General features: G+C 42.5%; 1 protein-coding gene and 2 long non-coding RNA genes across 3 annotated transcripts in view; 2 read left to right on the plus strand and 1 right to left on the minus strand.

The window, feature by feature from the left end:
• The window catches only part of LONRF2 (LON peptidase N-terminal domain and ring finger 2), a 19,249-nt gene extending 13,356 nt beyond the window's left edge, over nucleotides 1-5,893 (plus strand). The window contains exons 10-11 of the mRNA XM_010716815.3: nucleotides 1,498-1,647; nucleotides 2,003-5,893. Of these exons, the coding sequence (XP_010715117.1) occupies nucleotides 1,498-1,647; nucleotides 2,003-2,161 (309 nt within the window). The 3' untranslated portion in view covers nucleotides 2,162-5,893. The remainder of the gene's footprint in view (nucleotides 1-1,497; nucleotides 1,648-2,002) is intronic.
• Nucleotides 5,894-52,085: 46,192 nt separating this feature from the next.
• Nucleotides 52,086-55,811, minus strand: LOC109365601. The gene is made up of 3 exons (XR_002111299.1): nucleotides 55,720-55,811; nucleotides 55,046-55,167; nucleotides 52,086-52,660 (listed from the first exon to the last, which is right to left on the minus strand). It is a non-coding gene; the product is annotated as an uncharacterized LOC109365601 (long non-coding RNA).
• A 73-nt stretch (nucleotides 55,812-55,884) lies between these two features.
• Nucleotides 55,885-60,507, plus strand: LOC109365602. Its single transcript, XR_002111300.1, has 3 exons — nucleotides 55,885-55,959; nucleotides 59,598-59,678; nucleotides 59,812-60,507. It is a non-coding gene; the product is annotated as an uncharacterized LOC109365602 (long non-coding RNA).
• The last annotated feature ends 1,654 nt before the right edge of the window (nucleotides 60,508-62,161 follow it).

Raw genomic sequence — 62,161 nt, forward strand, 5'->3', positions numbered from 1 at the left:
TCCTCAAACAAATGTGGGAGTCCGTTATTAAAATGAGATCTTTGTGAGATACAATTACTGTGCCTGTACAAACATCCATCAAAGTTGACTGAGACCTGAGAATTGCCAGGTGGGGAGTAATTTTACAAACAAGTCCTCTTACAGTATCTGCAACAAGTGAAGTGCTTGCGATGGGTGTTGGCCAAAGTGTGAATTTTTGGCCTTACTAAATTATGGCACCTGGATCGTCTTCAGAGCACATCTGTAAAATCTTGATCCCTCTTAACATTGAACTTAGTAATCTTATGCCAATTGATGAAATCCATTCTGATCTTGCAAATCTTCAGCACACTTTTGTGGTTGAAGTGTGAGTCTGTAAAATCCAGGTAGGGCTCTTGCAACTTGTACAGGATGATGCAGTGTTGTTCATCAGGCAGGGCAGACATGTGGGGTTCTTCCCCATCGTGGAAGCTCCAAGTATGTAATCTGTTCACAGTGTTTAGATCCCCAGAGAAGGGTGGTGGAGGTTACACGCACATGTCAAGGCATTGTTTTCTAGATGGTGCCAGAGACTCACCTCTTTATTATTAGAGTGAGATTTACTTTGTCTCACTTCAGAGGCTGATGTCTGAGTTCAGTGTATACATTCCCGTTACAGTCAGTGATGAGAAGTCTCAGTCCAAAGCTGCCTATTTATCTGCTCTATTGTGGATATCTACCTTAAGATGAGATTAATTGCCCGCTAGAGCTGTTCCTCCTCACCTAGAAAGCGCAACCAGAGTAGTTGGCTCAGATATGTGTCTGAGTAGCCGAGAGGAAGTATGCCATTGGTCTGTACAGATCTAAAAGAAAACGAACAAAAATAATTTGCAGTGTTGTTTTTTTGCTTATGCTTTTTTCCTTTTCCCTATTGGCTAATAGCCAGCCCTATGCAACTAAAGCACTCTGCAAGGGTCTTTTTTTTTTAATGGCTATTCTTGGTACTGGGAAATCGTTCACTTTCTCTGCTTCCTGCCTGCACGTTTCTGCCCTCCTCCACTTTCTCCTTGACTGTTCTACCATGACCTTAACACTTTTAGGAAGTATTGCTGATATCTAAATGCTGTAGAAACCCTATGCTTGTGCTGAGTGGCAGTAGAAGTTCTTGAGTTTTACCAGACAATATAAGAAAGTTTTACCAGGCAATATAAGAAAGTTCAGAGGTCATTTAGTGACAGGGACTTAAGGTCATGGGTTTGAAATGATTGATACAATGTTCTGGGATTAGAAAGCAGATTCTTCTGTTGTGCCAATATTTAGGTTATTAATGAGTAACTTCTCTAGGAAGTGTCATTTCAGAACATGTAGGGGAGGGTCCCATCATCCAGGTTTGAAATATGAGAGTTGGGTACAGTTTGCCTAGATGTGGACAGTTGAACAGCTGCAGTCACTGCATTATTGTGCTTCGCTTGCTTCTGGCAGAGCATATGAACTCCGTAGTACCAAACTTGTTTTGTTCCTTCTTCCTTTAACAATAAGGTTGAAGGACCAGAGTATGAAGAACTTGTCCGCCTTCATGATTCAGTTTATGATCAAGCTGTTGCCTGGTTCACTTCTCTTAAAGACAATATGAAGGTGCAAATTCTCAATCATTTTGGGTCCATGCCAGGAAAAGAACCAGAGCCGCAGGTAATAAATCTTTACTATTCATTCATAATTATTCTTTATGTATTTTTTACACGAAGCTATTTTCTAAAAGAGTTTTTGCTGTATTGTTGTGCATTCTAAGCTGCTCTCATTTACCCAATTTTGTTCTATTTGCATGAAACATAGAAAGCAATGATCATATATCATTATAAGTTGATATATGAAGAGATCAGCCTTAATGGAGCAAAAAGACAAAGAGAATGGCTGAAATCAAATGCTTAGTAGCTGCTTTTAGTTTTATGATGCATTTCTGAACAAAAAGAAGGTGGGAAGGAAGGTACTGGTCTTCATCAAGCAGCGTTGGTGAATACATGATTGTCTTTCCATCCTCTTACAGAGCAACCCCAGTGGTCCTGCCTGGTACTGGTGGCTCTTGGCAGTGTTGCCTCTGGAGAACAGAGCTCAGCTGGCTATATTGGCTATGACCTCCCTTAAAGATCGTCTTATTGCCATTAGACGCGTCTTGATATTTGTGACTCGCAAAAGACCTAGATAACATGATCTTCAGTTGTAAATGCGCACTGAAAGCATCTCATGACTGGTTGTTTGCGGGGGGTGAGAGGGGAGGGGTTGTTTTGTTTTGTTTTGTTTTTAAACATTCTGTCAAAAATGAGCAGCTCTTTCTGACTGTGTCCAGCATCCATCGATTGCATCGGTTTGTTATCCTGGGTATTCACCAAACCTTGCACTCTTCTCCTGTTGTCCCGGTGAAATCTGAGCCTCTACAAAGCTGTGCTACAATTAGAACGTAGTTGATAAATGTGGATAAATTGCTTCAAAATACTATGATAGAGTTAATGTTTCTAGCCTGCAAGAGAGTTAAGTACTAGAGTAGTACCGCTGGCCTACATGTGATTTGGATTTCTGCTTAGTAGGAAAAGGAAACTGGACAGTGAATTAAAGAGGTGTTTCCTAGACTTTCTTGAAGGTAGTGAACAGAAGAGGAGCTGCGCTTCCCGGCCAAAGTATACATGAAGACTGAAACGAGCAGTATGCTCTATTATTGAACTGGTAGACAGTCCATCATACACCCACATCTCTCTCTTTCAGGAAATATAAGTCTGCGAGGAAAAAAAACAACACCTAAGCAGTTTGTGGTCAAGGCATCTGAGGATGTTCATCTGAAAGAATAATAGCTACTGAATAAATACACTATTTAGTAGCCTTAGGTAATCCCTTGTGTTGTGATATATGTGTTGTAGCAGGTTGAGTATGTACAAAATGCTTGGAAGGGTGTACTTTGGATTATTTGAAAAGAAAAATCAAAATAGACCTAGCTGGTCTTGTCACTAAATTGAGATCATACCAGCTCTCTATACTATGATGAACGCTGCTGTGAAATGATTTCACTCCAAGTACTAGGAAGGCAGACTGCAGATTTTTTTTTTTTGAACATGTGTTCTGCAAGTGGGACTGGCAAGGATAGAATACCATTTCCCATTTACCTGCAGTGTCGTGCCAACCTCATGGTACATTGGAATGATCTCTATTGAACGTGTTTCAAACCGAAAGTATTGTAGCTTAGTACCCGTTGCTGTATGTGTTGGAAATCAGTCCATGATAACACCACGAACAGAGGCACGAACCGAACACTATAAAGGCAAGTCTCAATGCAAGCTCAAGTCAGGTGTTAACCTTCATTTGTGTTGTTGATTTTTTTATAGACTGTTTTGTTGATATCTAACTTTGATAGCTCTGAAATTGCTTCTCAGTCAAATGATCAACATTTGCTCAATTGCCAATGAAATAACAGTGTTACCAATTCAATTGGCATAATTTCCTGTAAGCATTTCCTAGAATTGATAGTACCAACAGGAAAAAAAGTTGACTTGAATCCTAACGTGCTGCAAGTATAGCAAGTTCGATTTAAAGACTTACTCATGTGCAGAAGTCTGGTAAGATGAAATGGCTGTTTACCTAAATGGTCAAAGTGCCTGGTTTCTTTTTTAGTTCTTTTTCCTTACTTGTCAATGAAGATGTATTTAAACCTTTTTGTTTCAATTTGCACATGAGTTCTGGAAGAAGACTGCATTGAACTGCAGTAATTAACATATATTACCTGCTCTCTATGGGTATTGTAGTAATAACCTGTGTGGTCTGGGAAACAAAAGTACTGAGTTTTTTTTTCCTTTCAGCAAATGGCTACCACAAATGGTTTCTGTAACATACCCTGAATGTACTGTAACTGCCTCTACCTTGAACACGCCTTTTCTATTTAAATAATTTGTAAGTATATTCTCTGAATTGTGAAGTGACAACCAATGATGTAATAACCTCTACAGTAGCCTTCTACAAGTTCTGCTACCATCACCAAAATACTAAAAATTTGAGTTGAATGCATTTCCTCCAGGATTTGAAAATGCCGAAGAAAAAACATTGAAATATAAAGTAATTTCCAGAGAATTGTTCTGTGTATTGGAGAGGAAATGCCAGAAGTCAGGAGGTCTTCAGCCCACTGTCAGCTCACCTACCAAAGGGTGGTTTTGCAAACTAATTCTTAGACCGGAAGATGGACTGTGTTTGATCTTGCAATCCTTTCTGTTCAACTTCCTGTTCTTCCCATCCCTTTCCATGCTGTGTATTTCTCCTAGATTCAGTCATCTCGCTCCTTCATGTGTGTGGCCTAGTTTTGAGTATTAGTAGTTTGGCTGCAAGGGACGCTGATGGTATTGTGTATTGCTGGTCCCTGATCTTCCATGTGCTTAATTTTGCTTTTAGGAGTGTGTTTAAGAAAAAAGAAAAAAATCAAGGTGCTAGTTAGTGTCTTTTTGGCTTTGCCTCAGTATCTAATGTGAATATTCTTCATTGCAAAAGTGATTTTTCAAGATATCTACTGTCGAGGTACTTCTAACAGGAAACCCCTACAGAACAACAGAGATTGTTTACTGCTGTTCTGTAATGTGTAAAGAGACATTTTACATGGAAAGTGACATTACTGTGTTCATGAAGGCCTGCATAATTAATGAAACGATCGTTATCAACGAGAAAGCTGAATTGTAGAGGGATTTTTTTTTAGTCAAGGTTTTTGAGTACATCAGTAACAGTATGTTTTGGATAACTGATACAACTTCGGAATTGTCTGTGTATGGATGCAGATAATCATATTAGCAGCCCAAAGCTGACATTTCTTCCAAAACACTGAATGCTGATCAAATAGCAAAGCTTTAAGTAAACAAAAAAGTCACCACTACCCTTCGGTACTTGCTTCCTACGGGTGAGTACCAGTGTCATTGTTACCAAATTCTCTCTGCCATATAGTCTCTACAGCATCCAGTAGTACCTCATTGGAACAGCTAGCTATCTCGTTCCTCTCTTGGCTGGAGGAAGTGTCTGCGTTACAGCCGTTCTGCGCTTTTGTGTAACTCGTCACCAAGGTACCTATGGAAGCATGGAGCTGAGCTCCTGAAAAAAGTAGACAGGATTTGTTGCCTTTCTAGCTCATTACACTTTTCTTGCTTGCTGTCCAAGCAAGGATGCTGGGATATATGATGAGTCTTTTCACTGTGGTGAATGTGGCCCTTCTTTATACATCATAAAGAGGCCAACAACAAAAAAAAATCCCTCTACCTCTACACCTGTTGTTCACCTGTAAAGCTTCAAGCTACAAAATAATATATATTTTAACCTTTTTTTTTGTCTTTTAGAAGCATACTAATTGTTTGCCACTGAGGCCTTTTATCTACTGTATTTTAATATGTTAATTTGATAGTCATCGAGATCTCTTTGTACTTCTAACCTGTAGATCTTGTCATGTTTCTTACTGCTCCTCTTTCCTTGTTCTCCAGTCCACTTTTAAATTGATAATAAAAACCTGTACATTCTCTATTCCTATTACATTTTACACTAGTGGAACTGGTATTTTGGTAGCGCCTTAATTTTGCAGTTGTGAAATGATTGTATCAACTCTTATCTGGGGCTTCTGACCAGATTTAAACGAGTATGTTTAATGTAGATAAACTTGAAACCATTTTTTTACTGTTTTAAAGCTAGTTACAAAGTGGAATGTGTACATATGTATAAATATAAATTATTAATCTTCACCTTTTTGTATCTAGTAAATACCGGAGAAGTTCATGTTCTAACCACATTTGACACTTCTTGTTGCATAAGCAAAGCCAAAACTTTTTTTAAAAATTGCAATGTTCATTTCATGTATATTTGCAATATTCATGGGAAATGTATTTAATTTATGTGATATTTGGAATAAAACAGAATGACTTTATAAGCATGCGAGTTTATGGGAAAGCTTTATCCCTTTGTCATTGTCTTTGAAGGGAGAAATTTGGGGGCTATGGCTACCTGTACAAAAGTTGTATTACGAATTTCATTTCATGCAGTTGTGCATGTGTGGACAAGTGGATATGAAGTGCTTCTCATTTTCACAATGTGCCACTGGCTCTGTAGTGCTTCTGGCTTTCAGTTGCAAGAAGGTCAGAAGTATGTGGTCTGGAGTTCAGGAAGATGACACTAAGTCCCCCTGGCTACTGAAAAGCTGGCACCAAAGAAGCGAGAGAAACTGTGAAGAGTCTACAGTCTTTAGGGCTACATTTCTCATGTCTGCAGTGCAGATGTACTCTCAAATATGAGCCTTTTTGGTATTTGCTGGCATGGCTGTGCACCTCCCTTCCTATCCACTGGTGAGGAACTTTTTTTCTCAACTGCTAGTTTCTGGAGCTGCTATTCAGTGTTCAATGCTATTTGAATCCCCAAGATGTGATGCTTCAGTCAGTAACATTTGCTACCTGTTATCACTGCCACATGTGCATTTACTGTCACTGAACAGAAAGAAGTCACTGAGTGCTGGTATCAGAAAGAAACTGACAGTCTGATTCCCTGACAAGTGCCTGGGGAAGGAGACGGCCTCACAGTTCTAAGAAGCAAACAGCACCTGAGAAGCAGTGATGAGATGTTGCAATTCATAGGTGATTGAATTTTAAGGGCTTAAGTCCCATTGTGAGCGTAATGAAGGAGTCTGTAGGGGACCACAGTGGAGTTTGATGAGGCTTTGAGTGCAAGCAAGAGGTGGGTGTCAGAGGGAACAGGTCTCCAAAGAACTTGGAAATGGTGATGAGCCCAGCAAACTTGTACAGCTACATAAAGACCTCTGGCCCTTGGCACCAGCCTCGGTGACCTCTTGATCCACCTGAATGGGACTGACTGGAGGCTTACAGGAAGCACAGCTATCAAGATGTTGCCGAGGATTATAAAAACGACCATGCCAAAAGAGCAAACAAGGAGTTACACTGTAGAGGTGCTATAGGCTGTAACCTGTTGAGAGGAGGTGCTGATAAGCAGCAGCTCTGCTGGCCTTGACCCCCAAAGGGCTGATAGTCCTTATGTGGACTCCTGCCTTGCCTCAGGACCAGGCCAGAATGACACAGTTGCTTGCATTGCCACAGTAGCTGGCCTCAGGGCCAAGGAGCATACCTGCTCACATGTGTTATATGCACTTGTGGAGATGGATCCTCAGTGTCTGGCAAGGCAAGAGATGCGTTCCCAAATATGTAAGCACAAAACAATACAGAGATTTGTGGGGCACCCAGGGGGTAAGAGGGTGATGTCTCGTAAGGTGGGATGGAGGAGAAGATCATTTCAAGAGTGGGAAGTGACAAGGAAGGGGAGAAGTCACAAGGTGCCTTTTGGTTTTGTAGCTGCTCAGATGAGAAATGGATATTTAGACCTGAATGTAACTTGTTAGATTTTTATTTTCTTGTGCATATTCTTAATTAGGAGATAACTGAGATGTAGAAAGACCTCGTATCAAATGATGCTAATTTCTCTGAGCCCTAGAACGATACCTCCCTTGGAGCATGTAAACCTTAGTACCGTGTTACCCTGTTAGCATTGCTTTCTACTTCATCAAATCACGAACCCAAAATAACTGGTTCTGTCAAACAAACTCAGTTCTTCACTTACATTTGGAAGGCCAAATACTTGCTGGAAGCTGTTGACTATTCAGCCATAGAATTAGAAAAATGAGTAATCTGGACCAAAAAAGTATGAGGCCAAGTGTCTTGGAGGGTGGAGAAGACACGCAAATCCATGCCAGAACTTTCCTGAGTTCATTGCATGAATGCATGTGGTACACTCACAGCTGAAAGGCATGTTTTTAATCACATTTACATTATGTGGTGGGGATGTGTTGTTTGTAAATGGAGATGAGTGCTGCTTGCTGACAACTTCTGTAGCTCAGTTCTGCCATATGTGGGATTTGGCTTTATTGGCTACATTTGGGAAATCATGAATCCACAGAAATGTCTTCATTGCTACTTTGCTTTTCGGGCAAAATCAGCACTGATCCCTTCTCCTGGAAGGACCTGGAGTTTGAAGACAGAGGCTGGACCAGAAGCTGGTCCTGAGGGCCAGGCCAGTAAACACAGACTAGACACAGATTTATACACTGTATCAGGGAAATTGTTCTGGTCCCTGTTCCCTTTTCCAGTATATTCCAGAGGAAGAGAGGAAATTTCTGTCCTCCAGTTTTCAATGATTAACCAGGGGAGGCATCCAACCAAATTCCTCTCAGGCACTCTGGTATTAAGCACGAACCTGTCTCTGCAGAGCTCCTCAGCAGTTAAAGAGAGGTAGGCACATTGCTGCAGTCACCAGGAGTCCAGGAGAACATGCCCTAGTCTCAGCTGGGGCTGAAGAGTTGAAGATAAGGGCAATTGAAAGGGGCAGATAATGTGCTTGATGGAAGTATTATGTCAAAAATTCTTCTCAAACAATACTCGCAATATCCAATCAGACTCAAGGGTGGCATACTGCCAGTACCAAAGAGCTCTTTTTTTTTTTTTTTTCTTTTAAATCATAGCAACCACCTAAGGGAAACACTTCTGCACAGAGCCTGTTCAACCCATTCACAGTAACTGTGGTATGAAGTCCTATGTTCAACCCACGGACCACCTGAGAGACCCACCACTCATTATGGTTATGTTCTTTGCTGTGATTCCCATTCCTTGCTTGCCACTAGCTCTTGTTCATTCCTTGTCTTTTTTTTTCTTTCTATTCTGAGAAGACGTGAAAGATAAGAAATAAACCAAACACTGTGAAAATTCTGCAGGCTCAGCAGTTGCCAGGGTTTTGGTTCATGCTGCAGCTGCAGGCAGCAGGACCCGTTGTATCGTGCCACAGCAGATCTAACAGAGAAAGACACTTCTAAAGCAGGAGGGAGAAATAGGAAACGTGGAGTCCTTCACTGTAAGTAGAAAGATATCCAACTCCAGGCCCAGGCTCAGCCCTGCCTGGAGCAAATACGTCATGTTTTCTGCTGGCGTCTGACACCTTGCATGTTGGCTGACTGCCCTTGCTGGCTTACAGAAGATGGTTTCTAGCAGATGGACTTGCTGTGGCTAAGTAGTCACAGTGTCAGAAATGTCTAAATTCTCCGTGCCAGCTTTATTTTCTTTATCTGAAATTATTCTCCCTAAACAGGAGGAGGCAAGGGCATCCATTGCCCAAGTGAAAGTACATCAAGCCAGACTTTGCCCAGCACCCGTATGTTTTCCCCATTCCTTCTCTGTGAACGTGTGTTCATGTGATGCTGTGAGGCTGCGTGGGGATGTGAGCCTTCACTAACATGTATTTTAGCAATTCTGGTTGAACCAATTATTTGTTACAGAGAACTGGCGCTAATAAGAATGACAAGGTGAAGTTAGTTCCTAGAGCCGTGTTGCATCAGGGATTTTGCTGAAGGGTAGCTCTGGGCCTGACACTTTGTGGCAGCTAGAGCCTTCCCTGTACTTTCAGCAAATACTGCACTACTACTGCAGGTACATATTGCAAATATGTACCTGCGCTCTACAAGTGCATCTACAAGTGCTTCTTCACATGGAAGATCATAGAATCGTAGAATCATGGAATGATTTGGGGAGGGAGGGACCTTTAAGATCATCTTGTTCCAACCCCCCTGCTATAGGCATGGACACCTCCCTCTAGACCAGGCTGCTCACAGCCCCATCCAGCCTGGCCTCAAAGATGGAGAGGAACTCCCAGTTAAGTAAACACATGAAGGCCTATGTGGAATTAGGATCCATAGGATGTAAACTCAAAGCTTAAATGCCAAATGGAGGCTGGCATTCAAACAGAGTTATTCAAAGAAAATAGGAGTTATTCACTCAAAGCCAGAATTCACTATATGCGCTCTCAGGCTGCTCCCTCTCGGTTCTTTGTCTCTTTGGTCTCTACTGGAGGGCAGGAGACTGCATGAAGGAGCACCTAACCTCAAGCACCATGTTTATGTTGGAATCAGAACAATTTCAGATGAACGGCTACTGCTGAAGTATCCAGGCTGGTTTGCTTAAGGTGCACCATTACCAGAGCTTAAGAGTATCGTGGACACATTCTTCCACACTGGAAGAAAGGAAGTTCCTAGGAAAGCAGTGGAGTCCTTAGGGAGGTGGTGGAGTCATTGTCCCTGGAGGTGTTTAAGAAACGTGGATGTGACACTGAGGGACATGGTTAGTGGGCATGGTCTTTTTCAAACTTAACAATTCTGTGATTCTACTTCAGAGAAAGCTTTTATTCTCTTTGTCACTGTTGTTATGGATCAGCTCTCTTCTTGCTCTGTTCCCACACCAGAAGTAACTATGAGGCTCAAAATTGAGCACACTCAGTCCCAGCAGTAGAGTTGTGACTGTAAATCCTGCATAAGAACTGGATGATATTCAAATGTTCTTTCTGAATGTTTACAAGTACCAGACACTTGAAAAGTACAAGAAATGCTTGGCTGGGAAAAAAATGAAAGGAATCTGGCATTTTTTCCCCCAAATTAGAGGATTAGATATGTCTTGAAAATCTTTTTCTCAGGCAAACTCCTAGCACACAGAACAAGACAGAGGCTGTAACCTTTAATAAGTAAGGCTGGATAGTCATGGCATTCGTAAAAGTTATCCATTCTCTCTTCAATTCTGCAATATTCTGATCTTGGTGACATGGTGTATTAACAAATTCCTCACATTAATTGTCACTGCGGACTTTTCTATTCCTCTCTCTCTATTTTTGTTCAGTTTCAGCATCTCTATTATTTTTTGCAAGTTTTCCATTACTAGAAGGGCCTGAATCACACTTTCCTGAAGAGGTTTTGTAACAAAATGAACCTCCCTCCCTTCACACATTTGAATGCTTTGTTTGCTGTGTAGGTAGTTGCAGGACCGCATCCAGCAACTTTTTGTCCAAATTTTGGGCTCCTTGTTTTGCAGAGGTGCCTCCTTACCAGATGGTGCTTTCAAGCAAGTAATTTTCCTGTTTACTTTGCAGCAATTGATTTTGCGTAAGTGTCAGCTTTGGCTAGAGTTTTTCAAATATTGGCCTTATGTGCTGATTCTACAGTGCAGAGGCTTCTTTATTTTATACTTATGGGTAATAACAGCCAGTTCCTTCTCAAGGATGTGTGCTAACTGTTCTCCCATTTATAAAGCAGCCGGGTTTACCTTTTTTCTTTTTTTCTTTCAGAGAAATCCAATAGCTGCTAGTTCCAGTTTGCCTTTAGCTCAGTGCTCTGTTACTGCTGTGCTTAGGGCTGGAAAATCTGTTGGCACTGAGGAGTTAAATATTTCTGAGTTCTCACTTGAATCATCTGTCCCTGCTTCAGGAGTCAGTTTGCTTGCAAGCACGTATGGGTTTGGAGTCCATCCTGGAACAGGAGCACACGGCTCACGTCCAACATGCACCCACACAGGCAGAGGCCAGGGAACAGCTACCGTACGTGCAAATACACTGAGAGCAGAAGGGGACACGGAGGAGGCAGGGAGGATTAGCAAGGGACATGCTGTAGCTTTGCATCCTTACATTCTAACTGGAAGAGGGAATCCAAGGAAAGATGTGAAGTTTTTGGCTGTACCTTTGCTTTTAAACTGCGTGTAAGATTGTTCTCTGGCATAGACGCTGCCTATTACAAAGCAGCCTGTGTCCGTAGTGTTAAGCCCTCTTTCCCAGACACACTGTGAAGCTGTGCACAAAATACCTGCTGGGAATGGTCCCAGGTTGGGCCCTGAGCTGTGTTTACGTGATGGTGTGCTTCTCGGTCTGGCTGCTGTCTTGCCCAAGCAGCATTTGTGTTGTATAACTCTAGCTGTAACAGTCTGCAAATCCAAGGGGAGTGGAGGGGAGTATTATGTTGCAGAGCCAAAAGCCTTCCTCAGCTCTTCTCAGTTTGCTTGGACACAGATGGTTGTTTCTGAGCCTTGGTGGCTGCTTTTAGGTAATGAGAAGTTCCATGATGAGGGACCCCGGGTGCAGCAGAGGGTGAGCACAGATGGCACTGGGCTGTGAGGCTCTGACAGACTTCAGGTGCAATGGTGGTATAGAGAGCCCTAGCATGCATCTCCTAGCCAAGCACAAATACAAGTGCTTTGGTTTGATCTCCCTAAATGAAGCATAAGATCTTGTTCCCTAAGTGTGCAGAAAGGGGAAGAAGTGGAAGACTGGAAAAGCGGTGATGAATTTGGGATGAAATCACATGCAAGTGTCCTAAGGGATGTGCATTTGTTTGTCACATGAGGACAGGACATGAGTCCAGTCCAGAGCTGCTGATGGCCAAAAAGCCTGCAGAATGCTGCATTAAAAAGGAGAAGAAGGACACAAGTCCAGACTGAATAAAGGCCTGCCTGGCACAGTGCAGCCTCCATCCATAGAGCCCTGAATGTCTTAGTAACATCAAGAAAAGAAAGAGACATCTCCATTGGCAGACACACAAGGTCAGGCACCAGTGAGGCATGCAGTAGGCAGCCCAGAGGTGGCAGGATAGATGCCACTGTTTGCCTTACTGCTGGTCTTTGTCACGATAAATCAGAGATGTTTCTGCTGGCAGTGGAACTTGTGTTATGTGATCGAAACATATTTGTAGCCATTTTTTTTTCTATTCAGCAGGCAATTTTACCATTTCTTCTGCCCACAGCTTTTGAAAGCCAGACAGCTAGCAAAGTGGAACAGATGGTAGAGACAAATCTGCCTGCAGCACCCTAACTAACTAGATGTTTCTACTATCTGTGAGGGAAATGGACACAAAATATAGATGCTGAACAGACTGAAGCCATGAATTTCAATGCCCTTTAAGCCATCATTGGAAGGTGGCATCAGAGAGGCCCCTTCTGAGCTTTAGAAGCATCAGATGACAGTAGGTTGTGCTAGTGCTTTCAGTTATTTGCTGAAGTAATAGTTGTTACCTGGTATCTGGGAGAGTCAGAGGCGTTCCCAGGTCTTGCTGTACACAGCCTGGATTTGTTCTGGCTAAGATTTGGGCCCAGCTTGCCTACTGGCTTCTTCTTCTGCCTGACCTCCATCAATGGCTGGATGATCTTAGTGATCTTTTCCGACCTTAATGATTCTGTGATTCTATGACCATTGCTGCCTCCTGCTGGCACCACACTTACCCTGAAGTTGCTGGCCTACCCAGCCTCACCAGCTGGTGAGAGAGGTATCCATAGGAAAAGAAGAAGAAAACTAATGCTAGGGAGTTCCTGGCATGGTTTTGTTTCTGCAGGTAGTGCTGCTGCAGGCTGGACGTGGTCCCAGCTGGATGGGCTGGCTAGTGGCACAGACCTAGGTGACCACACCTAGGTCCTGCCACTGGGCCAGCTGCTCTGCTCCCTCCTCAGTGCAGCCATGCTTTGGGAGCTGAGAAGGAAACTGCATCAGTACAAGCTCCAAAGTTAAGATGTTCTTCATTGGCCAAAAGCCCAGGTACTAGGAATACCAGGCCGATTTGAACCCTCACTTCTCTCAGTGTATGCACCCCCAAAATTCTGCTGTCTGCACATCCCTGACCCAAACCAAAGCCTAACCCTGGGCTTATCCCTGAGCCTCTCCCAGCCATGAGTGGCACCAGTTCTTTGCTCAGCACCATGTCTCACTGGGCCTGTGCGTGACCTTATACCCCCGAGCTGGGCAGTGTCATTGGTGCTAATCACTGTCATGGTTAAAGCATACCCAAAGTGTATAAGCCATGAAATAAAACCTCCTGTCCTTCTTGAGGGCTCTGGCTAACCCTGCCAGCAGTGGCAGAAAGATGTCTCAGAGGGGGATTTGAAAAATCCCCGTTTTAAAGCTAAATTAAGAGCAATGCAGAGCTGGCAGCATCACCTTTTTTACCTATGAACAACCCTTCCGTTTGTCTCTCTTACAGCCGAACAGATCCTTCTTGTCTCCCTCTGCCCTAATTCTGCTGTTTTTTTCTTCTTTTTCACTCCCGCAGCAGCCTCTTACAGTCTGGACTGAGTCTCTGAGCACCAGCGGGTGTTCCACATGTGAGAGCAGAAATTACATGTTGTACCACTGTTTTCTCCCTGCAGACACGTTGCCTTTGGGGGAGGGGGCAGTGTGTGAGCAGAGCTGTGTTCAGCCACTGGGCATGAGAGTGACTCAGCACTGTTTTTATCTTTGTACCTCCCAGACAGGGACCTGGCTGTCCTGGCATTGCATCCCTCCTGCTGTCTGGCTCCAGCTAAGACAGTTTCTCTTTCCCTTTCTGCCAAGCAGTGGGACATGGTTATGCTCCTGTAATAAATGAGCATTGCCTGGAGGTGCAGTACTTCTATGCTGCACAAGAATCACAGGGACACTGCTTCTCAGCTTCCGTCTTGAGAACTTCGTGTCTCTAATTCAGAATAATAGCTGAATAAATACAGCTCTGTTTGGGATTTCTTACCCACACCCCTGCCTTGGCCTGAAGGAGCAGACTCATTTCCTGAGTTCCTTCTCAGAGTTTCATAGGGTCTCCAGGGAGCACCTGTATGAGCTGCAGCACAGACTTCATTTGCCCTGACCACTGTCGTGCTGTACAGGCACCACAGTACTGAGCAAAAGGAGGACGATTATATGGCTGCAAATGGCCATGTCTTGCTTTCAAGAGAGGTAATTAAACATCTGAAGGCCACAGACTGGGATTAATGACTAGAGGGCCCAATCAGAAGCTGTAGGGATGGTGGCAGCAGCTAGATGAAATGCTGATCCTCTGGCTGCTAAGGGAGCACAAAAGGCTGGCTTGGTGCTGTGCTGATGTTTCTGAAACTCGAGAGAGGTTTTGAGATGTTGAGATTTTGAAATTATATTAAGTGCTGGATGTTAAGAGGTAATTACAGAAAAAGAAAAACAAGCAAAATGAGCAGTGTTTTTTCCCCTCCTCCACCAAGTGAAACGGTAATGGAATATGGTCTGGTGTAGTATAATGCTTTAAGTACTATGTGTCCCAGTTTCACAATGCTCAGTACAATGTGTACAAAAACAAATATGAGTATATTGTGGTTAGGCTGTTTTATCAGCTATCTGCTTTGCTGAATATATATTTGAGTGTGTTATTTTTCCTGTGAACTAACTGTAAAATAAAGCAAATGAAAAACCCACTACCACTCAATTAAATTTCACAGGGTCCTGCAAAAAAGCTACAGATGATGGTTAATGTCAGGATGCTAAACTATCTCATTGCTTTTATTTGGTGACATTATTAGTGTTAATAAGTATCCCCTGGATAAAGAAAGTAGCACCAGAAACATTTTGCAAAGCTTGCTGTGTCTCCTATCCCCTGCTATAAACCCTCTAATTATCGGATTATTGTATGGCATTGGCAGAAGTCAGCCAGTGCTAGCAATGGAAGTTGTTGGCATGTGCTGAAACTCCATTAACAAGTACTGATTCATATTTCAAATGACTTCTCATTTCAGCCATGCGTGTGTATCTTTTTACTTGCTGTTCATGAAGAAGATTACTTTTTTCGTAGATGTAAATGGCAGCTTATTTGTACACCATGATATATATGGAAGGGGTATTTAGTCTCTCTTTTTCTTTATGACACTATATTTGCAGTCACTTAAGCTACTCACATTATCAGGGGACTTCAGCTCCTTACTGACTACAGACAGTGACTGGTCAAAGCAAAGGTGGTGAAAAGCTTCTAGGCTCAGGTGGAGTATGATTTACAGATTTTTCCTTTTATGTCCTTCAGCTCAACAGTAACTGTGCAGAGTAACCATAACATTCTTCAGCTTCCTGTTTCCTCATGCTAGCTCCCTCCTCTTCTCTGGTGGTCAAAGGAGCCCATCTTTGCACTTGATCCTCTTTTGAGTTCCTGTGTCTTTGTTATGTGTGCCCAGAAATTTGCACTGTATTATACTTTGATATTTTCTTATCTTTATTGGATGTGTCTCCCTCAAGACTGAATCTTCCCCTTAATGGATCCCAGTGCCATGGGTAGGTCATGATAAGCTCCTCTTTCTTTTCCTCCTTTCATGATTTCCAAGTGTCAGTTTGTTTGTACTTATGTCATTCATCTTTATAAAATAGATCTACTGTTTATGTAAACCTCAAAAGTTATTAAAAAGAAAGGACATCTCCCAAGACTGATCCTTGAGAAAAATCACTACATATCTTTTTCCAGCTGTGGCAGGACACTTTGCTGGCATGGTTAAGTGACTTACTCAGTCCAGAACAAAAGAATATATGTTACCAGGTGTACCTGCTCAGAACATGTGCTGCCCAGTTCCTCTTGATGGGACAGGTTTGCACTGTCCCACTCAAATCGGGCACAATGACCCGAAAAAATGTGTATTTCCGGTGACCTGAAATACAGTACATTCCTGAAGGCAACATACCTAGTTTTCAGAGCCAGAAATAATCACAGAATCACAGAATTGTAGGGGTTGGAAGGGACCTTTAGAGATCATCGAGACCAACCCCCCTGCCAAAGCAGGTTCCCTACACCAGGTCGCACAGGTAGGCGTCCAGGCGAGACTTGAATATCTCCAGAGAAGGAGACTCCACAACCTCCCTGGGCAGCCTGTTCCAGTGCTCCGTCACCCTCACCGTGAAGAAGTTCTTACGCACATTCGTGCGAAACTTCCTATGCTGCGGCTTATGTCCGTTTCCCCTCGTCCTGTCTCCACGTACCACTGAAAAGAGACTGGCCTCACCACTATGGCCGCCACACCTCAGATATTTATAAACCTGGATCAGGTCCCCTCTCAGTCGTCTTTTCTCAAGGCTAAACAGACCCAGTTCACTTAGCCTTTCTTCATAGGGGAGATGCTCCAGGCCCTTCACCATCTTTGTGGCCCTCTGCTGGACTCTGTCCAAGAGATCTCTGTCTTTTTGTACCGGGGAGCCCAGAACTGGACACAGTACTCCAGATGAGGCCTTACCAGGGCAGAGTAGAGGGGGAGGATCACCTCCCTCGACCTGCTGGACACGCTCTTCTTAATGCACCCACGAATGCCATTGGCCTTTTTGGCCACGAGGGCACACTGCTGGCTCATGGCCAACCTGTCGTCCACCAGGACGCCCAGGTCCCTCTCTGCAGAGCTCCTCTCCAGCAGCTCATCCCCCAGCCTGTATTGGTGCATGCAATTATTCCTCCCTAGGTGTAAGACCCTACACTTGCTTTTGTTGAACCTCATCTGGTTTCTTACTGCCCAGCTCTCCAGCCTGTCCAGGTCTCGCTGAATGGCAGCACAGCCTTCAGGCGTGTCAGCCAATCCTCCCAACTTCGTATCATCAGCAAACTTGCTGAGGGTGGCCACTATCCCCTCATCAAGGTCATTGATGAAGATGTTGAACAAGACCGGACCCAGCACAGATCCCTGGGGGACTCCACTGGTTACAGGTCTCCAGCCAGACAGTAGTCAGGTGGCAAAATTCATCAATGCATGAAAAAGGTCTTCCAGCTTTGCTGTATGGTAAAAACACAGTCTGTGACACTGCTATTTGTTGTTCTTTGGCACTGCAGCAGAGCAGCTGCCCAAGGAAGGAGATGTCCAACACAGGGAAATGCAAGTCCAGCGTGCTGCACAGATCCATCTGGTGATGTCTTTGGGACTTTAGCAATTGCTTAATACTTTACTTTCATAGAATCATAGAATCACAGAATGGCCTGGGTTGAAAAGGACCACAATGATCATCTCGTTTCAACCCCCCTGCTATGTGCAGAGTCGCCAACCACCAGACCAGGCTGCCCAGAGCCACATCCAGCCTGGCTTGAATGCCTCCAGGGATGGGGCATCCACAACCTCCTTGGGCAACCTGTTCCAGTGTGTCACCACCCTCTGTGTGAAGAACTTCCTCCTAATGTCTAACCTAAACCTCCCCTTGTCTTAGTTTAAAACCATTCCCCTTTGTCCTGGCGCTATCAACCCATGTAAACTTTCTGTCTTTGATATCCAATTATGTCCTCTACTTATCATTGGCAAAAATAGCTTTTTGTTTCTGCAATAAATTATTGGAAAACAGTTTTTGCCTCAGAAGTCACTTTCTCATTCAGTATTCAAAAAACATTCTTTGTTTTGTGACACCATCTGCAGCTTCATAACGTCTTTTCAACTTGCCATGACTGCATCCCATAAGCCTTATGATTTGTCTATACATTGCCATTTCCATGAACTTTATTGGAAGAATCCCATGTTGGACTGTGCCAAAACCAACTGAGACTAATTAATTTCTTAGAACAGGGAGATGCAGATATCTGATTAACCTCTGCTGTTTTTACCCCATTTTTCATTTAATACCAAGTCTCCAGGTCTCATCATTCCAGAGATGCTCTGAAGTCCTACATCCTGTTAACATCAGCCTGGTAGGTTTGTAGGTACTTACATGGTTATCCTTCTTAAATATTGATATTGCATTGTTTTAAAAAGTCAGCATTCCTAACTGGGCAGATGCATAAAAAACCCATCCACTGTAAAAACTGAAAAATAAAAATGTGTGCATCAACTCCATCAAGACTGAGGTCACTTGTAGTTAGGTGAATAAAGATCCATGAGCCTTTTTTTCAGCATTGTTTTCCACCTCCATGATTCCCATTTCCTTATCCACTTCACACCTAACCTCCAGTGAAAATCAATGTCCTTACTGTAATTTACACTCTCACCGAGGCCATTTCAATGCCATCCTTAGCTGCTGGTTCCTTTTTCTTCGATTTATTTTATTTATGAGTTTAAAGAATTTCCTCCTAGCTGCTGGCATACTCTTTGCAAAGCAGCAAGTTTTTAACAACAGAGGTCTGGTAAATCTTCCAGCAGTAATTAGGTGCTGCTGCTGTGTTTATTCACTGTGTCTTTCTGCAAAACCTACTGGCTCCTTTAGTAGAGTTAAGAAAAGATTCAGCTGCTTTGGTAATAAAGCTTGGTTCATAGCTTAAAACACCAATGGATGTTGACTGTTGATCAGACATCTGTCTATGAATTTGAGTGATTCTAACAGGAGAGCTGAAACCAAACATAAAATGACATGATATCCAGACAGACCCAGAAACTACAGCTAGATTGAAGTAGTTCGAATTCTATTTTGGAAATTTCCACAAGAGGTCACTGTTATCATTAGCAATAGAGAAATAGATCTCATTTCAGGTATTGTGAGCCAGGCATAAATTCTCTCTTAGAGAAAAAGTAAGGTCATTTGGAATAAATTTTTCTCACAAAACATCTCTCCTATCCGCCTTGAGATAAGAATTTTTTCCTTCCTAAATTTGCTGCAGGAATCCTATATTTTAAAGATGCAAGACTATCTCATGCTTGCCAAAGAACAACCTTTGCAAATTAAGATGTTTTAATTAGAAGGGTTTACAAGAACATGCTCAGGGTTCTGCTTATCATTTCTCAGGACACCACAGCAAACACCATATGTAAATAAGCATTGAGATTTTCATTAGCATTTACTTCGGTTGGCAGAGAATGGCAACCTCACTGTGTTACAGATTCCTTGTCCTAGCAGGGACTTTTTTGTCACTTAAAAAGATACATGGACTGAGGACAATTTGTGATACTTGCCAGAAGTAACAGCACCCGATAGGGTGTGAGGCCACACATTCCCCTCAAGACAGGTTCTATGGGATAATAACCTGGTATCCCAACAGTGAAATTTGGTGTAAAAAAAAGGGAAAGTTTTGAACCAAGACATCAGGAATGTCAGATGTTCAGTCCTCCCAAAGTAGATGTGCTGACTGTAAATTCCATAACACTGGATGCTGGGGGAGAGTGGGATCTGAGCTATTTGAGCATTCTCCTCTTTCAACAAAATTGCCTTCCGTTATCTTGAAAGTGGCACAGAAAGGCAGCACGTTTGAACACTGCCATGCGCACAAGGGCTCCTTTCCCTTTTAGATCCTCATATGAAATGGAAAAGAATAGCAAGGATGTCACTGTAATGTGCTGTAGACAGTAATTCGTGGCAGCAGCAGTGCTACCTGCTTAGCGTGAGTGCTTCAAAGTGCTCTGCTGTCAAATGGAGGCAGTCATTCCTCACAGAAACAGCAGCCGGCTTTCTCAGAGGGAAGCAGGATGGAAAGAGAAGAGGGATATTTCTTTAGGACAGATGCAGATCAAATGAAGCAGTGCTTTGACTTGGGCTTTCTGCCCAAATGACAGTGTAACTGCTGTGTTAATGGAAACCCTGGAGGTGAAATGAATATAGGCCCTTCTCTGGGCAGGCAATAGCTGGACCAAAGTAATTCTATACTGTGATTGAGAGGCTGGCTATGGGAGACAAAAATAGACTGCTTTTTCTCAGTGTCAATTGTGTGTGTATGGAAACCACTTAGGTAATATCTTCCACTCCATACCAACCAAAATTGCTCCTTAACCTCTAGGTAAGTTGGTCCAAAAGCATTTTTATTCAGCACCTCTACCAACTTTATCTACCTGAGCAAACCAGCTATAATAAATAATTACTGCAGACTACATCCTCTCCCAGTAGCTGCTGGGGAATATGTCCCACTGAGATACACTATTTGAAGAAAAATACCACTGTATGTCCAGAGGATTGTGATTATTCAGAAGAAATAAACTTCCTGAGGAAAGCAAGGCCAACAGATGAGCTATTCCAGAGCAGCTCTCGCACTGTAAAGCATTAGAGGTGATGTGTTGTAGAATCATAGAATCACAGAATCATTTGAGTTGGAAGGGACCCTTGAAGGCCATCTAGTCCAACCCCGCTGCAATGAACAGAGACACTTACAGGTAAATCAGATCACTCAGAGCCCATCCAACCTGACCTTGGGTGTCTCCAGGGATGGAGCATCCACCACCTCTCTGGGTGACACATTCTAGTGCACCACTGTCCTTATCGTAAAAAACTTATATCCAATCTAAATCTCTTCTCATTTGAAACCATCACCCCTTGTCCTACCTTGCCTCCTGTTGGTGCAAGAGAAAGATGCCAAAGTAGAACACTGGCCAGATTTTGTAGTGCTCCATGTCTGGTTTGGACCATTTCATGGATAGCACTCAATCCAATGACCTGGAATAGAAACCGGTCATGAAATGGGCAGATAGTGCATGAATGCCAAAATCGTTCTCAAGCAAATGCTTACAATATGACTTTGTCCAATAGTTCAAGCAAAATCATTTGTACTATTTTCATGCCACAGCCCACCTTGGGTTGGCCTCTGGCTATGGAGAACAAAGCTGCTTTGTTATTGAAACATCTTGTGGTTCTCCTATGTAGAACCAGTCCTTAAACACAGACATCTATTTCTTCTTATGTCTTGAAATCTTCAAACACTCCTTTTGACAAAGATCCTTGATGCCTGTGACTTTTTCATGCTGAAAATAAAAAAGTTTTATTGCAAGCTCTGTGTCCACCACTGCAATTATTTGACAGTGGCATTAGCCACAACTTGTGAGTTTGCTCTTGAATGCTTTTTACAGCAGCTGAAAACACAGCAGAACCCAAACTAGGGCACTGAAATTGTAAATACTGTGAGTGGGAGAGGAGCAAGGATGGCAGCAGGGAACAGAGCCACAGTCCCTTTTGTAGTGGTTTTCCTGTGGAAAGTGAGGAAATATTCTGCTTTTAACAATTGAGTGAAAGATGTGTTGGTTTGAAAAATGAGCACACACCTTTCTGGGCCATTAGTTTCCTGAATCTGGGAGGCAATCCAGTCTGGCACTGTGTTCCCAATCACCTTTCCCGGTCAGCAAGGCATTTCTCCTTCCTAAAGAGGAAACCTTTCCCAGGACTAGGTGTCCAGTAGTGCCCCTGCCCTAATAATAATTGCTTAGATAGAGCTGGAGGACAGGAACTAGAAGTGACATTTTTTTTGTTCAGCTAGTTACTGTAAGGCAGGAGAATTTGTGGTGTGCACTCTGATATGCTTTGCCATTGAAATCAACATCTGTGGCACAGTTTGATTCAGAGCCACTGAATATTAGAAAAGCAACATTCATGATAGTGATCAATATCTGTGCTGCATTTAATAGTGGTGGTTCAGGTAATTAGGAAGGATGCCTAGAATGAAGCTGGCTTCTGAAACCTGCAGGTTTCCCTTTAGAGAAAAGCATAAAGGAGTGAAGCAGAGGGAATTAGCAGATTTGTCTTTTAAGCCCTGTGGAAAGATCCTGCCAGTGGCAGAAGCAGTATCAATAGGAGCAGGAAAAGGATGCCTCCTTTGAACCTCTCTGCTTTTTTACCTCACAGAGCTTCAGACCGTATCAGACGAGGGATGTGGGAGAGAATGTGTGCACACAACAGCAGCAGGTTCAGGCATTGTAGCCACAAGAAAGAAAGGCTTATTCCATTCAGCCCTTGTAATCCTGGGCAGGCATTTATTTAGATGTTTCTAATTACCACAGTATGTTTAAATAGATACCCAGAGAAATCAGCAGGGAGCAACATCTCTCCTCACTGCCTGGCAGGGCTGATGATGACAAGGGTCATGTAATGGCTTAATATGATGCCACTTAATATCCTACTTAAGCAATGTAATTACGGGGTTTATTTGATAGAGCAAGAAGGTTTATCTCCTGCAGAAGTCATGAATGAGATTGCCAGATGCAGGTGCTGCTGGGTTACAGGACTCATTTTTCATATTACTTAGTTTTTACAGCTTTGTCCACTTGGGTGATTTTCATTTTCTAAATCCAGTGCAGTCTGTCTCCTCAGTCTGTCTCAGTGGTGCCCCTGTATAAAAAAGCCACTTTCCTCTAGTAGTTGGCAGCTCTCATTACAAATATTTTCTGCCAGCTGTTCTTGGAAGATTTCTTTATTTGAGCTCTTCACAACAAAATGGAGATCTCAGACACTCATCCCATGTTTTAACACAGTGTGTCTCAAAGGAAGTGACTCAGTCTTTGTACACAGTCTTAGGCAGCAGCTAAGTTTTCATGCAGGAGCATAAAACAGAGATTTATGTAACTAATATAGCACTGAAAATAAACAAGCCCTCCAAGCAAGTTCACAGCATCAGGTTAACACATACTTTCTAAATAAATATGATGCTTTCAAATTTGTCTAGACCTTATGGTCTAAATCTTAAGATACTCAAAGAATTGGGGGGGCTGAGATTTCAGAGTCCTTGGGGATTTCCTGTGAGTATTTGCAGATGTTGAGCTCCTGAAGGACTAGAAATGGGCAATAGGGTGCCTGTGTTTGAGGACAAGGGGAATCGTACAATGGTTTGGGTTGGAAGGGATTTTAAAGATCATCTAGTTCCACCCCCGGCTATAGGCAGTGAGCGTCTGGGGACGCATGTGCCAATCAGTGCAACACCAACTCCTGTAAAAATGCTGAAGCACGTAATCAAACACCTGGAAAGAGAAAATGCCAACATGGATTTGTCGAACTGCTCTTATTTTCTTACGTGACAGGGTGACAGATCTCGCTGACAGAAGCAAATGTGTGTCTGGTCACAGCATCTCACACGGAGCGCTCACGGGCAAGTGTGTGGTCTAGACAGATCTATGGCATGGTGGGCACAAAATGGGTTGGAAAACGTTACGCAGGGAGTGCTGGTGATTAGCTCATTATCAAAATGGAAGTTTTGATCAAGAAGGGCTCGGCAGGAGGGTGCCTTGGCTCTATGATTGCTTGCTGTCTTTGGCAGCCAAAGCAATGGTACTGATGATGGACTCGGGAATGAGCCCAGCCGCATTTACAGACAGCAGCAAGGGGTGAGGACCCTCTGTGGTGCTGGGGTAGGCTTCAAATTGCTTCATGTCTTTGAGATACGAACCTTAAAAAAAATAAAAATAAAAATAAAAATAAAAATAAAAATAAAAATAAAATAAAAATAATAAAAAAGAAGAAGAAGAAGAAAGAAAAAAGGAAAAAAAATGCATTCAACAAGGAAATGTCTTAAGCACAAACTGCTGATGCCAGAGAGAGGCCAGCTCTGCAAATAGAACTATAAATCAAAAAATCTAGAAATCGTCATGGATTAGAGGCTGAATGTGAAATTACTATGTCATGCTATAGTGAAAAAAATAAACCTAATGCCCATGCATGTACGTAGAAATATCCAAAGTAATCTTTCAGCTCTTTTCAGCACTGGCATGGGCTCAGCTGGAAGGCAATGTCAGTTTCAGGGTACTGTATCTAAGAAAAGTGCAACCAAACTGGAGACCACTCAACAAAGGTGCTGTAGATTAGACACAGCACAAGCAATTTTGTAATAGAATAATGGAATCATAGAATCATTTGGGTTAGAAGGGACCTTTAAAGTTCACCTAGTCCAACTCCCTTGCAGTGAACAGGGACACCTAGAGTTATATCAGGTTGCTTGGAGCCCTGTCCGGCTTGACTTGGATGACTCCAGGGACAGGAGTGATCTTCCAAATCTCTGGGCAACCTGTTCCAGAACCTCACCTTCCTTATATCCAGTAAAAATCCCCTCTCCTTTAATTTGAAACCATTTCCCCTTGTCCTATCACAACAGACCCCACTAAAGAGTCTGTCTCCTTCCTTCTTATAGCCCCCCTACAGATACTGGAAGGCCACTACAGGGTCACCTCAGAATCTTCTGTTCTCCAGGCTGCACAACCCCAGCTCTATTAGCCTGCCCTCATAGAAGAGGTGTTCCATCCCTTGGATCATTTCTGTGGCTTTTCTCTGGATACGTTCCAACAGGTCTGTGTCTCTCCTGTGCTGAGGACTCCACATATGGGCAAAGTACTCCTGGTGAGGTCTCACCAGCGCAGAGTAGAGAGGCAGGATCATCTCCCTTGCTCTGCTGGCCACACTTCTTTTGATGCAGCCCAGAATAGGGTTGGCTTTCTGGGCTGTGAAGGCACATTGCTGGCTCATGTCCAGTTTGCCATCCACCTGTACCCTCAGGTCTTCTTCAGCAGGGCTGTGCTCCATCCTTGTACTGGTAGTAGGGGTTACTGTGGCCCAGGTGCAATACCTTTCAGTTGGTTTTATTTTATCATGAGGTTCTCCTGGGCCTGTCTAGATCATAAATTAAATTATTGAGTGTTCAAAGAATTTCGAGTCCTGCAGCTTGATATTCTTGATTATATTTAGGTACTTTCAAATTCTGAATGATGTTTAGCTGGGGCTCAAGGTACAGGGCCTACCTGAAAATAGGCCATTTCTTACATTGTTCCCTGTTCCTCTGTCTAGTCAGAGGACGTGTTCATCAAATGCTTTTATAGGAATAAAAAAGCCTGCTGCTGTTTTCACTTTGAGAAGAAACTGCTTTCTACCCCCAGGGAGAACACAGGTTAATGACAAGCACAGGGGAAGGGCATCGCACTCTGCCTGTCAGCCTCTGAATGTCAGTTCGTGCCCTCCAGGCTGGCACAACCAAGGAACCACTCTTCTTTATAGCCGCAGGGAATGAAGGCTGACTAAAGTCATGCAAAAAATTCGGAGTGATTCAGACAAGCATGACTCAGCCACTGTGTCAAAGAAAGTTTACAATGCTGAAGAAGAAATTTACATATTTTGAACATATTTTAATTGACATGCCAGATTACATACATCTTACAAAATAAAAGATGACAGACTTCCAACATCTGGTCTAATTCCCTGTAACTATAATAGCAGATGTAAACTGTTATGTATTCTATTAGTAAATATCCTTCCTTTATTTCCTTTTTCTAAGCACATGAATGTAGTTATGTATTTTTTATTATAGCTATAATAATATTCTTTAATTTTCTGTATTCATGCTTGGATTCTGAATTTAAACAGAAACTACTCGCGGTGGGCAAAATTCTGCTTGTAGAAACCAGTAGGAGTTTTGCTAATTACTTGCGTGGGGCTAGGATTTTGCTCAATGAGATTATGCATATCTCAGGAGTTTCTGTAAGCGGTATAAACTGCGAGGCTGAAGCTGAAGCGATGTTTACATGGCACCATAATTGCAGCAGAGAAATTCTGGAGTGTTGTTGCTGTTGCTGGTGAGCTTATTTGCAGTTTTTACTTGAGTTGATTGAACAAGGAGTGCAAGTGAGCCCTCATTTTGACTGTTACTGATCGCGGGATGACAGAGTGGAAAAGCTGTGCCAGCCTCAGTCGCCTCACCTCTTCCTACATGCCCTGTGATGGCAGTCAGTGACAAAATCCCTGCTTTTGTTGACCGCGTGGAATCGGTTGGGTAGGGTGTTGCTCAAAGCATAGAGCACACTTTGCCAAACAAAGTGTACTAATGGAGTGGGAGGGGAAGTCAGCCTCCATACCAGCAGTAGGCCATCAGCAGATGCACCATGGTGCTCATTCATCCAACATCATCCTCTCCAAATATCTAAGCTAAAAAGCAAGCTTTGAAGCCAGCCCTGGAGGTGAAAATTGAAGGAGATGGGAAATTTGCATCTTTCTGTACATTCAGTCAATTCTGCTCCTGCAAAAACATGTAAAAGCCTCTAACCGTTATGCATTTGTAAATGCAGATTTAGTTCTTCAGCTGCTTTATGGTAAGACACAGAAACCTGTCAGCAGAAGCACAGTCGCTGTGTTCCATTAGCATGTATTTATTTACATGGCTATCAGAAACCAACCACTTAAATAAATCACTGTTAGGGAAGTGGACTGCTTAAAGAATGTGTGGCCCATTTCCCCATAAAGCACTAATTATCACAGCATCACCCCTCCCATGAATCACTGGTAATGAGACACCATTATGGAAAGTATCAATTTTAGGTGCAACTCAGCCACACTGTGCATGATTAAGTAATTGTACCAAAGTGCCTAACAAGTAAAACTTTTCCAAGAAAAGACATTGTTCTCTGAGCAAAACCCTTTCCAAAGAGGGCTTGGTGATTTTTTTGCAATTGATATTATAAATAAATAATACCTCAATCTGTATGTCACTTATTGGTGTTTGAAAACATAGCTAGCTCTCTATTCATAATGGGAAGAATTCTGTTGAAACCTTTCATCCTCCACTTTGAGGTCATTTTTATGTATCTGTGCTTCTTACCAGAAGGGAAGAAGACTCACAAGGCCTTTAAAAGCAAATGTAAGTGGTTTCGCGATGTGGATATGCAAATGGAAATATTCTCTGTCTGATACTTCCAGCCACTTTTTCATAGCATCTAGATGCAGCACATCTTTGTCACAAGGCAGACAAAATTGTTTGCTCGGATTTCCTGAAAGCTCTCACAGAACTCTCATGGGAAATGTATTTCCATACAAAAAGAGGGAAAAGAGAATACTGGTTCAGAATAGGGCAAGGGAGGATTCATGGCATTTTGGGTGACTCCAGCCCTTCCAGGGCTGTGGAAGTAGGCAGCTATGGGAAAGGAAGAGTTTATGATAGGCCAGGAGTGTTTTATGCTGTACAAAGCCCTACTCAGGAGAGAGTCAGAGATCAGCTTCTTCCCACGTACATCAACGATGCAAAACAGGTCCAGGCTGAGATTTGTTGTTAGTACTTATCGTGGAGGCTCTAAAAAAGAGAAGGTATGACTTTTTATCTCATTCTTGATCTACATACAGGCTGTGAGTCTGTTATAAAGAAATAATCAATGATGAATGCATGGTATCCATCACTACAGAGAATGGTATATTTCCTCCCATCTGGTACAGTTCCAGTGACAGTCTCCTTAGTCCTGAAGTGCATTCTCATATGTATGTGGACTTCTCCTGCATTGCATGAGGATCACAGTTGCACACTCACATTTTTGTACATCTCATGCACACAGGCAGCCAAGTCTTGCATTTCTCTTTGCAGTAAAATAGCTTCTTTTTGAGGTTAGCACTTATGAAGCCCTGTAGGACAGGGCATGGAAGAGGCTTGAGCTGATGACTTTGAGGTCATTTATTATCTTTCCTTGGGTTGTCCTCTTTGGAGCCAGGAGTTCTACTTGATACTTATGGGGCCCTTCCAACTTGGGATATTTATCTATTCACCACATACATACCCATGACAAGGGTATAGATCACAGAGGATGGGGTTTCCAGGTTGAAGCTGCTGACACAAGGCAGTATGTAATTCCAAGCTACTGGTAGGCAGCTCTGTTTTGGCAGGACAGGCACCTTCCCCGACCCGTGAAACACAGTTGAGTGGTAACTCCACACATCAGATTTCTCTCTGCACAAACCCCAAGACTTCACAGCGTTTGCTTTACACCCGAATTCCTCACATAGCTGCCCCTCATCAAACTAGGGCCTTCCTCAGGAAACAAGACTTTCTCCCATGTTCTTAAGGAACACCATATATCTTCTTTTCGAATGATACACCCAGGCGAGCTATAAATGGAGAGTAACTACCACATGCAAGAACAAAGGGTATTGCTGAGCAGCAATACATAATAAATTGGCCAGGGAAAGCACATCCCCTACCTTGGGTTTTGTTTTGCTTCGACTTAGCACAATTTTCACAAAATTTTGGCAATCATGCTGCTATTAGCTTTTGACGATGGCAGCCCTAGGAACTTGTTCAGCCTGCAGCAAGAGCCCTTTATGTGCCTACTGATGTGTTGGTTCACAGACAGGCTGTGTGAGACTGCTGATCTGAATAGCAATCAGATGCCAGCGTACGCTGGCTCTGTGCAAGAGCCATGGACATTAATAACGTCTCTGGGGAGTGGCTGCAGCTGTAATAAAAAAAGATAGCTGCAGTGTTTGCACAGCTCTCCTCATTCATCCTGAGATGTAGTGAAGTGTGATAATAAGGACTTTACTGAATTTAACTGACAGGCCTGGGGGGGGCATCTTTCATGAGTGGGAAAAAGAGGGGAGGAACATTTGTTTCAGCTGTACATAGGGGAATCACAGATTTTTAAAAGTGACTCTATGGTTTTTGTTACATTTCATATTTTTTCATATATGAAACAGCCACAAAATGGATGGTCCTTTCTAGATACAGAATCACAGAATCGTACAATGTTTGGGTTGGAGGGGACCTCAAAACCCACCCAGCCCCAAACCCCTGCAATGGGCAGGGCTACCCCACACCAGCTCAGGCTGCCCAGGGCCCCAACCAACCTGGCCTTGAACACCTCTATAACCTTAGGGATTTTGATTTGAAGCACCAGAGAGTCTCCTAACAGCACAGTTCCAAGTGCCTGAGCACTGATTTCAGGGCAAAGTCACCAATCTCCATGAACTGGGCACCACTAAGATTTGTAGGCAGGTCTACGGTTCTCATCTCAGGAGAGCTTTTGGTAACAGTAAATGCAAGAAGATGAGAAAATGCCTGCAGCCAACAGAAGTGCCTTGGTAATCAAGTGCAAGTGAGCTTATGTGAATACAAATGTAAATAAGCACAGTGTCAAAAATTGGAAAATTAAGAGTTTTTGGCAGTCTCTTTTTATGAGTTTCAGGCTAATTGATATTATTTCAAACAATCTCTCTTTCTGGAGTCTTTTGATTATGGGAGAATATCATCTTTCACTTCAAATAGCAGTTGGGCTGCTCTTCTTGTTGGCTGAGTTTAAATGTCCCAAAGTGAAGACTTCAGGACTCGGAAACTGAGAGACAAATAAAAGGAGCCTCACATTTATTAACTTCATAACTCTTTTGACTCTTCATTCAAGTGATGCTTTCAAGACTGGCATTGCAGTTTCATGAATTGTTCAGATTTAGCACATCTGAGCACATTACACGTGCTCAGTGTAGGGCCTTTCTTCACATAGCAAACATATGACAGGTGTATGGGTAGGAATGATCATACATGCGCATATTAATGCATTTCTACAATTTCTGAAGATACTGGGAAGGCAGATGACAAAGAAAGTCCTTAAGAATAAAAATGTCAGTGATTTCTTGTAGAGGTTGGTTGTTTCATGGTGTTTTTGTTTGTTTGTTTGTTTCTGCTTTAGACAAGGTGGGGCATAGCATAGGGCATGTCCTTAGCTTAAGCCTTCAAGTTGTCTTTGCACAGCTTATAGCATGGACTGGGGGAAGAAGAGGTGCACAAGCACTCCCGGGAAAGGGAAGCAGTTTGAGATGAAAATCATCACACTCGTGAAGCTTCATAGAACCATATAGGTTGGAAAGACCACTAAGATCACCCAGTCCAACCATCAGCCCACCCCCATCGTGCCCACTGACATCATCCCTCAGTGCCACATCCACACAGTTCTTGAACACCTCCAGGGATGGTGACTGCACCACCTCCCTGGACATCCTGTGCTACTGCATCACTACCTTTCTGCAGTTTGGGGCCTTTTACTGCCCAATATGCCTGTCTGGAGGGCAGGAGCACTGAACTACAAATGCTTTTCTTCACTGTCAACAATACGTCCAGCAAACAACGTGATTCCTCATCTGCCGGCTCATGTTTGAGCTCATTCCAGCTCCTGATTATCCAGGCTTGGCTTAATTCAAGGTGCATGTCTGAAGCACTCCAGTAGCAACAGGGACAACAGCAAGGAAGGCAGGCTGGGCAAGAGGCTGCTATCAGACATCACGGCTGTGCAAAGCCTGTCCCCACACCATCAACAGGAACAGATCCCTCAACACACGGGGAAGTTACAGAGCAAGTCCCAAACAGGCTGGAGTAGCACAGCAGGGAGAATACTGTTGCAGAGGACTGGCCAGCAGTGCGAAGGAGGTGACTATCCACCTGCATTCTGCCCTCTTGAGCCCCCACCTGTTGTACAGTGTTCAGACCTGGGGGCCCCCGGTATAAGAAGAATGTGGAGCTGTTGGAGCACGTCCAGAGGAGGGCCACAAAGATGATCAGAGGGCTGAAGCACCTTTCTTATGATAAAAGCTTGAGGGAACTGGGATTGTTTAGCTTGGAGAAGAGAAGGCTCTGGGAAGACCTCATTGCAGCCTTCCAGTACTTGAAGAGAGCTTACAAGCAGGAGGGAGGGCAAATTTTACACAGTCTGTTAGGACAATGGGGAATGGATTTAAACTTAAAGGGCAGATTTAGGTCAGATGTTAGAAGGAAATTCTTCACTCAGAGGGCAGTCAGGCGCTGGCACAGCTGCCCAGAGAAGCTGTGGTGCCCCAGCCTTGGAGGCTCAAGGCCAGGTTGGATGGGGCCCTGGGCAGCCTGAGCTGGTGGGGGGCAGCCCTGCCCACAGCAGGGATTGAGGCTGGATGGGCTGTGAGGTCCCTTCCTACCCAAATCGTTCTGTGATTTTATGACTTCAAAACAGGGTGCCACAAAGCTGGAAGCAGATCCATCTACCTTTATTTCTTAATTCCCAGTTTAAGAATTAGTAACTCTGCCAGTCACGAGAGAGGGAGGTGCTTACTACGTCTTTTTTTCTGTTGGAAAAGAGCAAGACCTCTGAGCTAACACGGTGCCACTTAAATTTCAACAGATTGCCAGTGCCGTATTCCTATTCAATTCAGCGTACCTGTTCATTTGCTGGCCAGACTGTTGCCTTTGTGATGTAGCAGCGGAGGCATCTGTCAGTCCTTCAATATGTGCTTTAGGCCTGGCTTATATATGTTGAACTGATTAATTAATCTCTGTGCAGCAACTGGGAAATGTAAAGTGCTACATAAAAGATAAGTATTACTATTACTAAATCTGTACTTGACGAGTGTGACTTGACATAAAGTGGCAGGTTTTATCTCACTCATTGCTTCTATCTGAAAGAGGCCATTGAGAGCAAATTTCTTGAGCATAATTTATTCTATAGACATAGTGGGATAAGTGGTGCACATGAGCAACTTATGCTGCATGTTCAATGGGAAGCACTTTGCCTGCAGAAGATGCCATTATTTTTCTCACAAGTTGCGCTGCTACCTTTGACTCAGAGACTTGCATGCAAGACATGGCAGGATGGGATGTCATATGGGCAAGCGATGCTCCCTGGGGAAATTTGAGCTAATGAACTTGTCTTGACATGCAGTTTCTGAGCCCTCAGCAGCACGTGAAGGATGGATTGGTAAAGCAGTCGACAGATTGCAATGTGTGATGGGAGAGTGGTGACATTCAGGGTGCACAGGGAAAAGATGCTGGAGAAGGTGGAAGAGACCCGCAGTGCTGGAGTGCAGTCTGGGGGAGCCACAGGGAAGCCCTGTCTGCTGCTTGACCCCCTTTCATCTCTTTCTCATCAGGAGATGACCTTCCTCAGCTTGGTGTCATGTAGACATCACATAGGCTCCATGGCTCCCCACGCAGTCATCAGGGTTGAGTTGGGAGAAATATTTTCCTTCAGAGCACAATTTGTAAAACTTAAATTCCAGATTGCATGTATGTCTCTGTAAGACAGTGCATCACTCTGGCATGCTGAGGGTAGCTGGGAAAAGACACGACTGGTAAATACATAAATTAACTAATATTTACATTTTCTGTGTTTGCTGAGAACCTCACACTATAGGGAGTTAATCCTGACTATTCTCTCTGGACCCAGCAGTACTATAAATAATTAATAATAATAATAATAGTAAAGAGCTTTGAAATTGGAGGACTCTGAAAGTGGTTCATGCTGATATTTTTATAATAGGAGCATGGAATATTTGTGATCTAATGGCTACTAAATGCTTTCAGATGATTTAAGACTACAAAGCCAACATGAACACATATTCAATAAGTTGTATCTGTGTTGTTCCAGCATGAAAGTGGGTCAGGATCCTGTTCTTGGATAAACACCCATCGCTCTGCATTAAGTAGGTCAGACCTTATCCAACAGCTCAGCATGGTTCAGACCTGAACTTGTGCAAAACTGTACTTAATTTGTCACTATTTAAATAAGTGAAACACAAAAGTCAATGGGAAGATGACCTTATTCATTTTAATGGGAAAAGGCAGGAAGGGTGAGTGTTCCTTCTGCTAGTGTTAAATCCCTGCTGTGAGTAGCAGATACCCAGCTATGCCCAAAGAGAGATGAGTCAGTGATGCCGCACGACCTGAACTCTTCCCCTTCCTGCCTTCCCAGTGAAGTCTAGCACCTTAGTGTCTCACTTAATGTCTTTGAATTTGGGATTACTGCTGCTGGCTCCTCTTCTTTTTTCAGCCTTTCGCCTTTCTTGGCATCTCTGCAAAAGAATGAAGGATCTGGTCACAGTGTTTGTACACAGAGAAACAGCTCACATAAGCACAACCTCCCTCTGGCTTCTGCCCTTGCCCTGTTTTTTTCAGTCCCTGTAGCCACAGGCTAACACGTGTTTGGCTGTGCAGTGTATGCTGGAGGGTGTAAATCCACCTGGTTAGTGGTTTAAACACCACTTTCTTAGCCAGTCAGGTGAAGCAGGCTCTGCTTAGTATCAAGCTCCCTCCCCTAACAGATGCGGTATTTTGTTTCAGCCTTCAAAGATTTATTTCCCTTGTGTTCTTTCTGGTCATTCCTTTTCCTCATCTTCCAGGGTTTCCCAAAACTATATAAAAAAATACTTCACTTTTAAAGGGTTTTAAGTTAATAAACAATAAATCCAGCTATTGTGGGGTAATGTGTCATAGCCTAAGGAAAAGAAAAAGGTCAAAAGCAAACCTCAGACACAAAATATGTGGTTTCCTTGAAAAGCCTCAAATGTAATGGGGAAAATTTTTCTCCTTGTGCCAAGCAGGGTTTCTGGACAAGCTCATGGGCACTAGTTTCATCTAGATCTGTTGCAAAGTACCCAAATCTCACTTAAAAAATTTAACTTGTCCTCTGAATCCAAAGGAAAAACAAAAGTAAGGGAACCTTTTTATTCTTATTCAAAGCTTCAAAGAGACGGCAAGGAAGAGCAAGGAAGAAGGGGCTCTTTGCTTCTGGCATCAGTCTGACATGCTACAACTCACCGTATTCCATAAGACCTTTCTCTTGTATTAGCTCATTTGGTTATCATGCTAGATGCCACCAGCAATGCCACATGGGATTTGCTTGTCAAAGCTGGTTTTAAGAGGGAAAACTGGAAAGAACTTCTGTGTGATCTGAAAGTATGTGATACACCAGAAACCCTATCATGCTGTGAAGATGGTGACCTGGAGTGCCTTTAGAGCCTTAGGTGATGAGCATAGAAAGAATGCTGGTTTTAACCTCATTAAGGTAAAAAGCAAGTCAGGGCCTTAAGAAAATGACAACCAATGCCCTCATTCCACCAATCTTGAGCTTGATCCTGGAGCTTGTGCCAGGGTCTGACATGAAACTCACTGACTCCATTAAGTTTTAGGAGAAACTCCTGGTATAAACCTCGAATTTCCTCAGAAAGAAACAACAGAGGTGGCTCCAAGCTCTTCAGCCACCAAGGACTGCATGTTAGCCCCGTGAGGGGGTACATTTGGCCAGGCCACTTCTTTAGCAGGGAGAGATGGGGAAACATGAGATGGAGGACATAGGGTGGTTGTAATTTTTTTAGGAAAGTTGTTCCACTTTTTATTACAATTTTTTTTATGTTCCATGTGAATATATCACTAGCCCTCTCTTTGCAATGGGCTGTAACTGTGTGCCTGTGCATTACGGTGCTGCAATGGAGAGTTATTGGATTCAGTATCAAACTGTGTGATATAAAATTATTGAGTAGTCTTCTTGTTGAAATAACTCTTTGGTGTCTCTTACGTTCTGTTATTGGACCTCTTCCATTCATTTCTGTGTAGTCCTGCATTTGGAAGTAATTTGTGTCTTGGAACAGCAACCTGAAATTATTGGCCAGCACTGCCTGTAACGTAATGAGTGCTAGACATTTTGTAAGCTTAGCGGGTTTGTCAGGAGAATATCAACTTCCGCTCCTCGTATTATTACCAAAGGTGTTCTGGCTGACCCTATGGTTGCCCTAGAGTTTTAGTCATCTAGAAGTTTTGGCTTCAAAATCAATACAAGCTTCAGTTATGCTGATATATCCTAAGCAATAATAGAAAGAGTGGTCTCCACATCCGTCTAATGTTGGAGGCAATGTTATCGAACAGCTGACAGAGCAGACAGGAGCTCTGCTGGCTTGGGCAAGCTCTACTGCAATGGGCTTTTGAGACTCTGGGAGCACATTCAGTTGTTGTGCATCTTTTATGGTTTGCAGCGTGGATGAGGTGAGTGTGCAGAGGATGGAGGAAGGAAGGAAGGAAGGACAAAAATTCCACCTTCTTGAGAAGCTGTGCTTATTAGTGCCGGCATGGAACTCTAAACACAATGTGGCTGTGTACATGGCATGTAGCTACTGTTATAGTAGACACTGGAAAGAATCTGTCTAGAGGGGGAGTTTTGCACCATACCTTGAGACTGTTGTGGTGGGAAGTGAGAAAGAGAGGATCCAGTGTAATTCATGCTGTGTGTACATGTGCACACATTCTTATTTGAGAGTGAAATGAGCTGTGCCATGGGTTTAAGTGCTTACTGAGAGGAGAGTAAGTGAAGGATTCAAGCATGATATCCTGCTATTGCTGGGCAGCTTCCAGTGGAAGCGTACACTGTGGAAGTTACACGTTGTGGGTGTAAGCTATTTGGACACCACATACCAAAACAAAAAGGAAATGAATGCTTTCAAAATCTGACAATTGGTTCACTTTTCCAGCATGGTTTACTCAAACTAAACAAATATGCTTCTCTTTCTAGAGAAATCTGCTTTTTGTATTCACAGCTTGTAAGGCATTTGAAGCACACCACCAAGCCACGTTATGTGAGAAAGGAAATGTTAACACAGAAACAGACTGGGCATTGCTTTGTTATAGTTCTCCAAAGGCATAATAGTCATTCACCTACTAATAGAATAGCTATTGACTTGCTGGTGTTTTTGAGTAGCGTGTCCAAATGCTGTCAGCAAAGATTTAGCTCCCCAGCTGGGCTCTGTTTCTTCTCCTGGACAGATGATGGCATTGTAGCCCTGCTATATTCTGCAAACCCCGTGGAGGTACTCCCAGAGCGAGATCTTGATTTGATTGTGCTATGCACGCTTTAGCAGCTTAAGATTTTGCCTTTTGCTTTTCATGTCTTCAGTGAAACAGATGAATGTTATAATAGCAGTACTTTCTAAAAGGAAGACATGAAATTCCTACACTTATAATAAAAAAGTGTTACAGACCTCATTGTAATTCAGACTTGAACTGTTCACCCTGTGCACGTCCAGAAACTCATTCTCTAATACTAGATGCAATGATCTCTGGAGGGAAGTTTTCCATCTGTTTCCTTATGATGTTAAGCTGTTAGTGCTGTTCATTATTTATTACATCTACTGGTGTATGTTAAACTATGATTTTCTTCTTGTCTCGTAATAAGTATTCAACTTGGTTGGTGTAAAAAACCCCTAGGATTTGCATATTACACATTGAAATTTAGCATATTTGGGGTGGGGGGAGATAGGGGGCTGTAATTGTTCCCAAGCTGCTTTTGTGCTGGCAGATAATTTATATTTAATTCAGTGATACAGAGCTAAATTAACCACTTAAGATGGAGATAAATATAGACGTGCTATATATAGGTGGAATCTGCCACCATACTCAAATGGAAGAGCATTATCTGTGCTTGATTTCAGTGGGACTATTGCAGGATGAGCTGCTTCTCAGTATGACCAAAGTAGGCAGAATTGGACCCATCATGAGTGTAGACTTCATCTATATGAATGAAAGTGCATACGTGTGAGAAAGGTCTATTTCAAATATAAACATGCCATTATTAATGTGTGTATTAAGAGAAAGCACACATGCATATGACTCATTATGTGTATTTTCATATCCTCTGTTACTGGAACATGTGGTGGACCCAGTGGTTATTTTGTTCTAGATAGAATAAATGGCTAATTCCCTCTTTGGATGTGGAATGGTTCAGCCTGATACACTGTTCCTTCACAGAAATTATTACCTTTTCCTGGAAATAGAATTCTTGTTGGGTTTATCCTATTTCATCACTGGTTGCATTAAATACTAACAACACTTGAGGTGTCACAACATAGCTGGGAGGGATAGCGTTCGTGTTATTATTTGCAATTATTGTATCAGGAACAGCTCCTTACATTCAGCATGTTGCTCTCAGAAATATCTTAGAAGGTGCACAGAAATAAGATTAGTATCTTATTACACTGTAATTAAAGTATCAATTTTAGCTGTGAAACATTATCTAGATCAACCATTGAGGTTACTGTTAACAATATGCCTTTGGAATAAATATATGTGTTTCCAAACTGCATAATGGGAGGCTTTAGCATATCATTCTCACATGTAGTGTCTTTTGATGTGATGGAGAATTGTAGATGAACTGAAATGTTCACTTTCCTGTCATGTAGCTGGTTCTTTATCATAATATAGATGTTATTAAGATAAAATCTGTCTCTCCATATTGTAGTATTATAAAACTCAGAATTAGAAATGCTTTATCATTTCTGAAGAACAAAGGCTGTGACTACTTTAAACAATATCAAAGTCAGACTACCTTTATCAGAGGAGAACGTGAAGAAAATCACCAGTATTTGCCAAAGTCTAAGTTAATTCTTGTCAGACTTAACACAGGATGTTTGTGATTACCAACCGAAATAATCACTGAGAGATAAAACAAATAAGCTTTTCCAGTGCTTTCTTAGCACTTTTTTTTTAAGTGATTGCAGAATTATCTACCTGGGAACAAGATTGTTTGATTGCACATCTACTCTTTTGACTTCCAAGTCCGATTTTACTTGGAGTAAATCAATACTGTTTTGACAATTCAGTGGACCTATGTTGACCTACACCTACTAACATGTATGTGTAAGATATGGGAAATATAATAGTATTATTAGGTTGCCTCTGGCACCAGAAAAAGTCCTGCTTTGCACTCTGTGAAGATCATTGCTACAAGACTGCATCCCTTAGATCCATACTGGGGAGAAAGTTTAGACACAATTATTGATTGATTGCAATACATCTTCTCACAGTGGCATCATCCAGTAATTTTTGGAAAAAGGACCTGAAATAGTGTTGTTAGACCCCAAGACTCTGTTGTATTCTGCAAAACCTGTGCTCTATATTGCAGCTCTGGAGATCATATCTGGAAAATGTCTCTTAGAGAGACCAGCTTTTCTCCCTACTCCAGCACTGTATGCTTTTCAGAGGGTTTTAAAGGGAAGTTGTGGTATTAAATGTACAGGAAGGTGGTGAAGTCAAACAGTGAAAAGCCAGGAAATGTCAGCACTGGGGTTAGGCATGCAGTCACTAAAGAACCATGAGTACTGTGTAAGCAACTTCTTATGATCTTTGAGCAAGGCATTTCAACCCTTGTCTACTCCATTGAAGTCTTAGACTTTACAGATTGTCTCTCAAGCTATGAGCTTGCTGCACTGTACACATTTAGAGACAGAGGTAAATTTTATTACCTATTAAACAGATTAATACTCATGTCCACAAGTACTGGAGGGATTATATAATAAAATAAGGACTGTATAAAATGATTTTTAAGATGCACTTTCACAATAGAAGTACATCTGTTGAGCCTCACAGTGTTTGCCATAAAACCTTTCAGAATATTTGGTGTCAGGAAATGACATATTAAAGTGTAGAGGCTGCTTTCCTGTTGCCAACAGAGGTTAATAACATAACCAGTGGCAGTTCCTGCACGTTGCCCTGTGTTGCACTGGAGATGGAAGCAATGTACCCTAACCACAAATCAAATGATTTTAATATTCATAGAATCGAATAATCATATAATCGTTTGACTTGGAAGGGTTCTTTAATGGTCATCAAATCCAACTCCCCTGCAATAAACAGGGACACCCACTGATCAGATTGCTCAGAGCTCCATCCAGCCTGACCTTGGGTACCTCCAAGGACAGGACATCCAACACCTTGCTGGGCAACCTGTGCCAGGGCCTCATCACCCTTATGGCAAAAAAACTGTTATTGTAAAAACAAAATATTGGGATACTGGAAATAATTAGTTGGAATGGATTCCTAGCAATCAATACTTTTTTTACCTTTTTTTAAGTCACATTTTCATTATTTTGAACTACTCACTCCAAACATTATCTTCCATCATTGAGTACCATTGTAAAATCCACTGTTCTGCTCAAAGACAGAATGAGAGAAAAAATGGAAGAAAAAAAGAGAGAGAAAAAGGAGGAAAGAATACTAGCATTTATTGTTTTGTATATGTATAATATATGAAATATATGGTCCAAAGTGTTCCCAAAAAATTAGACAGATCTCATAATGGATTCCAGTGAAAACAAAATTTGATTAACTCTCCTAGTTTGCAATGCATGATAGAAATTATATTGGAGAACTGAGCACTTGCTGGCAGCAGCTTAAGGGATCTCAAAGAATTTTGTTCAGCCTCCTGCAAGGGTGGAGCTACCTCCCACTTCCAATCAAAGATCCAGCCACGTTACCACATTTGTGGACAGAATGCCCTGGCTTCCTCAGACTGAAGATGCTGAACTGGAATGAGAGGCTCCTCGCACCTTCCCAGGTAAGGACAACAGAATTTAGAGCTTGTAAAGTATATACTTATGCATACATAGAAAGGTATATTTATTTTATCTTATTAAATACACTTTTAGCAAACAGATTACACCATTACGATAGTAACATTCTGAAAGGCAACTAACATGGCACTTATGTTCTAAATGCTTATTTTCAATCACTTTTAACTTTCTGAGAAAAGTAGCTTTTGCACTGATTTATCATGCTCCACCTGGGATCAGACATGATCATTTTACAGACGAAAGGGAAGTTTTATTAACATCCATCCAGTCATTTAGCCAATTCAGAGTTGTCTGACTGAGAAAAAGCCATTTTCACTTTTAAATCCATCACATAAATTCTGAGGACTGAGAGACAGCTCCTGACTCGTTCTGCTTCAAAGAAAATTCCTGTTCCACATGGGTCAAGCATGGTCTTTAGCTTCCTACTTTCTGAAGAATCATACAGTCAGAGAACACTAAGATTGGAAGAGATCATCCAGTCCAACCATCAGCCCATCCCTACCATGCCCACTGACCACGTCTCCCAGTGCCACATCCACACGGTTCTTGAACACCTCCAGGGACGGTGACTGCACCACCTCTTTGGGCAGCCTGTGCCACTGCCTCATCTCTCTGAGAAGAATTGTTTCCTAATATCTAACTTGAACCTTCCCCGAAGAAATAGTAAATTTAGAAATAAGAAAATAGCATGTGAGTGCTCACATGCTTGTGCGTGTGTATATATGGACCAGTTTTAGTAACAAATTTGCACAGGCAAGCAAGTCCTAAACGTGGGTCCCAGTTATGGAAAGGATCACAGACACGTGCCAGGTTTTAATCTGCTCGCTAGAACTGCCCACACACAGAAAGTCAGGCACAAGCTTAAGTCTGTGCTAAAATGGAGTCCCGGTAACTTAAAAGAAGGGAGATATTAATTATAAGGGTTGACAAATCTCCTTAGCTTTTTGACTGTTACCTGCACAGCAGTTGATAAAATGTTCAAGCTAATGGTATAAAGAAGTCAAATAATGATATTGCAGACTTACGGGTTTATCCTGGGATTAATAAATTATGGGAGTCCGCAGTGAGTTGTGTTTGAAGGGATAGCAGCTGGATTCTTGAAAACAGATGGCCTTCCTTGTCTAAGTAGGCTTGATCTTGTCTAATCTTAAAAGCTAAGCAGGTTTGGGTCTGAAAGATCCACCAGAGAATATCTGATGCTCTAGGTTGTTGCTTTTCTATAGCAGCAATTGCTGCTCTTAATGTGATGGGAAATTTAATGAGAATTTCGTATAAATAAATAAATAAATGCAAAAATTATAACCTGATTTTATATTTTTCACGTTATTCCTGGCAGCGTGTTGCTAGAAATTTGTTGTGTTCTCAGAATGGTAGGAATTTAATACAAGCTTGTTTTGCCTTAGTACATAATGCTTTGTTCAAATGGCAAAAAAATCACCAGCCTGCTGTTGTGACCTGCAGCACAAGCTTTGAGAATGATTGCCCATGAATTGGAGAAATTTGAAAACAACTTAAAAAAAAGTACCCTCTGTATTTACAGTATTTGCTGTTTCGTGAGCAGCATTTTGGTTGCAGCTTTTCAGTTTGTTTATTGGTTTGAAAGCACTTTTCTTATAGATTTGCTTAACAACTTGAGCATTTTAACAAACTGTGGTACAACGTTTCATTCTTGATTGCTTAACGCCATGAGAGTCTGATTCATATCTACCTATTTGTGCTTGTAAGTGAGCTAGGTATCACCACAGGAGGCTGCAAGGCTCTGTACAGCTTGCTCCTTGTATTCCAAGGGAACCAAGAGGAGACCACATCCCTCCCGAGTGCTTTGTGGGCTGGGAGGTTCTTGTCAGACAAAACCACACTTGGTAATTGAGTTTCCAAGGAACACATTTTCAGCTTATTATTTTGTATTATTATTATTATTACTATTATTTTTTGTGGGAAATTGGCAATTACTAACCAATGGTACTCAATTTTCTGAAAAACCAATGGCACCAGTGAAGATTTAGGCTTTGGCTTTGGTGAGAGAAGCCTTATGCCCTCAGGTAAATGGGGAGAGTTGATTGGCAGAGTCACTGGCCCTGGAGGTGTTCAAGAACTCTGTGGATGTGGCAAGGAGGGACATGGACAGTGAGCATGGTGGTGGTGGGCTGGTATTTGGACTAGATCTGAGAGATCTTTTCCAACCCTGATGACTCTATGATTCTAGGACTGTAGCTGGCTGCCACTGGGTGCTGATTGCCCTCCCACTGCCATTGCTCACATGACAAGCACTGGTGTTTAGGAACAATCAGATTAATTAGTCTGTCAGCATGGAGAGGTCTGGTTTATAGCCACTTGACTATTTGTTATGGTGCTTTTTCCCTGAGCACTGTTAACAACATACAAATGCTGGGAAATCACACTGTTCATGAATCAAGTGAATATGGAGAGAATAATTGTCATTTCCCTAAGATGCAACAATCCCAAATGCTTTATATAAGCATCTACGATTAGAAAAATGCTGTTCCTTTTTAGTAATTTATTTTATATCGTACTACATGCTAGTCAGAGTGGTAAAGACCTATATCAATTATAGCATTTCATTACCCAGTAGCACAAAACATAATGTTGTATAGTAGTTTGCTTGCACACAAATAGGCAACTCTAACTCAGACAGAAAAACTCCTCTTAGGAATGCACAGTTAAATTATATCAAATGTCCCATACGGTTGCAGTCAAAAGAAGAATTTTTTTGAAATCCAGTTGAGCAAAATTAATAAATTCTACATAAGCCATGTTTCAACAGCGGAAAATTTTGCAACGAGCCCAAAATCTTGTAAATGCTAATTTAATGCATGTCAGATAATTTCTGATGGCAAAGAGTAACCTTTGTCTTACAATATTTTCATATTGAACTCTTCAAAAAGAGGGGCTTACACACAAGGCACTTGTTGCATGGATGCTTTTCTATATCCCCAAAGTGGGGATACAGATGCACATGTGCAGCACACAAGGGCATGCGTGATTGCTTTCTCACTGACTGCAGGGTCCTTTGTAACCCATTTGTCCTACAGAGTCAGTTGTACCCCTGTTTTCTAGGAGCTGTTTCTATGCAGAAGATGATAGTAACCAGTAATGGTTTGCAGGATCTCACATCACTTGCTTTTGCCTTTGTTTTTGTAAATATTTTTTGTTGATCTGATGGAAGTAGCTTTTACCAACAAATTTTGACTTGACGAGATAAAGAAAAAAAAATCCTAAAAAGTAAAACCTTTAGTAACTTACTTACTTTTCATCCTTGTGGAAATGATCAGTAATATAGAGCAAGAAGTGTTATGGCTAATTACTAAGCTGTCACCTGATTACCTCATTAGTTCATAAAGACTCCTTTAATAAAATCTTCATGTCATCACAGGAGAAAAAACAATTCCAAAAGAAAAGCTACTTAGAGTATCCTCAACTTGAATGACTGGGGAGGATGAGGGAGAGAGAGGGAGAAATGAGTTGGAAGCATGCAGGTTTGTCAGCCCTGACTCCAAATGCCCAGACGTGGTTACTGGCACTGCGTGGCACAGCATCAAGAAGTGTGCTTGCTGCTTCCCCAGAGGGAGACCTTGAAATACCCGTTTGCGTACTGGTGGAGTGAGCAAATATTAAAATTGACACATTGTAAGAGGGTTTTCTCAGCTGCACTGAATAAAAGCAAAAAAAACCCCTGAAGCTTTGTCAGATTGAATAAACCATGAGGATGAAGGGAGCAAAGTGATAAAGAACTAGATCCAAGCTACAGAAGCAAGTATGAAAACACTTTGAAATAAAAGTGGATAGGGTTTCAGGTCAGCCATCCAGTTTGTTTGAACTATGTTTTTGAATGAATGTGTGATCTTACAAATACAGCTTCCACGTTGGAAAATTGTCTATTTATGCACTGGGGGGTGGTGGTGGTTTGCAGTATAAATGAGTATGGAAAAATGTTTGGAAATCAGATGTAGGACATCTATTTCAAACAAAAAAAAATAAATCAAGTTATTGGTCCTTCAAAATAGAGTCTTGTTCATTTACTTTAGGAGGGGACTTATATGTACACACGTTTCAATTTGTCCTATATATTACTATTCAACTCATTTTAAGTCTTATAAGCAAGCATAAATAAAAATATGTTTTCACTGCCTCATTTAATTGCTCTAATACATTTCCCATACCGAATGGTAGGGAAGCAGAGTATAGAACAGTTATATTTTCATAGTCTCTCTCTGTGTACAGCTACGTCATAGATTAATTATCTTCCAAGACTTAATTTTCATAAGAATTCACAACTTCCAGAATTATACACCCAGGGAAGTTAATAAAGGTTTTCATTTAAATAGGAAAAAGTAGTTTTCCTATAGCCACCACTACAAACTGTCAAATCCTGGTTATTTAAGAACAAGAAAACTTACAATATTATTATTTTGCTGTTGTTGCTCAAGTAATTCTACTGTAGGTCTTTGAGATATAAATTTGACCTGATGACTCCCTTCTCTGGCTAATTAACACTGGATTCCCAAATGTGCTTTAGGATTGTAATGGCTCAACTTGCACACTGAGCTTAAGAATATATTATTCTCTTAATTCTTTGACTTCATTAAGAAACTCAGCATTGAGCATTGTTTTTCTCTGCTGAAGAGGTATGTAAATTCTGGAGACTTGCTCCATTTTGATGGATTCACGGCCCAAAATGTGCAAAAAGCCCAGTGGACTTCACCCATTTAGGCTATTTTCATTGCTGTGATATTTAACTACAGAACAAATTTATTTAATAGTTTTCCTTTCTCTGTCTTTCCCAACCACTTTCTTCCCTCCATACACATACAGTAAGTCTCGCTATGTTTTACTAGTGACAAACTCAACCAAGGAAAGCCTTTTGTTCAGAAATCATCTGAATTTCTAAGGGAACTTGGTTGGTGGGGCCATGGGCATGGTGTTCGGGGGTTACCACACAACCAACAGTCATAGCAAGAGCTGCTGCCCTTAACCACACTGCTCAGCAACACAGGAAAAATGAGGGCAAGTTGTCAGGCTCTCTCAAGATTCTCAAACCCGTTGTCCACTTTTCCATGGACAGGTGTTCAGTGGAGAGAACCTCGATTCCCCATCAGACTTGGTTTTGTTTTGATTTGAGTCATTCTGGTATGTTTGAGTCAACTCCATGTATTTGGGCCAGCAAGTTTTTCAAGTACTATTTTGGTGCAATGGAGCCGTGCATAGAGTCCTGGTTAGGATACACCAACAGTGTCACTGGAGAGACCTCTCTAGGCCCATTTCTGCTTGTGTTATTCAAACAAGCGACGATAATGAAGGAGATTCTTCAAAGGTGACAAGAGACCTTAAAGTGATGTTTCTTTCACAGTGTTCCTTGGAGTTATTATTGTCTCCACCTACACTAATTCACTTTCATGGAGCCTGACCCAGAAAAGAACTGCCCAAGTTTCATCTGACACCATCCTCAAAATTAGTAAAAATGAGAGAAGAATAACCGAAGAGCCTATTTTCTAGTGTGTACCTTCACTCGGAAAAAGCATTTTAAATTTTTTTTTAAATAACTGCCTGGTGCTTTTCCAGATGTAAGTTTTAATTCTGCTCTTTGACAAAAAAGCACAGTACTGTAATATCTGGGTACACAAATTGTAAGGCAGAACGAACACATTCAGTAATCTCTACTTGGTCTTTACACAGAGGTCTTTGTTAAAATGTCAATGAGGCCATATTAAAAGAACCCACTGAGATATTGGGTCAAGTTAAGGTTTTTTGGCATCCACAAAATAGAACAGTACTAGGAAGGCTCAGAAAAGGCTGCTGAAGCCTGACAACCAGCAAGATGTTGTGTAGGTGTGTTTGTGAAAGAGAGAAGTATGCAAGAAGTGCCCAAGCAAGGCTTCCTTGCCTGGAACTGAAAGCAGATTTGAAACTGTGTGGGGCTGACAGACTGAGCAGGATCCAAAACGCCGTCTTCATAAGCCTGGAAAAGCATTCACCTTGCTTACTGAGTCACATTTTCTTCTCATCTCCTGGTTCCTTCCTGTGTCCACCTGTAAGACTGAAGCTTTACACCCTCACTTCATTGCTAGGATAGGAACCTGAAAATCCTCATCACTGACTACTACGTTTCTTCTGCCTGGCTGCACTGAGTGGTCACAATATCACTGCCTACCAGTAGTCCTGGATTATGGTTGCTGCAGGAAATAAATGCTCTATGTATGTCACTTAAATCAGAATCAAAGCAGTTTTTTGATTTATTAACAACACCTAAGTAATGAGCAATCAGTGAACAGTACTTAGAGGATCAGTATGAGCAATACAACAACCACAACACTAGGCTCTCCCACCCGGGACAGAGCAGTTACATGGCTTCAAGCACTCAGGCAGCTCCTTTGAAACCAAGTCTTTTGCAATGTCAAGACCACCAAAAATTGTTTTTCAAGTGATCTGCTTCTAGCTCAAATAGATGAATTAATTTTGTGAAATGTTACAGCTTTGCAATAACTCTATTATTATTACGAAGGCATGCAGAGATGCTTAGAACTGAAATACAGAATTGAATCCAGATATGGAAGCAGAACTTCTAATGGTGCAATCAGCCTAACTCACAGTTCTTCTTTCTGGTTTCAGTCCCTTTAAAATGCGCGTGCTCAAATCAGGGTTTGATGGGCTGGATCCTATCTCATGGAAATGTCTCATGGCATGTTTTGTGAGTCTGATGTATCCAGCACAGACATATCTCAGGATCCTGAGAAAATGCTTTCTTTTTTGGAGAGGGTGTGTAGGGCTGCTCTGGGACTGAGTAACTTCTGCAAGGCAAAGGGCCAAGAGGTGCAAGTGGCAGAGGGAAACATCTGGAGGTTGGTGGCCCTGACTGTGCCAGGGGGGTTGGAACTTGATGGTCTTTGGGGTCGCTTCCAACTCATGCCATTCTATGATTCTATAATTCTATGACATCGAGAATGTATTTTCTTTCATCTTTTATGCAAAGCCAATGCATGGAATAGAGCGACATGTCTTCATTTCTTTCTGTATATTGGCATAATACCTCTTTACCCTTCCTTTGTGTAGTCACTTTCTTCTAGTTATGATGAATGTAGTACAAACAGCACAAGCATAATAAATTGGTTCTTAATTTCCTTCTAGCTGATCTTGAATTTGGCTGGTGGCTATAAGTGAAGTAAATGTACTAGAACGATACATGGTAGGGTTTGAAAATAAGGATCTGATTGTCACAGCCAAATAGTCATTATGAGTGTTAATCACCAAAACTGAATTCCAGAGTATACTTAACTGCACACCTGTCTGACATCTGGAAAATTGAACTAATCCATTTTATGAAAGGAACTCCAACTTGGAAATCACATTTGCGCTTGGCAGTGTTATGCTTACTATTGTTACAAATAGCCCTGAAGATGATTAGAATGGAAAGGAAATGAAGGCAATCTCCTTTGTTTTTCAGGCTGTGTGCTTTGTGAGTTTGACAGCATTTGGAGGGAGTTATTTCCTTGTTTTATCCGCGCCTGGCTCACAAGCTGCACTGAGGGGGCTCGTGCATTACTTGCCCCAGCCTCTGTAAGCTTTTGGAAAGCTGGAGGTGCAGAAGGCTTGGGGCAGGGCTGGGGTGAATCCCACCCTGCACTGCCCTTCCCACTGCCCTCAAGGGACTGCAGCAAACCAGGAAGGCTTCATGCTGTTCATTTAGAAAGCACTGAAAACTCCCTTGGAAGGTTTTGTTGGATTAAAATGGGCAATTTATTAGTGGCACTCTTCCAAAACCTTCAAAATCTTTGCTTGAATTTGTGTAGCTATCTTGAACAAAGAAAGGAGAAACTCATTTCAGCATCACCTCGAGCTTCTCAGGACCCCCTTGAGTCCACCAGCAGCGCAACACAGGTTTTGCTGGCAAACGGTACAGATAGTGCCCCAAGCTCAATGTGCCAGAGATTAAACAAGCATATTCATCTTAATGTGAATCTGCCTCATATCAGCTGCTTTTTTATTTTTTCGTAACTGCTAATTCATCTATCTATTAGCACAACAGGATATCTTTTATCAATGGAAGCAGCAGTTATTATAACAAAGTGTCGTATTTTCTTTCTTAAGAAAACCTAGAGAATCTTAGGGCTGATGTATTTCTTCCATATGTCTTAGTTGTTTTGTCATAACAGCAGCAGCTTAAAAAATTACGCACTATAAATGAGGAAGCTGGTTTTAAATTTGTATTTTTTCGTCCTCTCGTAACGTGTGATTGAAAGTTTGTGAAGTACTCAGTGTGGTTTATAAAACCCTGTCAAGTGCTTGTAACTTTGGCAAAGAAAGACTTATTAATACACAGTTTTTAATGTGAAATTACCATATTTTCAGTTAGCGAGCGAGGACTTTTTCAGCAGCTAAAATTAACTGTTGAAAAACGTTGGAAATGTGCATGGTAATGAATTCATTTCTGTCAAAATGAAATCATTAATATTAATTTTTACCCTCCTCTGAGTGACTCCTGCACCATTTTTCAAGTTAGAAAAAAAGTTAATGAATTTGCAAGACCATTTCCTGTAATATAGGGTGTGCAGGTCTCCCACCACCAGCAAAAGGCTATTTTAACTCCTGGCTCCTCCTTTGAGAAGTCTTTTTTTCAGTGTTTCACTCTTCCTCTGATTATTTACAGGCAAACCCACCAAAATTACAGTAAGCCTGTTTACCTGAGGTGCAAACCTTGAGATTGCCATGGGATGGTTTTCCAGAATGTTTTCACCAGCTGAGTAGAGCAATATATCTCAGTTCAGACTCTTCCCAAGGGACCTGTTTTCACTGAAGTTGATGGAAAAGTTCCCATTGATTTCAGCATAGCTGGATCAAGTCCAAAATTCAGACATTTCCAAGAGGTCTCCAAGTACAGCAAAAAAATAGATTCAGAGGCTCTTGATTCACTGGAAGGTTTTAGTACATATTTAGTCTAACCTGATTGAATTACATTTAAGTATACAAGTAAATGTAAGCATAAATTTAAATTTCTTTCTTTATAAGATGTATTTATTTAAAAATATCACACACTGTACCATGGCTGCACTTACCATGCAGGATGGTGACATGGAGACTTGGTGACAACAGCCCGTAACAATAAATACATTTAGTTTCTGAGTCAAAAAGTGCAATTTTAATCCCACAATACATCATAAAACTTTCAAAAGATGGCATTAACTGCAGTATCTTTCTAATTCAAAAATGTCTTTGTATTTTTAACTGGATGTGCATTGTTGGCTGTTGTTTTAATACTGGGGGGAGGGGAAACGATCAACTTTTATCCTCGTTTAATGCTAACTAAATATTCCTTAGCTACTGAAGTGACTTAATGACATGAGTATGTGGTCTTATCAAAGTCCCATTATTGTTCTGACAGTATCTCATTTGTATGCAAATCCACTTGCATGCATCTTATTCTTTGGCAAACGGTGCTAGCAAGCCAGCGAGCGTCTTTTTAATTATGTGCATGTCTCTGCGTAGCATATTTGTTACTGCATATGAACATTATGCTGCTGTAACAACTGCTGTACCTTATATCATGCTTATGAACAGCGGTGCGGATCATCCTGCAATTTTTATCGTGAGTGATAGACATGCTCTGTCAGCTGCTGTCACCCAAGGGTAATCGCAGTACATGAGGCATCCTTTTAAATAAAATATTCATGGGGTACTTTTTTGTGATTGCCCATCTTTTTCATAATGATGCCCACTGGATACCTGTTCAATCAGTGCCTCATCTGGACTTACTTTGCATATTCTTGACCATTAAGAAAAATTAATCCTGTTAGACATGAACCAAAGTGGAGACCACGTGTATCTTTACCACAGTGGACAACTTTTGCATCAAAGGCTGACCAGAGTCCATAGATGTGGGTGGGACCATCTCTCTCACGGCAGCACTTATCACTGTAGGAGCTCCTTTCCTGTGGATGTACAACTCACAGAGGGTGTACACCCCAAAATCTGGGAAGTCTGCTAGGTGATGTGAAGGTCCCCTCTCAGACTGAGAAGTCCTTGCCAGCAGATGAGGCCACTCATAGTGATTCTTCAGTCTCTGGAATGGGGCAGACAAATCCCTTCCCTGAGGCTCTATAAGTTGAACCTTTTCTTTAATATGTTTCTTCAGTGAACCATTTTTGAGTTGGAACACTTAGAGGCCATCTAGTTCAACTCCCCTGCAATGAACTGGGACACCTACAGCTACATCAGGATGCTCAGACCCCTGTCCAGCCTGACCTTGAATATCTCCAAGGACAAGGCAACCATCACATCTCTGGGCAACCTGTTCTGGCTAGCAATAGAAAGCTGAAGTTGGCTTCACACCTCATAGGACAACCCATCTTAAGGGAAACACAATACAGGAGCAAATGTTGTCAGAATTGGGAAAGTAATTCAGAAGTGCAGATTTCAGAAAAAAAGAAAAATGGAAAGGATGGTGTAAAAGTCCCAACATCTAGTTAGAAAACTTTTAGCATGAACCTTTGCAGGAAAAAAATGTGAGTATATAAGGGGAAGAGTAATGATGCAGAATCAGCTGGTAGAAATATGAAGGCACAGAGAAAGTACAACGTTTTAGTCTGAACATGGCCTCAGATCAGATGGTAAATCAGATGTGACTGCAATGCATCCACATGTGCTGTGGTTTGAACTGTGTGGGAATAAGGGCAGGAGGAACAGTCTAGTTTATCAGCTCCAATGCTCTACAGCTTCAAGAGTCAAATCCGTCCTTGTATGAGTTTATGCCCATGCATGTGTACAGGAAAATGGAAAATCTGCATTCCTGTGAAGATACCTGTATCTAGAAAAACAACTAACAGCTACTAAAGAGAGGCCGCAGCCAAACAAGGCAACAGAACTTCCTCTATTACTAATAAACCTGACAAGCTGATTGATGGCTGTTTTTCTTGCTGTGATTTGTTGACAGATTGTTCTTTATGCAAAAATTACCAGGGTTTAAATCTGCATCATATGGCCCCTAATTCAACCAGCAATATGTTACCAATTAAATTCCGCTTAAGCTATCATCAACTAGCGAACCACAGACTGTGTGAAAGAGAATGACAGTCAGATAGCCAGTAACGTCAGTTGTGCCGTGATTCTGAGGCTGGCCTATAAAGCAGGGACGTTAAATATCTACATGAAAGATTAAAAGATCTGAAAATGAAAATGATGTCAGTTTTGCTTGTGCTGTTGGCAAATAGAGACAGAATCCCTGCCCTTGGTATCCCCCTGCTCTCCTCACATGCAGGAAGAGCTGCAAAGCAGGGTAAGGGCTCAGTGAGAAGAGCATTAATGAAACTTCCCCATTTGCCCTTTCATTTGATCTCAGCTTACGCTTTGGCTAGATTTCGGCTCTCGCTCTTTGGTTTTGTTATTTCTATTGGCAGGGAGAGGATACGTTTACTGCCAGGGAAAGGGCTGGATCCCACCAAACAGTGGAGGTGTTTACATGTCAGCCACACTTCCTCGGGTTCTTTTCCTCCTCACCAAAATGCCAGAGAGAAACACGGGTCCCCACGCCAGATGCTAGCAGTGCAGCACACCATCTCTTATTCCCAAATTCTCACATCTTCCAGGACTGCAAGAGCTCAGATAAAGGTGCTTTCCTGAGCATCCTTGGACTTGCTTTGCTCCCAGAGAGGCAATGCCTTCCTCGGAGCCTGTGTGGCCCAATGTGGGTTGAGGCCCCCAGCAGAGTACAGGACTGGTTGGGGTCTGGATGAAGCACAGCACTCGGTTGCAGAGTGGAGGCGCTCCTCTAAGTGATGTGTTGTGAGGAGCTTCCCGCTGTGAGTTTTATCTATCTCCTTATCTCAGCTTTAATGTTGTGGTTGTGTATTAAGTGTATGTGTGCTTCAGAGAATGGGCAGTAATCTTTGTTTAGAAAATTCAGCATATCGCTCTTAACCCTAGTGAATTGAAAATTCCTTTTTCCACTGTATGATCATCGCAGTCATTATTTACTTAAGAGCTTTTTAATGCTCTGCTGTCTACACTGAGTACTGTGGTGTCCTGGGAAGGGACTGGAATTTGGAATCTCATTGTGAGGTGTCTCTAATGAGTGACTGAACTCCTCTTCCGTTTTCACATTGCAGTACAAAATCATAAGCCAAAAAACCCCACTGAGAAGCAACTGCAATCGTAACACTCTCGAAAAGTACAAATATCCCTCTTTTTGAAAATTACAACGTAAATCAGGCATCTATTATTTCTGTGTCAGTGTAATAACTTGCAAAGAATTTGCACATGATAACAGGCATCCTCTAAGGATGACAAATTAGGCATAATAAAACATTTAGGAGAGAACATAAATAAGAAGGCATCTGGGGCAAATCCTCTCCTTCCTCTGCAGTCTTGCAAACAAACAGCTCGAGGGATACCGTGTCCTTGCTCACAACGCAACAGCCAGGCCTGCAGAGGGCTTTAGAGATCTCACTGAGCCTCTCCTCCCAGCTCTCCTGCCCAAAAAGAAGGGAAGGAGGCAGCAAAACCTTTGGTCTCCCCCTCTGTTGTGACTTCATGCAAAGGTGAAGAAATACCATGCCATATTGCTTCTTTCTATCAATGGATGGCATGCTGTGCTGGCTTCATGAGATAGCAAAATGCAGGCTTCCTTCGATATCAGAAAATTGGTAGAACGGTTGTGTTTATGAAATCAGATCTGTGTGTCTGTAATGTCTTCCAGCATGGTTGTGTGGTCTTCATCCACGTGTACAGGCATATTCTGGTGTAACTCAGCTGAATGTGGTAGAAATGCTTCCACCACATTCCATATTCTAGCTGTAGGTGTCCCTGCTCATTGCAGGGGAGTTGGAGTAATTCAAAAGTAAAATGAGTTGGACCTTTAGAAGTCCCTTCCAACTCAGACAATTCTGTGATTCTGTGATTCCATGAAGTAAGAGTTAGTCCCTCTGCAATTCAGTAAACTTCTTGCATCAGCATTGTCAGGACACAGCGTTTTTGCCTGTGTTTCTTTTCAGTCTTGCTTGTCCGTCTGTGTGTGATGCTGGAGAAAAATCACTCCTGCAGCATCAGGCAGAGCCCATGCCAACTGCTCTGCTATGGTGCATTTATCAGAGCTTCTCCAGCCTCCTCGTTCAGATTTTTTCAAGCTTATTTCATAGGTTGCCCTGCAGATCGTGTGGGAATGCAGATAAACTGCAGGTCAGCCATAAGGGATGTCACACCGGGCAGAAGGACATCTTCCTTTTCTCTATTTCTATGGAGAAGGTGACACTGCAGTGGTCCGGTGTGGCTTCAGTCTCTACAGCTAACACCAAATCAACAAAACTTCAATGCCTTGCCTTCTTATGTAGTACCTTTTTTCATCCTTGATTTCACAGATGAAGCTAGGTTTATTTGGAGACTCACTGATAGCAAATGCATGCATTAGTTAGACAAAATGAGCAGCAGGCTCATTTTGTCTTCCTGCTATACCAGCAAACAACAGAGATAACTGTTGCCTGCTGAATTTCAGTACTCTGCTTCTTTCTGGGCACGGTCCAATAGGCATTCAAGATGGTTAGATAATTTCCACCATTTTTCATGGATTTGGGGCTAGTCTCTCCTAAGAGAAAAAAAAAAAAATTATACCAGAGATGAGTAATTACCCACTGGCATCTAAACTGTATGTGCCTATAGGAAGGACATAGGAAAAACAGAATCTGTGCCATCTGAAATGGTGTCACCATCTAGACTCCATCCAGTACATCTGCTACACCTCCTAATTTATGCAGTGATTTAACATTACAGTGGGTCCAGCTCATTGAAGCAAATTTATATGCAGGAGCACTATTTTAATCTTAGACTTAAAGTAATTTTAATTAATAATAGCTTCCTTTTCAAGTCTGTCAACATATCTCCACCTCTTGGCTTTCTAAGAACTAAAGTAAATACCGAAATAAAAATATTAAATTATTGCCAGACAACCAGAACAAAGGAAACAACAGAATCCTGAAGTCTATACACATGAAAAATGGTCAAGAGTTTTCAGCCCCATCCTGTCTACTCAACACCACTATAGCCAGCTCCATCTTATTTAAGATAAGAACTAAATAATGAAAATGAAACTAAAACTAAATAATGAAATGATTGCCATGCCATAATAGATGACCTCACCCTTTATTCTTGTAATTTGTCAAGTACAAGGTTTCTTTCTCACACACTTTGCCTGTGGCATGTATCTCGATGCTACTCTTCTGCAATTTTGCTTCCTCTTCACTGGAAACAGCTGCTCTACGTGGGTAGCTCTTCACCAGTGTGGCGAGACATTAAAGCTTGTTGCTTGTGCTGATAGAGCTAGTTGAGCTGCTTGCACAGAACATATAGCTGTACTGGATTTCAGACTCCAAATGTTGTCCCCAAAAGTGAGGAGAACAGAGCATGGAATCATAGAACCATAGAATCATAAAGGCTGGAAAAGACCTCTAAGATCATCTAGTCCAACTGCCAACCCTTCCCCACCTTGCCTACTGACCATGTCCCTCAGTGCCACATCCACACAGTTCTGGAACACCTCCACCACCTCTCTTGGGCAGCCTGTTCCAATGCTTGAACACTCTGAGAAGAAATTTTTCTTGGCTTCCAGATTGAACCTTCCCTCGAGCAACTTGAAGCTATTCTTTCTTGTCCTATCACTGTTACCTGGGAGAAGAGGCTGACCTCCACCTCACTACAACCTCCTTTCAGATCACTGTAGAGAGCAATAAGGTCTCCCCTGAGCCTCCTCTTCTCCAGACTGAATGTTGCTAGTTCCCCCAGCTGCTTCTCATCAGACTTGTCCTCTAGAGACTTCATGACTTCACTGCTTTTCTTTGGACACGCTCCTGGGCCTTTATATCTTCCTTATAATGAGGGGCCCAAAACTGAACGCAGCAGTCGAGATGCAGCCCTCACCAGAGCTGAGTACAGAGGGACAATCACTTCCCTGATCCTGCTGGCAACATTATTTCTGATACAAGTCAGGATGCCTTTGGCCTTCTTGGCCACCTAGGCACACTGCTGGCTCGTGTTGCACCATCTGTCAGCACCCCCAGATCCATTTCTTCTACTCAGTCTTCCAGTCACTCTGTCCCAAGCCTATAGTTTTGCGTGGGGTTGTTGTGGCCAAAGTGCAGGACCCGGCACTTGGTCTTGTTAAAGCTCCTACAATTGGGCTCGTGGCATTCTGCAGGATGGGGCTCACTTAGCTCCTCTCTTGTAGACCCAAGTATTCTCTGTGGCTTGTTTCAAGAAGAGGAACTATCTCACTGTCTCACTTCTGGTGAGGGGGAACATAGTGTGCCATGCTGCTGCCAAACCATGCCAGCAAGATTGTGCCACCACTGTGTATATAGGACAGGGAGAGATACATGGGCTATGTCAGGCCTATTTCTATTTTCAGAGTCTGTTGTGATAGGATAAGAAGATAACAGTATCAAACTAAAAGAGGAGAGATTTAGACTGGATATAAGGAAAAAGTTTTTTACAATAGGAGTGGTGAGGCACTGGCACAGGTTGCCCAGAGAGGAGGCACATGCTTCAACCATCCCTGGAGATGCTCAAGGCCAGTGTGGACAGGACAGAGAGTTGGAACTAGATGGTCTCTAAAGTCCCTTCCACCCAAGCAAGGAAAAATAAGTTGTGCTCAGAAACCACCACATTGGTTCCAATAGGGTTAAAATGTACCCACCAGGGTGCCTTTGGAAGGCGTGGATTTTTTTTTATATTAATTGGATAAAAAAAATGGATGAGTATAAGACACGAATTTCTCTTTTATTCTAAGGAGGTATTCATTTAATGGTTAAACTTGAAAAGGAGCTACAAGAAGCAGCCTGAATACAGCTTAAATGAGTTTAAAATTCCAGTTGCTTATAGCTTAAAAAAAGTCTGAAACCAAATGGGCTCTGTGGGGTGGTTCATGGGCAAAGTGTAAAATGACACATAATGAAATAAAGTAATTATATTTGCAAACCTGTTCAAAAGCCTGGTACAGACTGTAATGATCAGGCAGAAGCAGTCTCTCATTTCTCTTGGTGTTCTTTTGCAGAATTATGTGACCCAAGAAGGAAAACATTAAGATGTTCTGATTTCACCCTATAGGACAGAGAAATACGCTTTGGATAATGCTTACCATAATTCTATCTACTTGGCTCAGACAGTTATATTTTTATGAATCTTACGTTACTTTCTGTCACCCTCTAGGCAACAATATAGAGTTATTGCAGTATAAAGGAAAATGCTTCCTGTTGAGCTTATACTTGAACAAGTCTTAACCAAGTGGAAGCTCTTAATAAAAGGGTAAATATACCAAGGAATAAACAGGTACAGTGAATAAAAGGAGAGACTAGATTTATTGATGCTCGGGTTCACGGCACGGACCAGTAAAGGGTAGAAAACTCCAAGGTAAAGCTGACAGGCTGATCTCCATCAGAACTCTGAGGGAGTTGGAGTTTGGTTAAGTGAATTTAGTGCTCATTAAGGGATTTGCGGTGTCAGCATTACCCAGCCAAGTCCTCTCTCGCCCTCACATTGCTAACAGCACAGCGCAGCAAGATTAATTCCTTGTCTGTCCTCTTCTTGGCCTCTCCAATGAAATTATCACCCAGGGACCCCATTGCTCGGCACTGCCCGCTGTTACTTGCTCACCAGGAACTCAGCTGAGACCGTCTGCTCCTTCAGTGCAGCGTGTGGATCGCAGTGCCCAACTGGGCTTTAAACACTGATGTGACTCTGTGGGTTTTGCTCCGTAATGACGTATTTGTATATTGTTAGTAGTGTCATAATACACAGAGCCCTTATTGGTCAGCCCGTGTGCAAGCATCACTTCTTCATTTGGTGTGTGCCCAGGAGAAGGTGTCCCTCTGCTCCTTCCAATAACAGCTACAGGTAGGCACCCCTCATCCTACAGCTTGCTTGTGCCAGCTCATGGTGGCAGGGACCTTTGTCCCCACCTCTTCAGCTTAGCTGAAGGGAAAATGCTACCCAGTGGGCTGGCTGCTTTCTTTGGGTCAGACAATGCTTGGCTTTTCTCCAAAATGTCCACATAAATCGTTTCCTTCTGCTTTACACCTCTCTCCCATCATTTTTTTTTTTTTCACTGTGTTCTCAGTCTGGTTACTTTGACTGAAGGTTCATTTTGCACAGCACAGGAAACAGAGACCTGCAAATACTAAAAAATATCAGTGCTTAGGCTTTCAAATTAGTTACACGGAGAATGGATATATTTGCACAGAAACCATAAGCGAGTTTGAAAAAAAATGAACATACTCTGCCTGGTTGGTATCTTTCCCTCTCAGCTGAAAGCCAGCTAGATATACTTCTCATTCTACTGGAAACTATTCATAATGAGTATACATGTATATTGCAAACCCTCTTTCCTTATGGCCCCATGTGGCTTTTTAAGCCCAGATATTAAGCCTTCCTCAGCATTACCTTATCCTTTCGTCCAGACATCATTCAAAGGTGCAGTTGACTTTCTAAATTACATCATATGTAAGTAGATTTATTTTTCCTTTTCTGCAGATATAGTTTAATTTCCTCTTCCAATTTGCATGGGTGCACACTCATAAATTTTAAATATATTTAACCTCTTTTCAAAAGATCCTTTGAATTTCTCTAAGGTCTGTGCCCTCTAAGTTGGATACACAATCTTTTGTACATGAAACCCCACCAAGAGGTCCAGAAATGTTGCATTAAACGCCTTCCTGCCTTTCCAAAAGGCTCTTTCTTTCCCTCATGAAACAAAACTTTCCCCCATGTGACGCTCCTGTTAGCTCAGAAATTGAGAGGTGTTTTGTTTGTAATGGCTTTGCTGAATGCGCAGTTCCTTGAGCAACATCACTGCAAGGGAAAGTCAGTGGGGCTGACCTAGGCCAAACAGCAACATTGCCAACCAGGATCCTCTCTGTGGGCCTGACCAGAACCCACTGGTAGAGTCCTAAGGAAGACAGAGGAGCCATTTCAATACGGCAGTGATTGGTTGGCCCATGATGACTCCTGAGGCACGAAGAATTCATGAAAAGGTCCTACCCTAAATTCTTCTCAATTATTTTTCCAAGTGTCTGTTCCATTTGAAGAGCTGCTTTGCCATCCAGGTGGCACTCCCACCATCACCTCTTTCTTGCTCTTCGCTGTCAGATTTCCCTTTCAGAGAGTATCCTATTTGGGAAGCCCAGGTCTACACCTGCTTTCCAGCCATTGAGGATGGGCTGTTTCAACAGTAAACCCTTACCAAGACATGGCTGAGGAGCAGAAAGACCCTCAGCAAGATGCATCTCCCAGGCACACACTGGAGAAGAGAAGCTGTCAGGGATGTTATTAAATCCTGTCTGCAAGCACCAGCCCAAACCCAGTTTGAATGGCCAGACTGGGACAGCTGTTTTGCATACTGGATGCAACCAGGACAATTCAAAGGGTGGCAGACTGGTGTCCCCAGTCTGAACTCCACAGCATATCCTGGCTGCCGGTATGCAGCTTCTGAAACCCCTGGAGAGCGTAAAAAGCCCTGTGGTTATTCACTGAGGACCACCTGCCTCTCCTTATTTTGGTTTGTAAATCACCCAAAAACATATATTTCACTGTGCTCTTTCCCAGATGTGCCAGCGCTGGCTTTGTTAGGGACTCTGCTGTTGTCCCATGCCCTCAGGCAGCATGGCAGTGGGGACACTGAGGAGCTTTGCTTTGCTTCCCTGTGCCCCCACCTCATGCCTGATCCTGGGGCAGCCCACCAACCCTGCATACCTGCTGGTCTCACTTGCTGCCAGCCCTGTGGGTTGTGCCCCTGTCAGCCAGAGAGCCCCATTCAGTAAAAGGGCTTTGTTCTTCCCTGAGCCCAGGGAAAGCCCAGGCGTAGCGTTGAGTTCAGTCCTTTTGTTGGCAGGTTAAAAACTTGACCTTCCCCTCCCCTGAGCCCTGGATGGCCCTGATAGCACTTCTGTCCCGCAGTTAAGTATTCTTTTTAAATCCTTCTCAGCCTACAGGAGGACTTTCGTGACATAAATAGAACTCCAAACCTTTTGTGCGGAGAAAAAAAAAAAAAAAACGGACAGGAAAGAGAGAAACGAGAGAAAAGAAATGTGTGTCTCTAATTGGCATAATTCCTTCAGGCCCGGCTCATAATTTAAGATGGATCAATTCTCTGGCTGACATGATAGATGTCGTCATCAATAGAAGGGAGCGGCGATTTCTGTTCCTCCGTCCGGGGGCACAGCCACAGACACGCCTGCTGGGGGTCCTGCACATGAGCCAAAGCAGGATGTGGCCAGCAGACGGGGGTCTGACTGAAGGCTTCCAGCCAGGCAACTTATTAAAATAATAAATATTTTCATTATCCGCCGAATCCATTATCGTTCTCCATTTTAGCAATTGTTAACTAATAATTCGGATTAATTACCAAGCTAAATCATTAAAAATTAAACCCGTATATTTTGCTTCTTTAAAAGAGAGATAGTTTGTAACCATTTGTGTATTGTGCATGTTAAGTGGGAGGGCGATGAAATATGTTGTGTTAGCTTAGCTTTGACAGCATCTGTATCCATGCCACATTACACTCCGGTCTTATCAAATCTCAGAAGCCACAGTGTATAAATAGGTTGTGATGATATTTGCAGGAGAGAAATCATTCACAATAATTTTGGCATCTTCTATAGTGACTAGCAAAGAACCACCCAGTGAACACAGCAGATAATAGCACAGTAAGTGGCATATAAGAGCACAGGATTGAGGAGCACTTAACAAGAAGTCAGAGGTAGGGTATTGGCATACACTGGTTATTAGATATGAACACAACTTTCATCCTAAGGAATTTCAATGCAGATTGCGAGTCGAAGCTCTGTTCAGAGGTCATTTTGCTCTCTGCTGAAGCCACAGTTGCTGGATGTGTGATGGAACTTAGCAGTTCCATAATGAAATATCAGGTTGAAGACACAGAGATGCAGGAGGGAAGAAACGCTGTTCAGTGAGTAAAATTATTTTTGAATGTGCATTTTATTACGGTTGGAGAACTAAACTATGGGCTGTGCAGCTGCTCAGACAGCAAAGTTCAGGAGAAGTCTGTGGAACTGGTTGGGCAGTGATATATGGCCCACTGGACTGGATAATCCAGTAGCTCTGCCTTGCTGTGAACTCTACCAGGCTGAGAAAAAGCACGTTTAAAACTCGACTGTATGTAAGCCTCTAAGTATCTAATTAAAGTAAAGTGTTGTATTGAAATTTAAATAACAACCCTTTTGTTATAAAAGACAGACAATGGACTTCTTAAGAGCTCACTGGACAAATAGGACATATTCTAAAGCTCCAAGGGACAGATTCTGCAACACCCACTCTGCTTTATGAGCTCTTGTCCCCATGGAGCCTCACTCAGCACAGTGATGAGCTGCAGGAGCAAGGCTAAGTAATGCTTCCTGGCTTTTCATTCCTCAGGATGGGCTTCAAGGTCCCTTCCATCCCAAGCCATTCTGTGATTCCACCATGCTGAGCAATTTCCTATGCTGGTAAATACACGTAAATCATTCTGTATCTTACAGAACCTCCAGAACACCTTTGCTGGTCTGTGAAAGCATTCAGCCGAGGTCTTGACCATTCCCTGGGAATTCATTTCTCACTGGGTAAATATTATAAAGGCAGGTTATGCTGAACAGATACTATGGGGATATTTTTCACATAGGATGTGAAAAATGTAGTATTTCTCACCTCCTCCTTATTTTATGTTGCATTACAATTATCTCTGCTCTTCCTCAGGCAGTTGCTATGCCACACTCAAGACAGAGCGTCTGAGAAGAGGGAAATGTCAACTTTTAAGATGATGTTCAGCTTTCTTGTAACATGCATTCTTTATGTAATGGGTTTGAATTACATATTGTTCTCAGGCCTTCAGCTCTTCATGGAAAGTCAGCTCGACTGAGCACAGTTGCTTGCTTTTTCTTAATGAAGAGTTGTTAACATAGGAAAGAGCACAACGAGGGGCCAAGTAATGTCTACATGATTCATTAAAAATATATGCACAATGAGCAGTGTTAGATAGCACATAGCTTATTTTTATTTATACAGCACCAAGCATTCCTGAGGAAGCAGGCCTTGCTCGCTGCAGGAGCTGAATATCACACTGCCAAGTCCCACAGCAAGAGATGATGGTTTCAGACTAAAAGAGGAGAGGTTTGGGTTAGATGTTAGGAAGAAATCCTTTACTTAGAGGGTAGTTACGCTCTGGCATAGGCTGCCCCAAGAAGCTGTGAGTGCCCCATCCCTGGAGGTGCTCAAGGCTGGATTGGATGGTCCCTTCCAACTCAACCCAACCCAATGCAACCCAACCCAATCAGCTCTGGGCAGCTAAACAGTGATCTTCAGATTATATTAATTTCAATGCAGTTAGTGTTGATGTATTGTGTTCTGCCTGAGAAGAGAATCGTGGCCATGACGGGAAAGAAAAGAACACAATAATAACAATATACATGCAAGAAATGCAAAAAACAAAACAAAACAAAAAACAAAAAACTCATGTATTAAAACATATTAAAAACATAAAACATGCTGCCTATGTTGCTATCGTTATGTATTGCTGTCTGAAATTTAACTCACTCAGTGCTGCTGATGCTGTTTGTCTCCTTTTCATATTGATCTTGGTTTAGAGGATGAATTTAGCTCACAAAATGCCCCACCCAAGTCTCTGTTGGGTCTGTAAAGTGCCATCGCAGAAGGACCCAGGACCAACTCCACCACTGATGCAGAGGGATTTGGTTCACAATGGCCGCCCAAACCTTCCCACTTTCAATTCCCCTTCAAGGGGGATTTCAGCTCTGCCACAGATCAGTACGCACGCTGGGGCTCTGTGGAAGGACCAGGCTCGTGCTGCAACATGGGCTACAAAATGTCACTTAGAATGTTGAGGTTGTTGCACGTGGGACGTGGTTAAGGTCAGTGTCAGTAGGCTGCCCTTGCTCCTTCACATGTAGTAAGTGTGTAGGTCGCTCCAAAAATAATGCCTCCTATTTATTTCAACTGAGACTACAACAGAAACAAAGTGTACAACAACACTGTTTGATAGAGCAAATTCTCAGCAACAAAGCGTTCTTTTTCAACATAGCCACCACCATTCACCATGCATTTTCACCAGCGCTGAACAAGAGTCTGCATGCTGTGCTTATAAGTGTCTGCACCACTGGAAGTGACCCACTGTTTCGTAGCTGCTATGACAGTGTTGTTGCTAGAAAAATGTTACCCACGCAGTTCAACTTTTCACTGTTTGGTTTTAGTAACTGTTCAGAACTGATGAATCTCCATGGGTCCCATTCTTTTCCGGATGGAGGAATTCAGTGACACACCTTTGCTCCATCCACGCTTCCATGTCAGACACCATTGTGTCAGACCGCCCCTCTGCTGCCATCTGTCGCACGGCAACAACATGTAACGGGATGTTGGCGGGAACCTTCAACCTCCACTGCCATCCCATCAACATCTGCCTGTGTCACCGTGGGCCGAAAGAATCAAACAGGAGGCATTATTTTCAGAGCAGCCCTTTTAATTTTTGCACGGGGAATTTCGTCAGCCCCGCTAAGCCCTCCCTCAACCGACAGCAAAGGCTGTTTCTAGGTGGCCCTATCGACGCTGCCCCGCTTTTTCCCTTCCCATCTCCTCTGGCCGCCAGCTGCCCCGATGCCGCAGCCCTCCCCGTGCCGCGTGCCAGGCGCGGGGCCGGGCAGTGCCGGCGGTAGGAGGCAGCAGCGCCCTGGCTGTGCGAAGGCATCGAGGCAGCTCCGGAGCGTCTCAGGGTTCTGAGGGCTTTCGGAGAGCCGTGCCGCTTTCGAGCCTTTCCCTCGGAGCGCGTCTGCACATTGTTTCTCCCTTCTGCGATGACACGGCACTTCTCCGGCAACCAAAAAGCCCGATGATACGGGAAGCGTTCGAAACGCATCGCCCCCTCCACCGGCACCTCTATTCCCAACCACCCATCACCGCGTTTAAAGGACCCGTGCATACCGCGGGTCTCGACCCACCGCGCACATACGCGCGGACTTTACGTAGACGCATCCCGTAGGTGCTGCGCTTCGCACAGGTGCAACCCACGGCACAGCACGAGGGCACGCGTGAGAAC

This window comes from Meleagris gallopavo, chromosome 1 (assembly GCF_000146605.3).
Source record: "Meleagris gallopavo isolate NT-WF06-2002-E0010 breed Aviagen turkey brand Nicholas breeding stock chromosome 1, Turkey_5.1, whole genome shotgun sequence".
Lineage (NCBI taxonomy): Eukaryota > Metazoa > Chordata > Aves > Galliformes > Phasianidae > Meleagris > Meleagris gallopavo.